General features: G+C 35.1%; 3 protein-coding genes across 3 annotated transcripts in view; all 3 read left to right on the top strand.

The window, feature by feature from the left end:
• The first annotated feature begins 7489 nt into the window (after nt 1-7489).
• Nucleotides 7490-36088, top strand: LOC18422181 (uncharacterized). The gene is made up of 10 exons (XM_088865843.1): nt 7490-7644; nt 16283-16631; nt 19275-19424; nt 19664-19776; nt 22366-22447; nt 23650-23678; nt 26407-26500; nt 30310-30399; nt 34910-35105; nt 35525-36088. Exons 2-10 carry the CDS (start codon nt 16284-16286, stop codon nt 35767-35769), a joined length of 1347 nt encoding a protein of 448 aa, XP_088721969.1. The 5' UTR covers nt 7490-7644; nt 16283; the 3' UTR covers nt 35770-36088.
• A 2647-nt stretch (nt 36089-38735) lies between these two features.
• Nucleotides 38736-45932, top strand: LOC18422180 (GPI transamidase component Gpi16 subunit family protein). Its single transcript, XM_011623395.3, has 5 exons — nt 38736-39136; nt 40580-41875; nt 43880-44029; nt 44217-44397; nt 45610-45932. Exons 1-5 carry the CDS (start codon nt 38900-38902, stop codon nt 45807-45809), a joined length of 2064 nt encoding a protein of 687 aa, XP_011621697.2. The 5' UTR covers nt 38736-38899; the 3' UTR covers nt 45810-45932.
• Nucleotides 45933-51331: 5399 nt separating this feature from the next.
• The window catches only part of LOC18422179 (alanine--glyoxylate aminotransferase 2 homolog 1, mitochondrial), a 7859-nt gene continuing 6636 nt past the window's right edge, over nt 51332-52554 (top strand). Inside the window, exons 1-2 of the mRNA XM_006826993.4 lie at nt 51332-51633; nt 52218-52448. Of these exons, the coding sequence (XP_006827056.1) occupies nt 51421-51633; nt 52218-52448 (444 nt within the window). The 5' untranslated portion in view covers nt 51332-51420. The remainder of the gene's footprint in view (nt 51634-52217; nt 52449-52554) is intronic.

Here is a 52554-nt window from a genome sequence, read left to right as displayed (position 1 = left end):
GGTCCATTATTTACTACCCATCTCTTGACGTGTTTAGGTTAAAAAATGAAATGGAGGTTACATTTGATCTGCTTATATTTTCAAGCATATAAACATAAAAATACCAATATGAAGGTCAAATCATTCTATTTAACATCAAGAGTGCTGTTTTTTAAAATTTCACGCAACTCAAGTATCTATTAACAAATTATGATAATAAAAAAACTAAATTTGTCAAAATTTGTCATTTCAACATTGGGATTTTGAATAATCATTGGTATTTTGGTAATATATGCTTTATTGGTCATATGAGTCAGATTATGGAGATACCCTTGATTGTTTTGGGCTAGCAATAAGAAATTGTCAAATGAAAATACTCATAGTTATTCAATATTTTGATGTAAAATGTTCTTAGGATTATCTCAAATTCTATTTTAATATTTAATTACAAAATTTTAAATTTCAAAAATATTTAAAATCAAGTAGATATATAAACGTATGAAAATCTTGAAAATGGAAGGTGTAGATAATATGTTGTAAAATGCACTATTTATGAGACTTAAAATCTTTTTATTTTTCATAGTCGTACATCTCGATGTCAAGATGATAAATCAAAGGGTTTTTCAACATTAAAACTACATTTTCCAATAGATTTTTTAGGGGCATCTGTAGTTCTACATTATAACGTAGCATCCTTATAAAACATTTTCCATATTTTAATGGTAGAAAAACCTAACGTTGTATGTGGCGTTGTTGGAGAGACCACCAGGGCCGTTCACGATAAATGGCCTAGATCAAATCTCACACTTTAGATGATGATTTAGGGTTCTATCCATTTATAAATAGTGGCTGGCACCGGCTCTGGATGTTAAGCGTGGGGGACTGACATAAGATACATCCCTCTTTTCTTTTTCATTATTTAAATTTCTTCTATTTTGAATATCTTTTATGAATTCCTCCCCTTTTTTCTCAGGAAATCCCATTTCCAAATTTTCTAGTGAGTTTCCAATTTAGTTGTCTTAGAAGCTGGCACTACTAGCAGTATGTTTGGATACGATATTGTGTCCAGTCTTATGCTTGGACTACAATTTGATGGGGTTCCATTATTTACTACCTATCTCTTGACGTGTTTAGGTTCGAAATGAATTGGAGGTTACATTTGATATGCTTATATTTTCAAGCTTATAAATAGAAAAATATCAATATGAAGGTCAAATCATTCTATTTAACATCGGGAGTATTGTTTTTAAAAATTTCATGCAACTCAAGTATCTATCCAGAAAATATGATAATAAAAAAAACTAAATTTGTCATTTCAACATTGGGAATTTGAATAATCATGGGTATTTTGGTAAATTATGCTTTATTGGTCATATGAGTCAAATTATGGTGATACCCTTGATTGTTTAGGGTTAGCAATAAGAAATTGTCAAATGAGAATACTCATATTTATTCAATATTTTGATGTAAAATGTTCTAAGGATTATCTCAAAATCTATTTTAATATTCAATTATAAAATTTTAAATTTAAAAAATTGTTAAAATCAAGTAGATCTATAAACATATGAAAATCTTGAAAATGGACGGTGTAGATAATATGCTGTAAGATGCACTATTTATGAGACTTAAAATCTTTTTATTTTTCATTGTCATACATCTCGATGCCAAGATGATCAATCAAAGGGTTTTTCAACATTAAAACTACCTTTTCCAAAAGATTTTTGAGGGGCATCCGTAGTTCTACATTATACGTAGCATACTTATAAAACATTTTCCATATTTTAATGGTAGAAAAACCTAACGTTGCAAGTGGCGTCGTTGGAGAGACCACCAGGGCCGTTCACGATAAATAACCTAGATCGAATCTCATACTCTACATGATGATTTAGGGTTCCATCCATTTATAAATAGTGGTTGGCACTAGCTCTGGGTGTAGGCACGGGGGACTGACTTAAGATACATCCCTCTTTTCTTTTTCATTATTTCAATTTCTTCTATTTTGAATATCTTTTATGAATTCCTCCCCTTTTTTCTTAGGAAATTCCATTTCCAAAATTTCTAGTGAGTTTACAATTTAGTTGTCTTAGAAGCTGGCACTGCTAGTGGTATGTTTGGATGCGATCGTGTGTCCAGTCTTATGCTTGGACCACAATTTAATGGGGTCCATTATTTACTACCCATCTCTTGACGTGTTTAGGTCCGAAAATGAAACGGAGGTTACATTTGATCTGCTTATATTTTCACGCTTATAAATAGAAAACTATCAATATGAAGGTCAAATCATTCTATTTAACATTAGGAGTATTGTTTTTTAAGATTTCATGCAACTCATGTATCTATTCAGAAAATATGATAATAAAAAAACTAAATTTGTCATTTCAACATTGGGAATTTGAATAATCATGGGTATTTTGGTAAATTATTCTTTATTGGTCATATGAGTCAGATTATGGAAATACCTTTGATTGTTTAGGGTTAGCAATAAGAAATTGTCAATTGAAAATACTCATAGCTATTCAATATTTTGATGTAAAATGTTCTTAGGATTATCTCAAATTCTATTTTAATATTTAATTATAAAATTTTAAATTTCAAAAATATTTAAAATCAAGTAGATATATAAACGTATGAAAATCTTGAAAATGGAAGGTGTAGATAATATGTTGTAAAATGCACTATTTATGAACTTAAAATCTTTTTATTTTTTTTAGTCGTACATCTTGATGATCAATCAAAGGGTTTTTCAACATTAAAACTACCTTCTCCGATGGATTTTTGAGGGTCATCCGTAGTTCTACATTATAAGGTAGCATCCTTATATAAATGTTTTCCATATTTTAATGGCAGAAAAACTTAATGCTATGGGTGGCGTCGTTGGAAAGACCACCAAGGCCGTTCACGATAAATGACCTAGATTGAATCTCATATTCTAGATGATGATTTAAGGCTACATTCATTTATAAATAATGGCTGGCACCGGCTCTGGGTGTTGGGCATGGGGGACTGACTTAAGATACGTCTCTCTTTTCTTCTTCATTATTTCTATTTCTTCTATTTTGACTATCTTTTACAAATTCCTCCCCATTTTTCTCATAAAATCCCATTTCCAAATTTTCTAGTGAGTTTCCAATTTAGTTATCTTAGAAGCTGGCACTGCAAGTGGTATATTTGGATGTGGTCTTGTGGCCAGTCTTATGCTTGGACCACAATTTGATGGGGTCCATTATTTACTACCCATCTCTTGATGTGTTTAGGTTCAAAAATGAAATGGAGGTTACATTTGATTTGCTTATATTTTCAAGCTTATAAACATGAAAATTTCAATATGAAGGTAAAATCATTCTATTAAACATCAGGAGTATTGTTTTTTTAAATTTCATGCAACTCAAGTATCTATTTAGAAAATATACTAATAAAAAACTAAATTTGTCCTTTCAACATTGGGAATTTGAATAATCATGGGTATTTAGGCAATTTATGTTTTATTTGTCATATGAGTTAAAATATGGAAATACCCTTGATTGTTTTGGGTTAGCAATAAGAAATTGTCAAATGAAAATACTTATAGTTATTCAATATTTTGATGTAAAATGTTCTTAGGATTATTTCAAAATCGATTTTAATAACTAGTAATAAAATTTAAAATTTAAAACATGGTTAAAATCAAGTAGATCTATATACATATGAAAATCTAGAAAATGGACGGTGTAGATAATATGTCATAAAATGCACTATTTATGAGACTTAAAATATTTTTATTTTTCACAGTCATAAATCTCGATGTCGAGATCATCAATCAAATTTCAACATTAAAACTACCTTTTCCGGTGGATTTTTTAGGGCATCTGTAGTTCTACATTATAAGGTAGCATCCCTATATAAATGGTTTCCATATTTTAATGGCAAAAACGCCTAAAGCAATGGGTGTCGTCATTGGAGAGACCGCTAGGGTCGTTCACGATAAATGACCTATATCGAATCTCATATTCTAGATGATGATTTAGGGTTACATCCATTTATAAATAGTGGCTGGCACCGACTCTGGGTGTTGGGCATCGGGGATTGACTTAAGATACATCCCTCTTTTATTTGTCATTACTTCAATTTATTATATTTTGAATATCTTTTAATGGATTCCTCCCCTTTTTTCTCAAAAAATCCCATTTCCAAATTTTATAGTGAGTTTCCAATTTAGTTGTCTTAGAAGCACTGCTAGTGGTATGTTTGGATGCGGCTGTGGCCAGTCTTATGCTTGGACCACAATTTGCTGGGGTCCATCATTTACTACCATCTCTTGACGTGTTTAGGTTCGCAAATGAAATGGAGGTTACATTTGATCTGCTTATATTTTCAAGCGTATAAACAGAAAAATATCAATATGAAGGTAAAATCATTCTATCTAACATCAGGAGTGTTGGTTTTTTAAATTTCATGCAACTCAAGTTTCTATTCAGAAAATATGGTAATAAAAACTAAATTTTTCCTTTCAACATTGGGAATTTTAATAATCATAGATATTTTGGTAAATTTATGCTTTATTGGTCATATGAGTCAGATTATGTAAATACCCTTGATTGTCTAGGGTTAGCAATAAGAAATTGTCAAATAAAAATACTCATAGTCATTCAATATTAGTTTCATGGAAATCACTTTTTATGAGTTGTAAATTACTATTCTATTTTTGTAACCCCGAAGGATTAGGGATTTTTGTCAGTCCATGCGGTCCACTTAAGTGGAGCTAAATCATATAAATATATTTTTTTGCTTGTTGGGGTCTCAATCTTAAATAGAGGCAATTAAGTTATCTTTTAAAATTTTAAATGCAACACTATTTGTATTAGTGTTAAATATAATATAATGACGACCTTGATGATTTTGTGGTTTTTATCATTTAATTGGTATTTTGCTCTCGTTATTGCAATCTATTTTTATCTATACAAAATTGCAAAGTGAAAACTAATCCTCCGAGTGTCCATTTTCTTATGTTCTGTCTCTCTTATATGTGAGAGAAGGAAATTCCGTTTTCTAAGGGCTCTGATAGGGTTCAGCAATAAAATGGGTCTAGGGCTTGTTAATATTGGTGGGAGAACACCACAAAGTCACCAATAAATACCCTTTTAAATGTCGGGAAATTCATCATAGATTATTTTTCATATGACTTTTTTAATGAGAAATAAATTTTTTTCTTCTTTTAGGTGTACCTCCAAACTCTATCACGAGATGTAATTTTAGTGTCGAAATTTCTTATGATGGTGTAAGAATCCATTTTTATCTGTAATTCTAAACTTTAACTAAAAAACTGGTTCAAATCAGGCAGATATATAAATGTATGTAAATTTTGAAAATGAACAATCCAGATAAAGTATTACAAGATATTAGGATTTGAAATTTCTTTTTTTCTCCCTATATACACATCTCAATAGTAGGCCCGTAATGAAATAGTTGGAAGTAGTGATAAACATACAAGTACTTATAGCCTCCGTAAGAGTGGCTCTTAATAAAACAGATTGACATACCATAATTTGTGAAGCCGACCTCAATTAATTAGAACAAAAGATTTCGATGATGATGATAATGATTTATACATCACAATATCGAGATGATCAATTAGATGCTTTCAAAAATTAAATAGGAAATGTTTCTATGCTTTCCCTAAAACATATAAGTTCTATCATCCCCCTACTATCCAGCTGTCTAATTTTGATCAAGAGAGCCACTCACCATTCGATATTAGATCCGACGTTTCAAAGTATTATATTTTTAGTTTTTTTATACAAATTGTATGAATATGAAATTTGGTACTTGCCATCTTCTCATTAGGGCACACCTATAAAAAATATTAAAAACATTTTTTCGATAAAATATAATAACCAAAATACCCTTTAAAGTTTACAAGGGTATTTTGATAATTTTATTTTATTGAAAATATTTTTTTTATATATTTTTGTTAGTGTGAGTTTAATAGAAGAATGGACTTCAAAATTTGGTATGAAAATAGTTTATAGAAAGAAAATTAAAAATAAAATAGTGTAGAGACGTGATATTGTGATTGGGTTAATCTTAATCATTCATTCAGAATGGACAGTTGGATAAGGTAGGGGATAAAACTTCTATGCTATAAAAAAAGACATAAAAAGCTTGCCAAAATTAAATTACCTCATTTTTTTCCAAAAAAAACTAGTGGTACAATAAGATATCAACTCTATATAAACTTTTTTCACAAATAAATAGGCTTTTTAATAGGAAGGGACCTTTTGGACGCCCGAGCAAACGGTAGCCTCCAAAAGTCCAACCACTGATGCTGCAGCCATCGTCCATTCAAATTCCAAAAAATGGACGGTGGAGATCTCTTAATTGGTTTAGAGAGGGAAAAAAGCCTTTCCAATCTCCCGCGCGTTCATTCTCTCTCTATTCAAGATTTACAAATGGCTAAAGAGTCGTAGAAGGCTCAAGAGTTATTTGAATAACAAATCAAAGAGCAAGACAAACAACTCGCAATCAGTTTGTCTGTTTTTTTTTTTTTTTGCAGCTATCATATTTTAAATGGGTTTTTCCTGGAAGAATTTACATTTTAGAGACTGGGTTTTCTTTTTTCCCCTTTATTTATTTTCAGTTTGCGCATTCAATTAGGTCCTGATTAATGAAACGTTGCAAATTTTTTGGATGAGCCCTAAATTAGGAAATCATGTTCTAATACTGATTTTACAGTTTGCTAAAATTTGGGTTGCAAAGAATGGATTCTGCCTTTCTGAAAAAAAAGAAAATGGATTGGGGTTTTTTATTTTGGAATTTTTGAGTTGTGGGTTTCATGAGCTTCCTGGCTTTTTTAAGAAAAATCTTCTGGATCAACCTTACATCAGGAAATCCGTGTTTCTTTTGTAAAAATATCATTTTTTTGAGATATAAAACCCCAGACCTTATTTTTGATATGTGCACACTGAAAAGTGGTTGTGCTGATTGGGTTGTGGATTTTGGATTTGGGGTTGTGAAATACATGGGCCTCTTGGATGAGCAGCGTCAAATCAAGACATGATCGATTTCTTAAAGAAAACACTTCTTTTTTTTTTTTATCCTTTTTTTTTTTTTTGAGCTATAAAACTCTATATCTGATTTTTGCAGTGTGTACTTAAGACGTGTTTGATAATAAGAAGTACCTTCTATTTGATAAATTTCGTTTAATAAGAACTTCTATTTAATAAGAAGTACCTTCTATTTGATAAACGTGAAAGATTGCGACGTCGGAACTTAAAATTGAAACTTCGTTTTAGAACTTCACCCCCGAACCCTAGTTATTATTCTTCTCTTCTCCCATCTTCAACCTCTGAGCACCCCTCTCTTCGCAGTACGACCCCTCTCTTCTGTTATTCGCGTTCATCCGCTGAGCCAGCCCTCTCTTTGCAGCACGCCACTATTTCAGGCAGACTCTTATCGTCGCACGCAGCCCTCGCTAGGGTTTACTCAGCTGCTCTTAAACTCTGATCCTTGCTATTATTGATCTTGAGGTATGCTATTGACTCTTATTCTCTCTGTGTTATTGATATCTGTATTCGTTCTTGAGCTTTTGAAGCAAAGAGCTCTTATTCTCTCTGTGTTATTGATCTCTGTGTTTGTTCTTGAGCTCTTGAAGCAAAGAGCTCTTACTCTCTCTGTGTTATTGATCTTGAGGTATGCTATTGACTGTGATTTTCTTCATGTTTCTTTCTCTGTCTCTTCTTTGAGCTCTGATCCTTCCAATTGAGCTCTGATATGTGTCTTTCATCTTTCTCGAGGGATTTGCCTCCGACTGCCCTAACCACAGCTAATAGTATTGATGTGTTTTATTTAATAAAATCAGAGTGAATAGCATACCTTTTATTTCTGATTTTACAGATTTTTCGCAATAGCCCAAAAGGTCAGAGCTCAGTTACAAAAAAAATAGAGCTCAGTTACAAACTGATTATTCAAACAATTTGTAATAAAATCTGAGTCCTTTTTTTTTTGTGTTTATTTGGTGATTTTACAGATTTTTTGCAACAGCCCAATAGATCAGAGCTCAGTTACAAAAAAAAATAGAGCTCGTTTACAACCTGATTATTCAAACAGTTTGTAATAAAATCTAAGTATTATTTATTTATTTGGCGATTTTACAGACTTTTCGCAACAGCCCAATAGATCAGAGCGCAGTTACAAAAAAATAGAGCTCAGTTACAAACTGATTATTCAAACAGTTTGTAATAAATTATGAGTCGTTTTTTTTTTGTTTATTTGGCGATTGTACAGATTTTTCGCAGCAGCCCAATAGATCAGAGCTCAGTTACAAAAAAAATAGAGCTAAGTTACAAACTGATTGTTCAAACAGTTTGTAATAAAATATGAGTCATTTTTTTTTTTGTGTTTAGTTGGTGATTTTATGGATTTTTTCGCAACAGCCCAATAGATCAGAGCTAAGTTAGGAAAAAAATAGAGCTCAGTTACAAACTGATTATTCAAACAATTTGTAATAAAATCTGAGTCCTTTTTTTTTGGTGTTTATTTGGCGATTTTACAGATTTTTCAAAACAACCCAATAGATCAGAGCTCAGTTACAAAAAAAATGGAGTTCAGTTACAAACTGATTAGTTAAACAGTTTGTAATAAAATATGAGTCCTTTTTTTTTTTGTGTTTATTTGGTGATTTTATGGTTTTTTCGCAACAGCCCAATAGATCAGAGCCCAGTTACAAAAAAAATAGGGCTCAGTTACAAACTGATTATTCAAACAGTTTGTAATAAAATCTGAGTCCTTTTTTTTGTGTTTATTTGGAGATTTTACAGATTTTTCACAACAGCCCAATAGATCAGAGCTCAGTTACAAAAAAAATAGAGCTCAGTTACAAACTGATTATTCAAACAGTTTGTACTAAAATCTGAGTCCTCTTTTTTTTTTTTTTTTTTTTTTTTTTTGTGTTTATTTGGCTCATTGGGTTACTCAGCATAGACTTTGATGAGTTGATTAAGATTTTTCTGAGTTGCAAGGGGGTGAGTTCCTTCTCCTGAGCCCCATTTTCAAACATTGGGGTAAAAGCAAAGTGATTCGGTCTTGTGAAATTTGTTAATATATTGCATCTTACTCGAGTTAGGAATTTCATGTTTTTCTTCTTGGCATATTTTGAGTTAATTTGCAGCATGTGTATTAAAATTAAAGGTTCTTGGCATGATTGGCATGATTGCATCTTACTAAGTTATTTTGAGTTCCTTCTTGGCATGATTGCATCTTACTGGGTGATTAGAGGTTCTTGGTGTTCACTTTCGTCTTTTTTTTTGTCTTATTCATTCTTGTAACGTGGCTAAATAAGGATTCGACATACGGTGACTTTAGTTTGCATGTTTTGAATCAATATATTGAATATACGATTGGTTTCAGGAAGATGGCCTGATATATTTTTAATTGGTTTCTATGAGGTTTGTGTTTCTTGGTTCTTGGTTATTTGAGTCGTTTTGGTTATTTCAATTCCTTCTTATTTAATGTTTTTGTTACTGATCTATGGTTATTTGATTTGATCCTTTCTGGCTGGAGTTTATCATATTTGTTCTTTTGGTTTTCAACTTCTTAAATTTGCTTTTTTGAGTCGTAACAACGAGCTCACCAAAGTGTTAACAAAATGAAGAGATAAAAATACTGAAAAAGCAGCAAATGAATGCAACTTGTGGCTATTTTTTATATTTTTTGAAAAACTACAAGAGTTTTTCAATGCATATGGCTTGGGAGTTTTTCATGAGTGAGTAACTATAGGAATATTACTTTTTTGTTATTTTTTATGTTTGGGTTTGTTGAATTTTACTTAATGCTTATGGGTTCATGAATCTGATATATTTTTTCTAAGGTATACAACTATGATTTGGGTTTTGTTTATATCTTTTTATGCAAACAAGATGTGCATGAATTACCAACATTTTCATTTTCTTCTTACTTTTGGTTATTTTTGTATTTGGGTTTTGACTATTTTCTTTGTGATATAGGGCTAATCTTGCTTCCTATTTGTGAATAAAATTCTGAATTTTACTGGAATTGAGAATAATCTTGCTTACTTTTTTGTGATTTTCGTTTTTTGGTTTGTTGAGTTTTACTTAGCTCCAATTATGAATGCTGTAGCTACCATACTCATTTTGTTATCTTTCTTTTTTAAGAATAATGCTTGTGGGTTCACGAAATCTGATATATTTTTTCTAAGATATACAGCTATGATGTGGGTTTGTTTATATCTTTTTATGCAAACTAGAAATGCATGAATTACCAACATTTTTATTTTCTTATTACAACTATGATGTGGGCATGTCAATTATGTATGTTTAAACTATTACAGGTTAGTGTTGAATGGGCTGGTTTTGTACATGGTTATATATGGATGCATGAATTGTGAATGTTGCTTGACATGCATCACAATTGACATGCATCACAAATGTCTTAACAGATAACATACAAATGTTGTGTGCCATTATAATCTTAGAGAGAGAGATAGAGAGAAAACACACAAATGTTGTGTGCATGGCTTGTGAATGGCGTATATTTTTGAATTGTGGGTGACGTATATTTTTTAGGTTGGGATATGGATGCATCAATGGTGAATGTAAGTAGTGCTCAAGTTATTACAGGTTATTGTTGAATGGGTTGATTTCTTACTGCTTGCATTGTGCATATGTGTTTGAATGGGCTGATTTCTTACTGCTTGCAATTATGTATGTTTAAACTATTACAGGTTATTGTTGAATGCGCTGGTTTTGTACATGGTTATATATGGATCCATGAATTGTGAATGTTGCTTGTCATGCATCACAAATATCTTAACATATAACATACAAATGTTGTGTGCCATTATAATCTTAGAGAGAGAGAACACATAAATGTTGTGTGCATGACTTGTGAATGACGTATATTTTTGAATTGTGAATGGCGTATATCTTTTAGGTTGGGATATGGATGCATCAGTGGTGACTGTTAAGTAGTGCTCACGTTATTACAGGTTATTGTTGAATGGGCTGATTTCTTATTGCTTGCATTGTGCATGTGTGTTTGAATGGGCTGATTTCTTACTGCTTGAATTTTTAATTATGTACGTTTAAACTATTACAGGTTATTGTTGAATGGGCTGGTTTTGTACATGCTTCTATATGGATGCATGAATTGTGAATGTTGCTTGACATGCATCACAAATGCCTTAATAGAGAACATATAAATGTTGTGTGCCATTATAATCTTAGAGAGAGAACGCACAAATGTTATGTGCATGACTTGTGAATGACGTATATTTTTGAATTGTGAATGACGTACATTTTTTAGGTTGGGATATGGATGCATCAGTGGTGAATATACGTAGTGCTCAAGTTCTTACAGAAAAATAATATTGTACTTTACTTTCAATTGATATTGTATTCCAAAAAATAATATTCTACAAATTAATAAAAAATAAATAATATCTAGGTGTCAATTTTAACATTTACATCTTGCCTATTACTTAAAGCTAATCCAATATAGATACCTAGTTCTTTTTTAACTTCCCAAGAGGTTATCAAACACAGAAACCAAGAACTTCTTCACTTCTTCTTTAACTTCCCAGGAGGTTATCAAACACAAAAACCGGGAACTTCTTAACTTCCCAAGAGGTTATCAAACAAAAAAGCCAAGAACTTCTTAACTTCCCAAGATGTTATCAAACACAGACACCAGAAACTTTTTCAGGAACTTCTAATTTATACTTCTAACGAAGTGGGAAGACTTGTCTCTCTAGAGTAACGACTCTCTAGGGTAAAGAAGTATGAAGACTTGTCTTATAGATCTAAACTTGAATCACTTGATAAAGCTCAATATAAGCAGCTCATGGAAACAAAATACATGATACTGTAAATGGTCTATACTTCATTGAAATACTCTCTCTCTAGGTTTCTGGATTTTGGACGATGGTTGAAATACATGATTGAAATACACTTTCTGTCTACCTACCCAAAAAGAAGCCCTCCCCCTCTGATGCAGAATTTAGGCTTAGATGCTATGAATTCTGATGCTATGAATTCCATGCACTGAACTTTTTCTCTCTCTTTTTCTCTACCCACTAATGAAGATGACCTCTCATATTGATGCATATGTGTGTGTGTGTGAGAGAATTTAGAAACTTGAAGCTGTAACATCCATAATGGGAACCCTCTCTTTGTTTTGCACTTTGAGTGTTGAATAATACACGTTGGAATATCTCCCTCCCCTCTCCAAATTCCTCACTCTTCTCTCTCTCTCTCTCTCTATATGCTTATAATCTTGTCTCTACCTCCCCTCTCCAAATCCCTTACTCTTCTCTCTCTCTCTCTATATGCTTATAATCTTTTGGTGTCCCCTGTTTTGGTTGATCAATGTTTTGGTTTTTGTACAAAAATAATCAAATTCTAATGGAATGCATTTTCGATAGGCTTATCAGCTAATATAAAATCAACTACCAGTTACTGCACTTTCTTGGAAGTAATATGGTAACATGGAAAAGTAAAACATTTTTACTCTCAGCCTTGTTTTAACCTATTGAACCATTTGTTTTTAGTCAAAATTGCATGTGATGTCTTTAGTTTATAACATTTAAAATTGAGAGAGAGGTTTGCAAAATGATGGATTTATCACTCTATTAGTTCATCTTTGTATGTCCTTGTGAGTAGAAATATGTTTTAAGTCATGAATTTATTAGCATGATACATGGTTCTTGCATACTGTTCAGACATGATATCAAAGAATTGCTTTATTAGTTTTTTCTTTCTTATTTATTTTCTGATTTACAAATGTTTGTTTTATGATTTGGATTGCTTCATGTACATTCAACCGATTGGTTTGTTTCTTGCTTCTACCTTGTTTAACTTTTTATTTTGTAAAAATTGTAGCTTAATATTGCATAGGTTTCAAATATTTGTTATAGCCATGGTTCAAAAATTTGGCTACCCGGCCGCCTAGTTGGTCGGAATGCCAAAATGCTTAGGTGCTCACTAGGCACGCTTCCTAGGTGTCATGTGTCTAGGCACCTGCCTAGGCGGGCAACCCTAAGGCGGGTGCTACGTGGCGCCTCGATGCAAGCTGGCGAAGGGCCTATTTCTGCCCTTGGCCGAGGGTATTTTGGGCTTACTTCCTTCCTAAAAAGGTGGGAAAAGGGTTTTGAGGAGCATTTTAGCCCCTCCTCCCCCCCCCCCCCCCCCAAAAAAAAAAAAGAACCCTTTATATGCATTTTATAAAAAGAAAAACTCTCAAAAAGCTTAGATTTTGAGATTTTTCACTAAATCAAATAAATTTCAACATTTTCAATTCCTTGTGAAATCAAAAGATATGGTTCCCGTCACTTTTTGGAGCTTGAAGTGGTTTTATAAGAGGACTTTTGGCAACCAAAGATCACCAGTTTGGTTTGGACCGATATCCTTTTCATTTTGAAAATGTTAGTGCATTATAATATTTGAATCATGTATTACATTTCATGATTTGATATTCTTTTATTATTTTTTTCTTTTTGTGATATTTTTACATGTTTGTAGTTTGAAAATTTGAAATATTTTTTAATATTTCCCGGTTTTGGCCTATATTGAATTAATTTTGAAAAGCTTAGTGCATTACAATATTTGAATTATTGATAATTTTTTTTTGTATGACGTGTTACATAGTCCTTTATTTTTTGTTTTCCTTTTTTAATATTTTTACATGTTTGTAGTTGGAATGTTTTGTGAATATTTACTAGTTTGGGCATATATTTCGTGAATAGTGCAAAACAAATACTTTGAATAGTGCATAAACAAATACTTTGAATATTTTGTGAATATTTTTTATTCGAATATTCTGTGAATATTTATTTGTTTTGTGTGTCCCTGCTCCTGAGCACTGCCTAGGCAGGAGCATCCGACCTTTTGAACATTTCTTATGGGCTAATTTTCTTGAAATTCCAGAAGATTGAGCTAAGTGAGGTGTAGATGTAATAACTTCTATGGTATCTCAAATAGTGCCCATTGTTCAGTCACCAGTTTAAAAAAAAAAAAAAAAAAGTTCCCATTGTTTGCAACATTATTAATTGAAAAACCGTCAAGCATGTTATATTTTTGTTTTGCACAATCTCATCTGCCATGTTGAGTTTGGAACAATTGGACACATCTACCTATGTGTGTGTGTGTGTGTCTATATATATATATATAAGTGGGACATGGGTTCAGGCGTGGGTGTCTGAACCCACTTTACCCGCACCTTTTCTACGTTTTGTAAATGGAGGATTTGTTGGGAGATTGAATGTCTGAACTCATTCCCTTTCTATATGTGGGAGATGGGTTTAAATATTGGGTTTGAACCCGCTCCTTATTTATGTTTTTGTGAGTGGGAGGTGGGTTTGAATATTGGGTGGCCAAACCCCCTCCTTTCTATTTTTCATAAGTGGAAGATGGGTTTGGACATTGGTTGTCCAGACCCATTCCCTTTTCTATGTATTTTGTAAGTAGGAAATAGGTTTGGACATTGGGTGTCCAAACGTCTTCCTGTTTTATTTTTTGCCTGTGGGAAATGGTTATGGATATTGGATTATCAAACCCACTTCTTTTTACTTTTTATGTAAGTGGGAGATGGATTTCGACATTGGGTGTATGAACCAACTCCCTATTTGTTTATTTATTTTATAAGTGGGAGATGGGTTTGTAGATTGGGAATCTGATGCAAATCGCATCCAAAATATTTATTTTTTTATTTATTGTTGGGCCTGAATGTTAAGGATATCCATAAAGGGGTTAAAAAGGAAATTTTATTTTATATAGGATGGATTTCCTAGTTTGTAGGATTCCATCATCCTATTTTGGTAGGATTGTTAGATAATTAGAAAGAGAATGATGGGAGAGGGTTGATCACGTGAGGGGTAGGGAAATTTTCTAGAATAGAGGATGTAAAATGAAAGTTTGGAAAGGGGTGGATACGCTTGATCTACAGCGATAAGGAGTTAAAGATTTAAAAGAGAGATTTTTATGAGAGATTTTCATGGGAGTGAAGATTTAAAGAAATATTTTATGGGGGAGAGAGATTCATGTGAAAAGGGGATGAGCTAGAGAGAGAAAATAGTGGGAGAGAGAAAAAGATTAACGTGGGAGAGAGAGTGGCAGAGAGATTTTGTTGATTTTGTGATGGTTAGTTAGTTTTCTCAGTCTTTAATATGACTCAGTTTGAGTATTTTCCACCTTCCATGTAAAATCCTATGATTTGGGGCAATCCTATAATTCTAACCCCAAGTTATGTGGCTATTAAGCAAATTATTTTTTTCTGATTTTATTTCATTATGCAGGCTATTTTGTATGGAATGATCGTACTTGGCTGCATTTGTTATATGGAAATTGGCTATCATCTTTTAATGTGTAATACACTTGTAATCGTTCCTTATGATGCAGTTTGTGTTATACCCTTGGAATTGCACATTTGGTTCCACGTTGTACCTCTCTCACCCTTTGTCAATTGCTCTTTTTCTTTTCAAAATTGATGTGATTGGGTGCTATTATCATCTCTTTTGACTGAAATCAACAACTGTATGTTACCAACAGTGCATTGCTTTATTTCTATTGGAGATCTTTGTACTTGATATTGTTGGTTTCGTATCAGTAATATTTGTGAAACTAATTGCAATTTTTGATTCAAGTTATTATGTTTTCTAGTTAATCGATTGCCTTGTGTTATATTTGAGGGTACAAAAGCATTTGCAATTTTCGACTTTTCTGGGGTTCTTGACTTAGAAGCTAACATTTATTTTCAGCCGATGGGCTTGTTATGGATAGTTTACTGAAAAAGCCCATTTAGGGAGATAAATCTTTGGTTATAAATACGATTTTAGGGAGATAAATCTTTTGTTATAATGTAGGTGAGAATAGTTTATTTCCCCTGAGCTTATTGAGAAGTGTGTAGCTCCAAAAAAACTCACTTTATGTCTCAAACTAGTACAAATTAGGATGGAACTTTTGAATGAAATCCCTTAATAGGGTTGATAGAAGTAAAAAAAATGTTGATATGATTGATATTGTTGTTATTTGTTGATCACTTGATTACTCTTAGTTACTCAAAATTCTTGGTTCAAAGCTCTAAGTTACTCAGAAATCTCTCACCTAGTTATCTTTCGGATAAAACCCCTAAGTCCTCACAATTCATGATTCTCTCCCACAGTTCTCGTTTGAGATGGATGAGTGGTGATGTAAGGAATGATAGAATTGGATGATTGTATAAAGTATATTGAAGCATAGCCTATAATGATGTATGCAATGGATGTGTGGTGTCGGATGATTACATAGAATATAATAAATCCGTTGTTTTCCTATAATAGGATGGACCCACATACATCGTCAAGTACGGCTAATGATAATATAGACGGCAAGAGAAATTTGCAATGGACACAATCAGAAGAAGACTATTTTATCTATCTTATGGAGAAGGAGACCAAGACTGCGAGGAACGGGGGGGGCTTTAAAAAAGGTGCATGGGGACGGATGGTAGAAGCCATGAGGGCCAAGTATGGGCCAATTAACACCGAAACCAGGCTAAAGAGCAAGCATAAGTTCTTTAGAACCATGTATCGTGACATAAAAAAGCTTATGGCTGTATCTGGTTTCAGATGGGATGGTACAAGGAGGATTGTAATCGCCGAGGTTGCTGTTTGGAATGATTTCATAGCGGTATGTTGACTCATTTGCATAGACTTTTAAAATGTTGACTATGTTTAAATACAAATATCGCTCAAAAGAATTTGAGGTCTTCTATATGCAGGAGAATGAATGGGCAAATAAATATCATAACAAGACCTTGCCCGACTATTCGCTACTATGTAAGATCTATGAGGGTGGCACGACAGATGGGACTCCCAAATTGATTGGGGGTGGCATTAGAAATGAGCCAGAAAGGCCCAACACTGCATTCTCTGATGACCCCCCCTTAGAAGTCCAGTATGAATCTAGCTCATCCTCACGTGATGGCCTAGTATCATCTGGATCAAAAAGACGACGGTCCCATACTCCGATAAGAAAATATCGCCAATCAAAGCAACCCTCCCTCGCTGAGTCCATGACTAAAGCCATGACAGAGATGGCTCAGAGCATTAAGATGCTGGCATGTGACATCGCAGGTAGAAGCAGTACTCGTCCTGTCATTGCTCCAGTGGTGGATGGTCCGTCTAAGGCCAGGAGAGATGCCTTTAAGATTGTTGAAGGCATGTGGAAAGCAGGTGAAGTTAGTGATGAAGTCCTTTTAACGGCGACAACGATCTTCCAAGATTCTACAAAGGCGGAGATGTTACTAAACTTGGAGGATCGAAGGATACAAAGGGCTTACTTGGATCGGGAGATGAAACGCCTTCAATAGATATTTGATTGGCTATGTTTGAAAGTTGTTTTATGGTTTTGGATAGACCTTTTTGTATTTTATTATGGTACCTGGGCAGTGACCAATTATGGATTTACTTTAACGTCAATGGTTGTGGTTGGCTTTATGGCTGAAGTTTTTTACTTTATGTATATCATCTTATTTATATTTGCTTTATGGATGTGGGTAACTTCTTTCATATAATGGTTTGATTAAGATTGCTTTATGGTTTGCATGTTATAAAGTTTGCTTTATGGTTGAAGTTTTTTACTTTATGTATACCATCTTATTTATATTTGTTTTATAGTTGAAGTCATATAATGGTTTGATTATAAATGATGAGTATTGTTAGCCTTGTCCTTTGTAGTTATGGATCCCCGACGACATCGGTTGGTAGTAATATTAAGTGCTGCATATACAATGTGTTGCATTACATATTGGTATATCACTACCCAAATGAGGAGGGGGCGTGTTCATACTTCAATTTTTATTGGGGCCAAATATGTCCAATACTTGCTGTTAGGGCACCATATAAGTACTTCCACAAGTTACGAATGGAGAAAAATGCTTTTATTAGTCTATGTAATTTATTAAAGGAGAGGACAAACATTACATATACAAGATATTTGACAGTTGATGAACAAGTAGCCATATTTTTAAGCACCGTCACACACGATCAGCGGAACAGGGTGGTCCAAGAACGGTTCCAAAATCCTGGGCAACCATAAGTTACTTCTTCCATGGAGTTTTAAAAGCGATCTTAAAATTGGAACCCTTGTTCCTACATCCACCAAGCAATGAAAAATACAAAGGTTAAGAAATCGCGTTCCACAGTCGGGGTACTTTTGAGATAAAAGGTTGAAAGAAATAGTGGGATGTTTGCATAAATTGTAAAATAGGCGGTCCCTTTTTAAGCTTAGATCTCTTATAACATATCTATATGTAAATGTCCCTTATTTAGATAAGGGTTTGTCTAGAAAGTTAACCTCAAAATACAAAGGTTGATGTTAGAATGGGCTGTAATGGTTGTATTTGTCAAAACATCACTGCTTTTTGTTTAAAAAATTACTTTAATAATTGATTTAATCATTAAGGATAAATTTGAATTCTTTTCAAAAGTACAATGGTATTTTGAAATTAGCGTCCTAGAACTTTATTCGTATACTACCCTTGTGATTTAGTAAAATTTATACTTTATCCCTTATGAAGATAACAAGTGTACACCTTGTCTGTTAGTGATATTTACACAAATGACCTTATTTGATGAACAAGATACCACAAAAAGCAACTCTTTTTTTTAAAAAGAAACCACATAAGTAGTAAATCCATCCTTCAAAATTCATTCTAACATTAACTTTTGTATTTTGAAGGGTGTGAATTGTAAATTATCCCTTTATGCAAATCAATCATTACTAACTTTTAGTAGTTTTACCTGACAAAATTCCTGAAGAAACTTTTTATAATGATTTACTATTTTTAATAATTATTTCAAGACATTGTTTAATCATATTCTTAGATCACAAAGGGAGAAAATTGCATACAAGAATTCTCAATTAGTTGTTGATAGGAGCATCAAACTTTAAAAAAGAAAATTATGGATTTTGTCGTTCTGGGTGCCTCAGCAAATTATCATGCAAAAAGGGATATTGGACTTATTTCCAGATTACTTTAATTTGGATATATGGTGGACTTCTGGAGCCGGGATTTCTAGCTATCTCTATTATGCAACAACACACATTCACTAAAACACACTGCATATGTATTTTATCACATGTTTTTGAGCTAATGGACTTTCCTCATTTGTTTATTGCTATGTTAACTAAGTAATTCAAAACCATAGTACTTTTCAGAGACATGTTTTTTTTGAATCTGTACTTTTCAGTGACATGTTATTGCAGCTATTGCTCCATGATGAAACTTTTGTCCTGAATTTCATCATCTTCCATGTGATGACCTTGTAGATGGCTATCAATTTCAAATGCGAGGAGTTTGAGACGAAATTGAAATCAAACCTTGTTCAGCTACAAATTGAGTCTGATATCTTTGATAGACTCTTGTACAAGAATAGAAATCAACATAGACGGTGCCAATACTTTCAATGGCTTATGAGGGTACTTTCATCTCACTTATATCTATGCGAAGTAAAATTTTCATTCTTGATGCATGTGGCACATATGTGTTATAAATGACAACAGAGCCTTTAAAAAGAAAGGATAATTGACAAATAAATACAATGTTATTATGGTCAGTTGAGATTATACTTGTCCAGTTTTTTTTTTTTGTGGAAGCATTGAGACTGTTTTTCAGATATTCTGCATGATGTCAATTATATGTTATTTTTATGGCTTAGGTGAGAAGAGATCTGAAGCTATTTAAATCAGCTGGCTTAGAAGATATTATAAATTCCTTTTTTCAAGCTGTCAACGGAAAGAAACCTACTCTGAAAGTCCATCTTCTTGAGAGGTAAATGTTTCTTCACATCTTCTTTCTTGCTGTTCTATTATTTGAAACTCTAAATTTCTTATTACTGTTTATGTGAGGTGTGGCTTATTTCAATTGGTAATGTGCAGTGAACATCATTATTTTTTTGTTGGAATCTGTTAACTTTGTGCAGTAAACATCATTAGATATGCAATATTGTCATCTTGTATGAATTGGTGTCATGAGACATCTTTGAATGGCAGTCTATTTTCATTGCAAGAGGTTTGAGGTATGATAACTCTGTATTACATATTTGTTTACCATATGTATTATTTTTACATTATGCTGTGGGTTACGTAGTCAGTAGTGAATTGATTGCGAGGTTTCCAGGATGGTCTAGGGTTGTTCAATTGTGCCTCTGCTTGCCTATATCAGTTTCTATGGTTGTCCTTATACAGATTCCGACCAGATGATGGACATGTAGGTGGATCTATGATGCCAAGTGAGACTGGACAGGGTTGGGGTATAGAAATGGATCCCTTAGAGAGGTCACATTTGGGATCTTATAGTGGAGGAATTTGAACAGAATTTCGCCTCCTAAACAAATGTATAAATTTGGATGGCCATATTACTTTCTTCAAGGCACTTCTGCTCAACATTCTGTCATGCTTCATGGCATTATTTGTGATGACCAAGGTTGTTATAGAAAGATTGGAGAACTACCTACAGACTTCGTCCAAAGTTTTGGGTGACAGTTTTCTTTGGTCACTTGAGCTTTGAATATTACTGAGACAATGATATTTGAAGATCTCCTCATCTCCAAACGGAAATTTGTGGACTACTAGTATTGTGGACAAAATATGGTTTGATGTTGTTGTTCTAAGGTGTTGCTTAAGCAAGTTCTGAAGGGACTTGGCAAGTTATAGATTGGATAGACCTAGTGTTGAGGAATGTACTAGAGTATGTTTTCACTTTTCAGGAAGGCGCAAAGTCTCCTTTAATGGGGGCCATTGTGGTACTCTCTTCGTCTATTAATAATTGTAGTAGAGTCCCTTAATGTGGTTAATGGGATTGAATTGGTTAGTAAAAAATATTGGATAATTGTGCAATATGGAGTTTCAAGACCTAGCGAAGGACTTCAAGCAAAGCATGTGGTTGACAAACACAATTATGGGCCTTTTGATGACTTCGGGGTCAAAATTTTCATTTTCAAGATATGTGTGTGCACACACACACACACACACATGTATATATATATATATATATATATATATATATATATATATATATATATATATATATATATATATATATATAGATATGCGGTTTCTATAAGGTTGCAACCTTAAACAATCCAATTAAGTCGCACCTCTAAATTTTATCATAATATATAATTTTGGTGTAAATAATTATTAGGATTATCTTAAAATCTATTTTCATATCTAATTATAAAAGTTTAAACTCTAAACCCGAAACCCTAAACGCAAAACCCTAACCCTAAACGCAAAACCCTAAACCCTAAGCACGAAACCCCAAAAATGGTTAAAATCTAGTAGACTATAAGCATATGAAAATCTTGAAAATGGACGGTCTAGATAAAGTGTTGCAAGATGCACTATTTTTGGAATTCAAAATCCTTTTTTTTTCATATTCATACATCTCGATGTCGAGATGATCAATTAGATGGTTTTTCAATATTAAAGCAACCTTTTTCTATGGATTTTTGAGGTGCAGCTATAATTCTACATTTTAAGGTTGCAACCTTATATGTATCTATACACGAAGCCACTGCACAACGCCTATTGGCAAAAATGAACTATGTTTTCGCCCATAGGCTCGACGCGGTTCGATTTTTTTCGGATGGCGTGGATAAATCAACCGCACTGGATGTCGCATGTTTGGTGCGGTAGATTTTTCACGCAAAAAACATGGGAAACTGCAACGGCTCTACAAAAGTTGTTGACTTTTAAGGCAAAACCGTAAATAGCTTTACAAGAGACGTTGCGGGGCGAAACACTATTCAATTTCACCCTATGGCAATTTTAAGACTTTTTCATGTATATATATTTGGGTTGCAAAATAATTGCTTATATTGTTTCCAAAATAATAAGAATATCACATCTTTGGCTTATTTTCTCCAGAAATTGGGCTATTTGTGTGATATTGCGGTGTAAGTAAACCACGAATGCAATCTAGGGCTGGGAAACTTTTGATGCAATAGTGGCTTTCTTTGTTTCTATTTGAAGAAGTTAGTAGCTTTGTTTTTTCTTGTTTAAAGTTAGAATCTTGTTAAGCTGTCATTTACAACCTATATAGGTGGATCAATTGCATGTTTTTCTTCAATTTAAAGGTTCGTGTGATTTATTTCCTTTGCCTCAATAACGTGTGACTAGGAAAGCATGTTAACTAGTTTCTTTAACCAAATCAAAATTGTTGACTGCCTTTCCCTAGGTGGGCGTGGTTGACATCCACGTTCTTGCACTTACCTTCGTCCATGTTTGAGTTGATTTTTAAGTTTATCTTCTTGTAGCTTGGAGATGGTCTCGGACTCTAGGTTGTAATTTTGTATAATAATATAATGTTGCAGAAAAATGATTTTAAACCTTTAAATACACTGAATTCCTATTGCAGATTAAAGAAAAAAAGGAATGGAAGTGGAAGAAGGGAGAATATACAGGAACGGTTACTAGGAGTTGGTCGGTTACTAGCACAGGTACTTTGTTCCATTTGCTAGTCTTTCCAGATCATCATTTTCTTATTGTAATGTTTGCCTTTTATTTATACCATGGAATAGAGGCTATAAATGTTTTCTTCAGGTGTCATAAAATGGTATTTGTATGTTCTTGTCATAGCGCTATTACTTCATTATTGTGCGTATCAAATAAAAGTTTAAAGAGCTGACGGGATTATCTTTTGTCATATTTAGTAAGTTGAAACTTGTGTTAGATTATTATTCTCACTTTTTAAAGGAGTTTGAAACTTGTGAATTATTGGTTCTTTCGAAGAGAAGTTACTCTTTTTCAACTCCTCGTTGAGCCCTTTTGCAAGCATTTTACTGCTGGCTACTATTTTAATGATGTGCTAATATTCATTAAACTGACTGAGATTTGCTCGAGTTCAATTATCTTTCTAACCTCCAAATAAAAGTTCATATTGACCCATATCTAAGCCAAATGTTTCTGTTATTTGGTTAGACTTCGCCCTACTTGTTCTCGGCTTAGATCGTACATCCCCATTATCACTTGGGTTCCATGTAGTTTACTGGATTGCTTCCATAGGCAAACCTATTGCCAGGTCTGACTTCTGAAACTTTGATTTAGAGCTTGCATAGAATGGTGGTTTGTGGCTTTCTTTTTTATGCATTTCTTCAGTTACTATTCACAAATCTTTTGTGGGTCTTGGACATATTTTTTTGTTTCTTTATAACAAACCTCCAAATAGAAGTTCATAGTGACCCATCATAGTGACTCATATCTGAGCCAATGTTTCTGCTATTTGGTTAGACTTGGCCCTACTTGTTATTGGCTCTGATCATACATCCCCATTGTCACTTGGGCTTCAGGTGTTTATTGGATTTGTTCCACTGGTGAGCCTAGTGCGAGGTCTGACTTCTAAAACATTGATTTAGAGCTTGCATATAATGGTGGTTGGTTGTGGGCTTTCTTTTCTGTCTTTCTTCATTTACTATTGAAAAAATCTTTTGTGGGGCAGGACATATTTTTTTGTTTCTATACATTTCTCAGTGGACCACAGAAATTTGCATGTAGCCTTTGTACGAATAACTTTCACATTGTGTGTTTTGGTTTAAATTCCTCTCCTATCTGCATGTTCATAGTTTGTGATTGTCCTTTCTAGATGATTATTGTCATTGCTTGATGATCTCCCAATGCAACTAATGGTGTTCTTTCATTGCAGATGGTTGAGCCCATAATAAAGGCTGGAATGTATCCTAAAAGTAGTTGGCTTAATGTCTTTGGTTCACTTGACATCATGCAAGCTAATTAATTTTAGTGCATGACCATCATTAATGGTCAACATATATGTTTGATGCGGTCGCTAATCCTTGCTATTTTTAAACCATGAATTTCTTTGGAAAATAGACCATTAGTATTGAAGATAACTTGCAGTTTGGATGCTCTTTTTTTTTTTGTTTTTTGTTTTTTGTTTTTTGTTTTTTGTTTTTTGTTTTGGAGGGGGGGGGGGGGGGGGGGGGGGGGGGGGGGGGGGGGGGGGGGGGGGAGGTGGTCGATCAGACACTCCCAGATGGCAATTGAACCATGCTTGATTGCTAGTTCAGCATATTTGAAAGCATATGTGTGGAATGCCATTGGCTTCTATTTTTTCTTTATATTCCTTTGTATCCATTGGCAGCTATTTCCATTAAATGTTTTTTTAGTATGCATAGTTAAAATGGGACAATTATTGGAGTTTGAGGGTTTATGGAGGATCATCCCTTGTTGAGGTCAGAGAGATGCCCATGATCATTTTTTTAGGCTAGGAGAGCTTTATGGTCTCCTGTGTGTGGATGTAGGGTTGTAAGAGCGAGGGCCAAATCTTCAATAAAACTTTTGCATGACATATACAAATGACAACCGCATTTTGGAAGCAACTCTATAAAAGGATGTCTGTACATGTATATAGAGAGAGCCCCCTTGTACTATGGTGAAATGTGCATTTGACTTGCTTTTAAGGAGGGTAACCTGTAATGCACATACTAAGATCATGGTTTTACTGGTCATTAGCTAGCTTTGACAGTCCAATCATGGACCCTGAATATGACTGTGGGTCATGGTTCCTGTTGCGTTGGATTGAGAAGACAGTTGTGGACATGGATCTTGGCATGGGTGGAGTGCCCTGGCAGTCACTTATTTTTGACCTATTGGAACCAATCCACTTCTAGGAGTATTTCTATGTGTTTTAATTTTTTTAAGAACCCCGTAAATATTGTTTTTATCAGTAGTTTTTTGTTTATGCAATTGTTGGATATTTTTAGAATTTAAAATTGATTTAAATGAGTAAAACCCTTGAGAGGTTATTTATGAAATTTTCTTGATAAATGGGTGTTTTCGAAATTATGTGGTGGTACCCACGTTGGGGGCTAAGGCCCCAGCCCTCACATGGTTCACATAGTGGGACGTCCATGATGCCGTGTTCATGTTAATTTGGGAAACTTGTGAGGTGTCAAGTTTTTAATTAATGAAAAATATTTAGTCAATTGAAAATATTTTGAGATATCTTAGTGAAAATTATTTTGTGAGATATTTATGGGATCGAGATTACTTTGATCAAGTTTTTTTTTTTTTTTTTGAATTCCTAAACATCCCTTTGTAGATAAAAGGAATTGAAGTTTGATTCGTCAAAAGTCTAGATAGATTAGAAGTGGATAATAGGTCGAATTCAGGGGATAAGGTTATGAAAATTCTTCCCTAAATCATGATGGCTGATTTCAGGGATAGATGGCTCAGAGTATATCCCTCACAGATTATGTAAATATTTTCTAGATAACGCAAAATTCTAATTTGATTGGAACACCCTATGGCCTTTGAGGCCTATATGAGGGGAACCCCTCATTCTCTACATACCTTCAGTTGTCGGCCTCTTTCTCTCTCTCCTCTCCATGCCATCTCTCTCTCTCTCTCTCTAGCTCCCTCTCTCCTCTCTGGGTAGCATGCCACCACCCCATAAGTATATTGGGGAGGCACGCACCATCCAAGAGACAGAGACCAAGGGGGCACGCCCAAACCTAGACTAAGCTAGGGGTGGTGCCACTTAGTGGCATGCCCCAAGGTTTAAAAAGGTTTTAAGAAACTCTAATCGTGACCCATGCTTTCAATCCCATGGATTTCAGATAAGGATGTTCAAGGACGTTCTTCTCAATTTCGATTGGTGGATTTAGTAGGATCTAATGATCAAGTCCGCCTTCGGTTAAGCGATCGGGTGTGGGGTGTACCAAATCCCAAGGGGGTAACCCTAGTCAAAAAGTTCAGGATGTCTTTCCAAATTTTATTTATTTAATTCTATTCTTGTTTTATGTTATTTCCTAAGTTGTAAGTACAAATTCAAATTTGAATAAAGTTTTGTTATTTCCTAAGTTGTAAGTTCAAATTCAAATTTTGAATAAAGATTTCTTGGCAATAGGAATTAAAGATCCTAGACTGTGCAGTAGGTTTTATTTTTGCATTCTATTGTGGTAATTGTGTTGGGAAAAGGTTTTGATGATGATGATTGCCGTAGTTGTAAGTAGAAATTCCATCTATTAATAAAGAAAAGAAGCTCTTTTTTTTTTTAATTTATACTTTGGAATTCTACATAGCCACTGCTTTCAACAGTATAGTGCCCATTTACCTTTGGTAAAAAGGCAAAAACAATTTAAGCCGTTAGATGTGAATGTTGATGGCTGGGGTCTGCACTTAAATCCAAGGAAAATTATCTTGGATTTTATTTGCGTTTAGTGATAGACTCACCGCCCAATTTCGCAGTTAATGGCTTCAGGTGTTGTCTACCATTTTGTACCAAAGGTAAACAGTATCAATGAATACTTTTCTGTTAAATGCTTTCATTCTTTATGGAGAGCTTTCTATTTTTATTACATAAGTGGATATGTCTTAAAGGGAATATGTTGTAAACTCTCTTCTCCTATACAAACAAAAGATGTCCTTAATACTTTTGTAGTCAGATATCATCTTTGCTAGCTCAATCTTTCTTCATGGCGTTGGCTTTAACGATTCTGGCCGTGCTTGCGCGCCTTCGTGTTTTGCTCCAACAGGTAAACATTATTATCTTTTAGCTTTATGAGCTTGTTTCTGTATTAATATTTTCATGAATGAGCATGTGAAAGTGATAAACTACCAAGAAATGTCACGACTTTACATTTTCTTTCCTTTTAAATAAGTATCTAATAAACCTGTAAATGGAGATTGTCATGAGAAAAAGGGTCACATATCTTTAGAAGTGGATCTTTTGAATAAATAAACTAGCTTTGTAACGGAGTATTTCTTTTGACTAAACGGTGAATACTTGGTTAAGTTTTGCTTTTTGTTTTCGTCTTTTATTTTGGATGCTTAGGGAAACCATTACGAAGAAGTTTGCTAATGAAAGTCCACACATCTTTTGGAGCCTTTATCTTTGTCCTATGGAAACCTGTCATGGCTTGGTTTTCTTGTTATAAAAATTCTCTTCATGTACTCACTACTCCGTGAAGCTTCTAGCTATTACCATCACCTTCTGTATTGTTTCACATTCTATATATTCAAGCAATACAAGTGAGGTTTCATGGCCTGGCTCTTAGCTTTTAGCTTATGGAAAAACTAAATGAAGCTGATTGCATGGTGCCCAAGTTTTAGGAGGGACTTGAGCAACTTGGAGATTGATGAGTTGAGTGTGTTTCAAAGGAGTGCAATCCGCCCAAGTTTTAGGAGGGAACTTGGAGATTGATGAGTCGAGTGCGTTTCAAAGGAGCTTAGAACTGACATATATAGCCTGAAAGCTCGGTCCTCAAGTAGTCATTTATTTGGGGACCTTTTAGTTTCAGGGTTTAAGGTGGTCTTCTACTCTTGAATAGTTTGGCACTGCTAAAAGCTTGCATTTGGATGTATTCTGCTAGTGCTAGGTCCTCATGTGGAATCATCTTTAAGGTGGTGGTTTTGCTTGTATCCGAATGTGTAGGGTGCAATGAGGAACAGGATCTGGGAGCCCTTACTGTTGCATTGCTCTTTGGTAAGTTGGGCCTTGTTTTCCTTCTCATATCCCTATACCTTTTTGTATGATGCCAAAGTTGGCTCCTTGAGTTGCTCATTTTCTGCATAGAGACGTACCTTAAATATTTTTCCCCTAAGCAATCATACAAGATATTTGAAAGTGAGAAACATTAGCATCTTGCAGGCATATAAATAGGAAAGCCAGGTTATTAGATAACGTATTAGGATTGCTATGATTTCATGGATCTTGCTCCCTATGAGTTCGATGGGATTATGTGGATCACCTAAGTTTTACATGGAAGAAAATTCGACTCAGCGAAATCTCGATACCTATATACAAAAAACTCATTGGTGCCAGCTGTTAGAGGGAAATAGATGTCCCCTAGGCTTGGGTGCTATTGTTTGGAGCAGACATGAGAGGCTATTTAAGGCAGAAAGTTCATGCAAGGTCACCCGGTAATTGTGATTCTCATTTAGGTGGAAGTTGGTGGTCTCGTCACCAGCACCAAGGTGTTCTTGCCATATTTGTGCAGCCCTTGGATGATGGCTAGTGATTTGCTTATAATTGTTTGGTGGGAATGCTGAGAGCCACCATTTCCATAGAAGATTTCAGATGAATTAGATTCTTGTCATTAGTGAATTAGTGGTGATCTCTTTCATCACATTCTTAGAGATTGTAAAATTGAGTCTAATTACCTAGCTAGAGGGGGAATGTGGAGAGGTAGCCCTTTTGGTTGGGGACAGTCTATTTTTCCCTTGATGCTTTTCATGGAACATTCTTCTCCTAGAATTTGGTTTACACGTCTTGTTAAGATTCAGAGAAAAGAAAGTAATATTCAAGCATAAGATAAAGCAAATATAGATGCCTTTTTCACTCTCTAAAAATCGTGGAACAATGTACGCTATGCACACATAGATCCCTATGGGAGTCACAATAAGGTAGGTCAACGTGCATAGGAGGTACAACCATTATGCATGATTGTTACAACAAGAAAATCATCCAAATATGATCATTGTTAGAGCAGGAAAATCACCAAGATATGGTAAGATATTATACGCATTATCGCCACATGCAGGTTTCTTTAATGGGCATGAGGCCATAATAATTATATTGCATGTTTCTTTAATGGGCGTAGGGCTCATAATAGTCACTACACTCCTCAAGTTGGAGCATGTATATCATAGATGCCCAGCTTGTCCAAAGGATCATTTGGTCGAACTTGATTATATTGCTTGGTAACTATTTTGCCAATTGATTCTTGTATATCATAGGTGCTCAGCTTGTCCAAAGGATCATTTAGTCGAAGTTGATTGTAAGCCTTGGTAATTATGTTTGCCAATGGATTCTCAGATTGAACAAATGGAGGACATATTGTTTTTGAAGTGACCTTTTCTCTGACGAAGTGACAGTCGACTTCAATATGCTTTGTTCTTTCATGAAATACAGGATTTGAGGCAATATTAATTGTCGCTTGATTATAACAATATAGAGGAATAGGAGCTGACATATTCCCTCCTTGAAAAAGAGAATGGAGCCGTATTATTTCACATGTTGCACTAGCTATTGCTAAATGTTTGTCTACTGAAGATTGAGCTACAACACTTAGCTTCTTACTCTTCCAGGTGACAAAATTACCACCCACTGTCATAAGTAACCAGTGGTGGATCGTCGATGAAGAGAATGCCCAGCCTAATCTGCATCATAGAAACCTTTTACATCAAGGTGACCATGACTGATACAAAGTAGCCCTCTCCTTGGAGCAGATTTTAGAAAGTCGTGTAATGCGATAAACAATCATGCATAATGGTTGATTTTTCCCATAGGAGTTACACTTCTCATTTTGATTCTTAATGAGAGTTGATTATCCAAAAGTTCTCTGGTGAGAAACTTGTTTTTCTTGAACTGGTGGCATGCCCTGTTCTATCTTCTCGTACTTTCAGGATTTGAGCATTAAATCATGTTTATTTGGTGTGTTCTTTAGGTGACCTTCAAGAAGACAAAGCAAACAGATCAATTCATTTTTCATTAATAGTATTGTTAGAAACCTGACTTACTAGTTTATGGAGAATAAGAATTGTTACCAAGGCCCATGGCAAGGAATGCCCCTGTGGGAGCATCCACTGTCTGAGCAGGGATGGACTCTAAAGATTGGATTGGTGAGGTTAGGATCATACTGTATGTACAGATAAATGTCCATGCTCTGACCAATTTTTACCATTCAATACTGGGTTAATGGGGGATGCCTGCTATGGGCATACCCCAAGGCATAATATATTTTTCCTTAATTTAGACTTCGAGAATCTTGTTCTTAGGTATTATTCACAATTCTGGGTTAGAGTTCTTGAAATAGGGCACGTCAATCACTCCTCTCTGATGGCAAGTTGATTATTTTGCCTATGTAAGGGTGATAATCAACCCCATCCAGGTCAAGTCTGGAATCCCTAGGTGGACCCAGCACGAAGGCGGATGACTGTCCCAACCTGGCCTAGTATGTCTATATATATCATCAATTCATTATCATCCAAGCCTTACCCAATTAAGTATATATATTTCAACCTAGACGCTACCAGTTGGGTTAAGTGTTGGTCCACTCTGGACCATGCCATGTAGCATCGGGGTCAGGTTTGAGCAACCCATTTACATGGCTACTTCTATATTAGGGGTGTGAAACAAGTGTTGTAACATTAACACACATCAAAGGATTCTTCTTCTTTTTGTTTTTTGTTTTTTATTTTTCTTCTATCTGAACACTTCAAAGAGTTCTGGTCACTCATGCAGGTGTTCAGTGTTTTTTGCTGCTATTGTAGATAATGCCAGTGATTGTTAAACTTATGAACTTTCTTATTCTTATGGTTTGTGATGTTTATGCTTCAACAGATACTTCTTGATGTTGTGTCTATTTTCAATATGCTGTCATCACTCTCTTGTAAAGAGCAATGTACGAAAATTTATCAGAAAGGTACTGAGGTATGTTATAAGGATCTTAGAAGTTAGAACTACATAGTCTTTTCTACTTGAGATTCTGACCCTGTGAACATGTCCTTGTGTATATCGGTAAAAGGATAGACCAAGTGTTAGCTGCATCTTTTGGCTGATGTTAACTTTCTTATCTCGTCCAAGTTGTTTCCGGTGTTCATCATATTTGTTTCTAAATTGCATTCTTCTAATTCCCTTGATGACCTCCAAGTTTTATAATATGCCTTTTTTTTTTTTTTTCACTTACTGTTGAATGACATAATGGGTGATTGTTGATTGTAGACCTGTTATAGTGCTGCATTGTCAGTAATTACATGTATTTTTTAGAATAAATATAAACTGTATAGTGATAGTCCAACTAGCATTTGAGAATCATTTTGGATTCTACACATCAAAAGCAGAAAAACAAAAATAAAGAAACATGCTGGGTTCTGAGAATCATGTTGGGTTCTAGGAGCATTTTATAGTGACTGATTGAATATATATCATACTTTTATTCTTTTAAAGCTGTCAGATTAGTTACTCTAATGCCCCTGTGATCATGTACTATAATAGACCCAAAATTTGATTACTTATTAGGCATGTGTTGCATATGTGTGTGTGTGTATCTTTGTCACTGCTGAAAGCCATGGTACCCCAAGTATCACCACTATGTGCTTTGTAGATTTAAATTGGCCATTTCCATGATTGGAACCTTGTTATAGATTGTGGAAGAAACTCTTAGGAAGTTCAATCTGCAAACATAAGACAAGTAAGCATTATGGGGCACTTAGGTCTTTGTGAACTGAGGATTCCTTTTGTCTCAGGGGCAGTTCTGATGGAATTTGTGAAAAACTTAAGCCCCAAAAAGATAATGGTTTTAAGCACACATGAAAGTGAGATACTAGCAATCATATGTCTGCAAACAATGAAAACAAAATACTTTATGCAATAGTTACGTGAACCTCTCACCGAAGGTTGCGATTCAGATTTGAAACCCTGATTTGGCGATTCCGACTAGAAATCTTCAAGGAACCCACTTCTGTGAAGTCGAGAATCTCGATTCCTTATTTTAGGAATCTCGATTCCAACACTTATAGCATCTCATTTCTAATATTTATTGATTCTCAATTGCACACTTGGTGAAATCTCGATTCTACACTTGTTGAAATTGGTTTCTACATTTACTGAAATTCTACCACTTACCTTTTTTTTTTGTCCTTTTTGCTTTTTTCTGAGAAGTGATGTTTAGAAGTTTTCGAGGCATCAAACTACTTGAGCTAGACACTCAATCTCCATCTACAAGGTGTTGTCATCTTTTTGGTCATGAAATGACGAATAGAAACCAAAGTGGCGGTCCATGCTTTCTACTTAGTTCTTTAATTATGCATTTTATTGATCCAATGGAGACATTGCAATTCCAAGATGTTAGAAATAATGTTATACAAATTATGTAAAAGTGCATGTGTGGCTTCTAGGTCAATGAATGACATTGAGTAATGTATTGTTTTCCTCACAGTTCCCTCTTGAATCCAAAGATGTCAGAATCTCGATTCCATAAATGAAGGAATCTCGATTCCATATTGATCGGTTCCAGCTTGGTTCTCGATTCCATAGAGTCAAGAATCTCGATTCCATCTATGTAGGGATCTCGATTCTATTTTGGTCGAATCTCGATTCTTACAAATAGGAATCTTGTCTCCAACAATTCCTCTTGTACGGACGTCGATTCCAAAAACATGAATCTTCTTGCCGATGGAAATTCCACGCTTCTGATTACTAAATCGATTCGGCTTCTGAATCTCTTCGGGTAACTATGGTTTATGCCACCTAACTGGTTATAAAACTGAATAAATAAATAAAATTAGTCGTTTTTTAGGAGAATATGTAGTTTTATTATTGAAATAAAACGTAGAGGACGAGTGAATCGTCTTAATTGGAAGCAAGGGAACCCAATTAGGTTCAAGAAGATTAGACAAACATTATGGAAAAAAACTGAAGGAAAATCATATCCACACAGAACAACTTTCAGAGGCCATTAGGCTGAGAGCAGGCCTAAAAATCCCTGTTTGGGAACCATATCTGAAGTTCGCCAACCATTCTTGGAGTCTTCTTTCACAGTAGGTCTGCAATGCAGTCCTGTCCAAACCCTCCTACAATTATTTGATGAGTGTGGAGCAATGCCAATGCAGGCTACCTTTTCCAAGTGAACAATCAATGGCTGTAAGACTCAAGTCCGACTCAATCTGGATGCCCTTAGGATTAATGGCAATTGCTAAGTGGACCCTTGTTGAAAGGCAAGGAGTTCGGCTTCAAAGCAGGATCCCGGTCCAAAACCCCTACAGTATGTGCACAGGAAACTTCTCAATTATGATTTCAAATATGAACCTCATCCCAGAGTGCTAACTGAGCCTATGTTTCAAGAGTAAAGCAAAAGTGAAGCTAGCTGTCCTAACAAAACTAGAGCTTTTCTACAGCACCTGGCCACCGGGTGGCCTTTTTTTGTATCTTGTGCACCTTTCCTTCAATACAAAAGTTAACTGGTTCCCAAAAAGAAACAAAAAGATGGAGTTTCTAGTGTACAAAAAATGGAGGATAGGAGGCTTAGTGAATCATTTTGAATGACAGGAATAAGAATTTCCTTTTGACGGCATTTTATCCTTGTGTCCGTTGTCCATAGTGGACAAATCGCAGCATTCTGGGCCTCCAAATCCTCATTCTGTTTTGTCTTTGTCAGATATGGAGACTTGACTGGGATTTGGGTGCTCTAGTTCTATTCATGCTATCCTGGTCTTCATTGTAATTAAAGTCCTGGAGTAACTGTGGTATCCTGCATGCCGAATTGCTTTCCTTGTATCGATAGTTTAGCATGTTATTATATCACACTAAATCCTTATACTACCCTTAATGTGGTTCACTGTGAATTCATAATGGCACTGTAAATTTATGGGGAAGTTCTCGTATAATGTTGAACAGTAGTCACCAATTCACTAATTCATGCTAGACAGCCATTCTCAGCTCCTGGGCTTGTTTTAGTCACACTCGTACCTTTGATCATGTATCAGATTTTTTGCTCGTGCTTCTGTGCATTTATTTTTTACCCATATTCATAGATTAGAAAACTCACGAGAGATATGATTATACAAAATTGATTATGTGTGTCATGTGCCGTGAAGCCCAGGAAACAAACCCTCACCTCTTTATACATTGTCCCTTGGTTCATTTGTTGTGGTGAGCCCTTCTTCAGCTCTTCAAATGGAGGTGACTCCAAGAAATGTTCCCATCGTCTATTCCTCTCTTCACCCCTACCCCTGGGCCTGTTCAGGCGTCATACTGTGGAAGGCTTCAATGGCAGTCCTCATTTGGGAGGTTTGGATAGAACATAACAATCATATCTTCCGAGTTCTGAGGGCGGTTCTCCATCACTGATGCCTTGTTTGACAGGATCAACGTTGCGGTTATCTTCTGGGCGACCAATCACAAGTGGTTCAAAGGCTTCCTCCGTCAGCCTTCCACTTACATTGGTATGATTTCCTCTTTCTACCAACAAAGCATCCCCTGAGCCTCCTTGTGGCTTCATCTTGAGCCGAGATACGTAAAGGTCAACTTTGATGGCTGTTCCTTAGGCAATCCAGGGCCGTCAGGTATAGGAAGTCTTTTTAGAGACCACACCACAAAGGGTCCCACCGTGGCTTCTTTCTCAAAGTTTATAGGACACTCAGATTCCCAATCAGCAGAAGCTACAGCTTTGCTTGAGGGCCTCAAACTATTTGTCAACTCTTGGGGCTAAGCACTTACAGTAGAAGGGGATCCCACAACGTGATTTCCTGGGCTTCTGGTTCCGCTAACTGCCCCTGGCCCCTGATCCACATTTTCAATGAAGTATCTCATGTGAGCAGAGGACTTGTGACTACCTGGAGACGCATATACCGCAAGAATAACATAGAAGCAGACTCTCTCGCCAAAGTGGGTGCTTCACATGCTATAGGCTGAGGTTTTGCAAACTCGGCCAGTGTCCCTTCAAGGGTTTCCTGCTCCCCTCCTCCTCTTTCCTTCCTTTCATTACCCTCTCCAGGGATTTTGTATAGAGCTCCCTCCCTTAGGGCTGCCATTTTTGCTGTATATAACCCATGGCCCTCAAGGTGGTCCAATTTTGTACCGTCTTTTCTTCTCTTCAATACAACTTACTTTTAAAAAAAACAATGGGTCCCATCAATGGAAACTCAACCAACTACCAAAGGTATGCAGCTCAATATCTTTTTTTGAGAATAGGTATGCAGCTTGCTATCTTGTTCAATAACAGAAACTACGCCAATCAACCCACAAAATCTGGAACCAACTCCCATAACTAGATGTATAATTTAACTGCTTTATGCTTATTGTGTAAAGCTTTCCATTTTTGTGTGCTCCATGTGCTGTACACCAGGCCTGTCTCTTAAGGTAGTTTTCTGTTCTATTTGGTATAATGTTTTATTAGCCCACTTATTTCACTCTGGCAAAATGATTGCCAAACTTCTTGCAGGTTTTGGTAGATTATTACCTCCCTAATGAGGAGTTCCTTACATTAGAATGTGTCTGGGAGGGAGACAAATTCCGCTTGCGTGAGATAGCCAAGGAAGGCAAGAAAATGAACCCGGATCAAGATCCCATCCGCGGAAGAGAAAATTCTCAAAGAACTCAAATCATGAAGTATCGGACAATAGGAGCTTTAGACAATGGTATTTTTCATTCTTTTTGACATTCAGGGCTGTGAATACTTTCTCAAGAGTAGTTTAGTTGTGGAATATCTGATTGGCTTCCTACTTTCTTCCAATAAATATGCCCAGACATGACATTTTTGTTCATATTATTTCATATCTTACATATTTTTCAGCCTGGAACTGGAATATATATGCTATAGTATGTCTTTAACGTTGTTTCACTGATGAAAAGTTTGTGTATATGCCTTCATGATCTAGTGTAATATGATGTTTCTTCATAATCCAAAAAAAAGAAGTCCGGTGCATGCAGTGTACTGATTTTGCTTGTCGACTTCAGATTGGTTTTCACTTGATGCTTCAGGTTTTTGCTTTGTGAGGCTGATACTTTTCCAAGATTTGATACCACACTCATACAAGACCCTCTCTTTTGATCTCAGGCTCTGACCAAGAGGATGAAGTTTGTGATGAAATAATTATACATGGGGATCTCTTCATTGAAGAAACCAATCCGTCCTCCATTGAAAATGGCAACATCGTAGGTTTACCCTCGTCCACAGAATCCCAAAGAGCGGAATCGAAGGTAGAGAGAGAAACCAAAATGGCTTTCATATCAGTAAGGAAAGCTAACCCATCAGAAGCAAAAGAAAACAGCCCTCGAAAGAGAGCCAGAACAGAGGTCTGAGATATTGGTGTTGATGGGCTCAAATGCAGGTAGTGATGAACCAAGAGGATCCGTTATATGATGTTGGGTTAGCTTGAATATTGATACCCACTAAATTTTATAAGAGAGAGATACACATTTGTTCCATTTTGGGTGGATGAGCTGAATATTGATTTCCAAAAACTGGTTCATTTCAGCTTGATAAGTAGAGGTACTTCCATTTTGGAGGTACTACCATCTAGTGTAATATGGTGTTTCTTCACCAATATATTCAAATTTTTGTAGAAGCACCTTTACATTTTTTTTAGTAGTTCCTCTAAATACTTTCATTTCATAAAAATACCTCTATGAAACTAGGCTGAGTAGCTCAACATTGTAGCGGTATTTTTCAAAATTTTACTGATTCATTCAATTTAACATTTAGTTTTAAGGTCTAAGCTAAAGAATCGGGTAAAATGAAATGAATCTAATGGTTCTTAATGTGCACCCACGTGTGGGACATGGCATGCCTACATTTGATTTTTTTGAAATATCACCTATTGAGTTATTTTTCTTAAAAAAATTATTCTAGTTTTGCCCTTGGCCCAATATGTCAGCCAATACTTTATTTATTTTTATCTAATGTTTCAAGAGCCAAGCATTAATATCTGTATTTTAACCAGTGGTTTATAACAAAAATTCGGCCGTGAGCTTGATTGATTAAGATGTTGATGGTAGCAACACTATATTCCATGATCAAATTCTACTGTGAAACGAGAGAGAGATGTTGAAGGTAGGAACACACTATATTCCTTGGTTCGAATTCTACTGTGAAATGAGAGAGAACATATAGATCTTAGAGAGAGAGAAGATGAAGGTAGCAACATTTATCCCTAAGTTCGAATTCTACTGTGAAATGTGTGCGTCTATGAGAGAGAGAGAGAGAGAGAGGACATATAGATCTTAGAGATAGAGAATATATAGATCTTGTCTATGTCATTTTAACAATGGGTTCTGTCCTATATGTGGAACATGAAACATCGGTGTGGGTTTGGTCCGAATGTCCAAGAAAAAAATGTCACAAATGCGGTTTTCTATAAATGAAAGAGTTCATATATGATTGACACCTCAAAATGTACAATTGAGTTGCATCTCAAAAATTCCCTCAAACAAAGTTGTTTGGATGTTGATGTATGGATACGGAGAAAAGAAAAATTTCAACTCGCAACACATTATTTGGACCGTCCATATTTTCAAGATTTAGCTTTCATATATTTATTTGATTTGAACCATTTTTGGAGCTTAAAAGTTTAAAACTCACGTGCCATGCAAGGAATTTGGACGTCAAAATTGCATCAGATGTGCCTGATTGTTTAAAGTTGCAGCCTTATGCAAATCATACCTTTCTGGACGTCAAAAATTGCATCAGATGCGCCTTGTTTTGATTGTTTAAAGGTGCAGCCTTATGCAAATCATACCCTTCGCAAACAGCCTCACGTACGTCAGTCGTATGGTCTGACAATTTAGGAGGCAATAGTCATAGTGTTTTCCCCATGAAAAGGAAAAATATGAGTAAAATCGGTTGAGCCAACTAAAATAAATTGTTAACACGATCAAATCAATCAATATAGCATAAGGGTAGTTTCTTTATAAAGTTCATTGCATTATTTCTTTGAAAAACTTGTTGAGATACACTTCAACTTGTGTCTATTCAAATCCAAACTTTTAAGAAGCATGTGTACTTAAGTAAGGGATTGCATACAATAGGAACATTTCTTTTAATACAAGGAGGTTACAATTATTTACAACCGTTCGATGTGAAATCTGATAACTTGGATGTACTGTAAAGTTCGAAAAAATTTCTTTTAAACTTTTAGCATGGTCAATGAAATCAATATTGCCACCCAATTTCAAATCCAATACTCAAGATTATTTGTGATCACATTGTACAAAAAGTAAATAGTCTCATCACAGACTTTTCCTTTAAATCATCTAGTGTCACTTAAGCAGCTAAATACCTTCGCTTATTTAAAATAAAACTTTGGAATATATTTTCATATTAAAATATATCATTCGACGTCCATAAACCTCAACAAAGAGAAAAGATTGTATACTATTAAACCACTTTCTTTTGGTATGAGAAGGTCAAAATGATATTATTTTCTTAATCTAAAAATACGTTATAAAAAATTACTCAATTATTTGGAGGGACCAAAAAAATACCTTTGGGTTGTTCAAGGTTTTGGAGGATTCAGTTTCTATAAGGCTTAAGCCTTTTGCAAAAAAAAGTAAAGCCTCATCTCGAAACCTCGTCTGAAGAATAGTTTGGGTATGAGAAATCTCTATGATGCCGCTAAAAATCAATTTTCTCCAATCATTATGAAATTTGAGGCTAAAAAATAGTACAAATCTTGTGGATTTGTGAGCACTTGAAAATGAACGATCTAGATAATGTGTTATATAATATACATTATTTGTAAGACTTGAAATCCTAAATTTATCTCACAAACATAATAGTCAAAGTCGAGATGATCGGTTTGAAGGTTTTCTGATGCTAATACTCCAATTTTCCATGAATTTTGAGGTGAAGCTTTACTGGTTACTGCCGTGTCAAATATTTTTTTTTCCTGTTTTGAATCCAAAGCACGACAATTATGGGAAGCGGGCCATTCTATCTTGTATAAAACATGGTAATCATGGAAGACAATATTAAAAAACGACAATTTGTATTTAGAATCGGTGGGATCAGTTTGAACCGGCCATTTTTCCACCGAACTTGCAAGTGTTTTGATATAATTGGCCAATTTTGGAAGGAATCAGGTGATTCAGTTCAATTTTTTTCAAATTTTTATAATTTTTATTAATATATTTAATAAATTTTATTTTATTATTAACCGATTCCCTAGTCTAAACCGCCGTTTTTAGTCTATAATTCGCCAATGGTGACCGGTTTCCAAGAAGGCCATCCACCGGTCAGATTGGGTAATTAATAAGTTATGAGAAATTAGAGTTAGGGTCCTCTTGTCCTTCTTAAAAATCAATGGGGTTGCTTTGGTCACTCAAGTCCACCGAAAAACCACTATCCTTGTTCTCGCCGTTAATCCTCAGAACTCCACCTTCAAGCCTTTGAGCTCTGAATCTCAATAAAAATGATCCCTTGTTCCTCCTTCTAATGGCTTCTCTCTCTCTCTCTAATAGCTATTCTTCTGTTTCCGTGTTTATATTTTGCTTATTTCTTTCTCTGCTTCTCTCTAAAGCTGCAGAAGAAGAGGAGTTCTCAGAGGAGCTTTTGCTGAAACCTCTGCCTGATCGCAAGGTCTTAGCTCATTTCCTCTTTGAAAGCAGGACCCCTTCAACTCAGAGCTATGGACCACACCATCGACTCTACCCTAAAGCCATTGATCAGCTGGTGCGGCATCTTTCCTTGTTGCCTCAGACCCAGTTTCAGTTTACTGTGTTTTGAGCTTTTTGGTTTAGGACTAGAGTTTATTGGATCTTTTTTCTTCTTCTTTTGAAACTGGGGGTGGATATTAGGGGGAAGTATTGGTCAATAAAATTTGAATTTGTTGTAATGTTCGCTGAATAGATTGATAAGTCGATTCCATGATTTTTTGTGGAATATACCGAGCTTATCGATGACAAATGTATGATAATATTTGGTAAATCGAGCAGAAATAGTTTCTTTCTAACTTAAATCATGAAGATGATAATTGCGTAATTTGTGATTTTTATGAAATAATATCCTGTTAATTTTTTTGATATTTTACTCTTTCAATGTATGCTATACTCTGGCCTTAATAAATCACAAATTAGGGATTCAATTCTAGTTTAAATTTAATGATAATTTCCTTTCTTTAAACATGAAAGTGGCATTATAGTTAGTACAGAATCTTGGTCATTTTTCCAAAGGTTTGGCATCAACATGTCATGGGTGAAAGCCTAAATAGGTTGCTTTCCCAAAATTTGCCTGAGTTCCAGGCAATAGGTTCCTTGATTTTTGCTCTCAAAGGATTTTTTTTTTGTCTTGCAGACTTTTAGTGATGGATGTTACAAAATTTCTTAAAATAAATAAAAGGCTGAAAAACACACAATTTCCCTAGAAAGTTAAGAAACCGGTACTTTCTTTATGATATACACATTTCATTCAACGTAAGCAGATTTCTATGTGATTTACTTGAATCTTGCTACTAGGTTTTTTTCCAGGATTTGCCTTAAAATTCAAGTCCATTACCAACTTTGAAACTCCTTAATATGGCTCACTGTATATGACTGATCTAAAGTTTCTGTTTCTTTGGAGATTAATTGTGTTGTCAAAATTGTTTGGAAAATGGTCAGTAAATTGAAATATTTTCTTTTATGTCTGTATATAGATAATCAAAATGATAGATTCGTGGTAATGCATATATGAATCCACATTCACGGATCAATCTTCTATTAATAAGCACTTTTTCATTTTGGATGTCGGGCCTAAAAATTGGTGTTTTTTAGATCTTGATTTATGCTGACAGATATGATCCAAAGCCTATTAAAAGCTTGAACAACAAACTTGTGTCTCCCTTCCTCACAATGACGTCAGGAAGGAAGCTAACAATCCAAGCTTTTTTGGAATGTCCAAATGTTTCTTTCGGTTACTGCGTATTGTACTATATGTTATTTTAAAAACACTTTGTTTTTGTTATAAGGGAAAGTTAAGTACATCAGGTTGCTCAAAACATCAGATAATTTTAGGCATGTTTCCCTGAACAGTTACTGCTCTAATTGTTTTATTAGATCTTCAAAGTAATTTTTTCATGTGATAGTTTCCTGGTGAATTTTGATGAGAGACATTGTAACAATGAGTCATGTTTGGCAGGTTCAAAAGTTCAGAATTCGGGAAATGGAGCTCTCCTTCACGCAAGGGCGGTGGAATTATGAACGTTGGGGAGGATTTGATCCCATATCCAGTGCCAATGCCAAACCACCAGGCGTTGAGCTTTGGGCTATTTTTGATGTCCCACAAGATGAAATTGATTCTACCTGGAGTAATCTGACCCATGCTCTTTCTGGTCTGTTCTGTTCTTCCATAAACTTTATGGAGTCTTCAACTGCATATTCTTCTCCAAGTTGGAGTTTCCTATCAGCTCCTGCAAAATTTGAAGATTTGACATACTCTAGCCGGTTGAGGTATGGTGCACTGCCTCGTGAAGCTGTTTGCACAGAAAATCTTACTCCATGGCTAAAGCTGCTCCCATGTCGAGATAAAGCAGGGCTAGCTTCCATTCTTGATAGACCCTCCATATATGGAGGGTATTATCACTCACAAAGGCTGCATATTACTTCAGCTGAATTTGGTTCAAAAGCCATGACGATGGAAGGAACAGTCCTGCAACAAACTTTGACTCTCGTGTTGCAGCCTGACGTTCAAATAAGTTTAAACCATTCTGGTGGAAGGTTAATTCACCCAAGTTGGTCACTTGGTTCTCTGTTTGGAAGGAGAGTTACTGGTCCCTGTGTTCTTGCGAAGTCCAGCAATGTCTTGTTGGAGTTAGAGAGTTATTTAGTTGAAGAGTTGGGAAAGTTGGGTGGAGAGATGTTGACACTGGGCAATAGTGATGGTGGGTATGAATCTTCGGTGTTCAATGGGGTCCTCAAATTGTCTGTTGTTCCTGACGAGCAACTCAAATTAGTGAAGAATTTGGATAGCAGAAATAACTTGCAAAGTTTTTCCATCCTCTACAAGTATTCCGTCGAAAAATATAGTAAGCTTGAACCTCTTGATGTGGGGATCTCATGGAAGCTGCCTGTATTTTGGAGATGTCTTGAAGCACCATTTCACGCAAGCAGGTTTTTAATGGGAAGTGGAAATGCAAGAGGCTCCATTGCTATCACATTGCGTTCTGTAAGTGAAATTCTTCAAGAGGTTCCATTGTCAAATCAACCTGATTGTGTGATGAGGGTTGTGATTTTCCAAGTTGTCCCTTGGTATATTAAAGTGTATTTTCATACACTTCAAATATATGTAGATGGGGAGCCAAAACCTGTCTCAGATGTGATACAGAAGATACATGTCTCTCCTTCAGAAGACAGAGTATCACCTGGACTGATGGAGTTGGCGCTTGCAATTCCTTGCAATACACAGTCAGCTGCATTAACCATAGAGTTTGATAAGGTATGCCCTGCTATTCTCAGTGCTCCGTTCTGTTACTTATAATTATGGTTGTATGGTTGTTTTTGGTGTATTAAGAATCCATGCTGCAAGTCAATACAATTTAAATACAGTTCGTAGTTATATTATCTTCACAACTTTCTTAATTAGAGAAAGGGAAGTTTGAATAATGAGTTCAAACTAATGAGTTGAAACTCATATTACATTTGATACATAAGTATAATGCACAAAAAGGCAAACCAATGTTGCATTTTGTTTATGGGGTTCTCAATTAAAATTCCCACAGTTTGTACAAAAGGCTGAAGGTGACTGATTGGAGCACACTCAAATCTTTTTAAAGAAAAGTACCTCGGGGATTATGTATAAAGAATAGTTATTAATATGGCTGGAAATATGTGTAAAGTAAAATATCTCATTCCTTGGGAGTGACAAAATTGAAATAATTGAATTAGAGACTAGTGAATGCCATTCTTTTAGACTTAACCTTGCCATCTGCTTGAGGAGGGAACTGATCCTGACTTTGCTTTGTGGATCTTAGTGGGCTTGTCCCTTTTTCCTCTTTCCTGCCATTAATAAATGGCAAGTCGAGTCTATAATTGTTGTATCCATGACCCCCATAGCCATGTCCAAAATTTTTATAAATAAAATTATCTGATGTCTGTTCAGTCTGGTTAAGCATGTTGAGTCCGGAAGTAAGCATGAGTGCCCAGGCATGCAATAAAAGAGGAGATGTCATTTTATGGGGCATGTGTAACTTTGAAGTATGAAATGGGGACTATCAGGTTGTCGTTTTACTTATGGAAAAGATGATTCTTTTGTGAGATGAAATCCTAATTTATGAGAACCTTTATCAAGCAAGCATGGAAAGAGCAAAGCTTTATGTGACATCCATGGTTTGATCGATGAGACCCTAAACGACGTCAACATAAAGTTAGAAGTTTGGAGGGATGCTATATAATCTTAAAGTTCTAAACTTAGCTGAATTAAGATAGAGTATATGGAATGCAAGTTTAGTAATAATAGGAGTAGAGACAATGAAGTAGTTAAGATTGATGGCCAAGAAATACCAAAAAGAGCGCGTTTTAGATATCTTGGGTTGATAATCCAGAAAAATGGAGTGATTGAGATGTTGCACATAGAATTAGAGTTGGGTGGACGAAGTGGAGATGTCCAACCAGAGTTTTATGTGATTGCTGCATACCAATGAAGCTGGAGGGCAAGTTCAATAGGAGAACAATAAGATAAGCTTTGCCTTATGGGGCAGAATGTTGTGCGGTCAAGAAACAACATATACCCATGAAATGAGTGTAGCTAAAAATGAGGATGTTGAGGCGGATGAGTGGTAAGACAAGAAGGGATAGAATTTGAAATAAATTCGAAATAAATACATCCGGAGAATTTAGGTGTGGCACCTATAGGCAGTAAAATGAGATAGTAGATTTAGGTGGGCTGTCCATCAGAGGCACAAATGCAGTATGACACTTGTTAGGAGGTGCAAGTTAGTACCAGTAGAAGGCTCAAAAGGCCAATAGATAAGCCTAAAAGGATATGGTTGGAAGTAGTGAGAAAAGATATGAGGACCTATGGCCTCAGGGTATGACTTTTAATAAAGCAGAATGGCACACCAGGATTCGTGTAGCTGACTCCAATTAGTTGAAAAATGGCTCTGACGATGATGATGATGAACTGATTTTATTGAATATTGATCTTAAGGAAATAATTACAACCATACATTTAAATTTAGGACCCGACTTGGACTTAGGCTTGATTGCCTAAGGTGTTGATACTTGCAATATCACATCCTAAGTTTTAGTCCTGCTGAACTACCCAAAGAAAAAGTCAGCATTATGACCCCACTAGTCAACAAAAATAGCCTGTCATATCCTTGGTAATCCTGCATTTCTACTAGATTACACAAAAAAAAGTAGAAAGATCCTGTATCTCCACTCTATATTATTTTGGTCTACTGTTCTTCTTGACATACTGATGCCAATCTTGCACTTGCAGGGTTTCCTACATATTGATGAATACCCTCCAGATGCTAATCAAGGATTTGACCTTCCATCAGCACTGATCAGTTTTCCAGACTTACAAGCACGTTACTACCATGTTGGTGATGAAACCTCCAACGGTTCACCCTTATTATCAAAATTTCAGGTACCATTTAAGCCTTGGCTGATTGATATGTATTTGAGGTCTGTGATACGGGAGAATGAATATATCCATGACATGACTCTGTTCTTCTTCCTCTAAAATATCTTCTTTGTTAACAATCAAAAGTGCAAAAAACAAAAGAAATATCTCTGTGTTTCTTACCAGATTGTTGATTTCTTGTTCTTTGTAGGAAAATAATCCCGTACAACTGTACACTGAAGTATTACTTGTCCCTTTGGCAACTCCTGATTTTAGCATGCCTTATAATGTGATCACGCTGACATGTACGGTGTTAGCCTTATATTTTGGGTCGTTGCTGAATGTTATGAGGAGACGCATTGGTGAAGAAGAGAGATTCTTAAACAGCAAAGGTGACTCTATAATGCATTATGCTGTGATAAATGAAAAAGTTTCCTGAAAAAATTACCATGTTTCTTTAATGTTGAAAATTTCTGCTTTTATGTTCAAGTTAAAAAGCATATTCTAAATTTTTGCAGTATATAGGTGGGCAGTTATCAAGCTATCATTTAAATCATATTATGGATATTACTATTTAAATTTCATGAAATTTAATACTTGTGTGGATGTACTTGTTGTCACTGATAATTCACTTTTTCAATAAAATTAATCCTGATAATGAATTATATGTTGCTTGGTTGTGCCCCTCGTAAAAATATATGAGATAAACTTATAGGCATTTTACCCATAAGTTTATCCTTTCGAAGAAGGACATTTACTTTATGCAAAGTAATTTGCTGACAATCTCATGTTTTTAGTCCTAAATAACTAAAAATAACTAATATTTACCAAAAAAGTTAAATCATTGTATATAGTATAAGTATTTACAAAACAACTAACAAAATAATATTGTGCAGAGTATATTGATTTCACATAAGAAATTCTAATTCTACTCCTGATAAGATTTTAAATATGATCCAAACAAGCGCTTAGAATATTATTGTAAGGCACATAAGTGTAGACATGTGCATATTTGGTATTCTTGCCATCAAATTATACCATTGATTTACTGTATTTTTGTTGTTTTAATCTGGTTATCTCACCTTGTTCACTTGTATAATGTATGTGAAATGGGCTCACTTTGAAGTTCTTTTCACGCCAAATTTTGTGATTCTTGAATCTCATTGTGTTTGAGGCAATGATGCAAACCCTCGGGGGAATTATGATCAATATTGAACTTTTAGAAGGTAGAGTTCAAAACATTTGCACATAACTGCTATGGGCCTTATTGAATTCTGAAACAGCACTGAAACCTTAGAGATATCGTCTCCTGTAAGAAATTTTATCTGCTAGCTTACCTAGCTAGAAATTCATAAATGTAGATACTATTGGAGTGAGACTACATCGATAGCTTCTCTTAATTTTAGGAACTTGTGGAGATTGAGAAAGGAACGTTTTTTTTCTTTTAAGTCAGTAAGCGGTTTTTGGAGAACTAATTCAATAGTCAAATGTCACCCACTTTTGTGATCATATTTTATTTTGCATTATTTTGTTAATTCTGAACTTGTAAAGCATTGGCAAACGATTTTCCTGACATATGAACCTTACTTCCTTTTCTATTTTAGCTGCTGTGAAAGGTGGACTCGTAACTCGTCTCTTCACCAAGATATCTGTCAAGATAAGAGGCAAGTCACAAGTGTCTCCTTCAACCTCACCATCACCATCATCATCATCATCTTTGTCATTGATATCGGGTCATAAACTTTTAAGAGTTATGTTGGTGATTGTTATTGCTGTTTTATTGCATTACTCTCTGAACGATTAGCCAAGTTGAGAATGGAATGGGCTTCTTTCTTATATCTTCCATGGGGAGGACTTGTTCCCTTTGCCCCAGCTTTGCGCAATATCATACTTACTGAAATTCAATGAGTTTTTGTATTTGTGGAAATCATGTCCTTTGATTCGTTTTGAAGTTTCTCAAATGAAAGGAATGTCTGTTGAAGGAAACAATAATGTTCGGTTATTGCTGTCCCTAAACCTGGGGGAATTGAGATTTCTAATAAATGGGCAATGGAGCTCTTGCCATCGGGTTTGCATTATAATGATTAATCTTGTTCTTGCTAAATTCTAAATTAATCCTTTTGGGGGATTTTGAATTTTAGGCCACCACATCTAACACTTTGACATAATTTGGGTGTATTTGGATTGGGACACCCAAAGCTGTGTCTGGGAAACTTAAATTTGAAGGATGGAGAGATCCCTTGTAATTTTCATTTCTTCACTCCATCTTAAGAGAAAATTTCCTCCAGTATGTTCTTTGTAACCCATTCCTTTCTCTACTTTACATATGCTTTATATATTCTTTTTTTTGGGTGTTGCACTTGTAGGATAAGGAATGCATAGTTTTTGTGTCAAACACTTTGGTTTTTCTCTATTGTCTTTTACTTTTATTGTTTTAAGATAATTTCAAGTGATACTTTTTTTTCTAGTTTCTCTGTCCCTTTTGTTGCCCATGTACCACCTGGAGCTGCCTGCAAGTGTGCACCGAAACATAGAAAAATATGGGGAAAGTTGTATCAGAGGTTACATGAGGGAAAATAAAGCACCATAGAAGTGGAATAGTAACAACAATGATCATGTGATTTATCTCTGTCCAATCAGTGGGCTGGACGGTGATGGAGAAAACGTGGGGCTCTAAGATTCGTTAATTGTACGATACTGTATGAACACTCCCCTTCATTAGCGTCCAACACATTGATGGGAAGGCGATAATTTCATAGTCATGGGGCTTTGATGACCTGCAATTGGGCTCTTTATTTGTCTTGGTGAACTGATTTCTCATTGAAACGTAGCCAAAAGATTATATGCTCACATGGGAGCAAATTGTACATTTGCTCCCTCCAGCAAAAACCTACTTAGGAGTATTACCTTTTGAGCCCCAAAATTTGAGAATGTCACCTGCTCTTCCTAGTTGTCAACCCTTAACAAAAAAAAAGGCCGAAGAAGAACCTTAAAAAGAAATCCCATCTTAAGAGTGAATGTGGCTAGTCCATTTTTCTAAAAGGAGATCAAAATCAGGTTTTCTTTGAACTTGTTATTCCCAAAAATGTCAGATCAAATAGATCCTCCTAAGTGGGGGTTTGACCCAAGAGAGCTAGGGATTTGCTCCTGCAGTACACTACAAGTGCCCCCTTAATTATGAAATCAAAATTTACTCAAAAGACACACCACAAATGTTTGGTCTCACCTGTCATTGCATTATTGATTTTGGCAATATTATTGCGTATTTAGTTGGCCATCTTAAGGTTTAAATTTGTTCATTGCATGTGATTTGCTCCTCTCACATAATTTTTGTTTCTTGAATCTTGCCACGGTATTTAACATTTGGTCGGTAGAATTCGTGAATTTTACACCGAATAGGGGATTTAATGGGCCGGCTTCGACCAGGGCATGCCTTGGCTTGAGCCTGGCCCAAAACAGTGTAGGGTAGGTCTGGGCCCAAGACTGTATCACGAATATGCAATATTCTACCTTGGAGCCTATATCAGTGGAACATATAGATAAGAGTAAGACCTTTCTATCGTCGCTATTGAGAAACTAAAATTATAGGGAAAAGATCATATTAGCCCATGGGCTGAAGGAATAGTATACGCCCAACAACACATATTAAATTTGAATCGATTTGATGGTCATAGCAGTGTTTCATATTTAAATTGTAATATTTTTTTTTTTACAAATTTGGATTGTGCACTCTTCCGAAGACACACTTGATAAATATGTTTAAAAAATAATTGACAAACACTAAATCAACCAAAACACCTTTAACAATTTCATGGGTATTTTGTCATTTTAATTTTTGTGAATTAGTTTTTTTATATTGTTATTGGATTCTTATATTTTTTAAGAATAGATGTTTCAAATTTCAAGTGATTTGGATTTGTAGAAAAAAAATTAAAATTCATATATGAAATGCAATGCTAACCGTTGAATTAGTCTAGATTCAATTTGGGACATTGGACGTTTACTGCAACGGTCAGCTAGTGGCTTGACTTCAGACTCTCCCAAAATTATATATTCATATTTTCCATCCAACTTAAGAATGAATGATAATGCCCCGGTTGTGTATTGTATACCGGACGCAAGACATATATTGTATAATTTCCATAAAATCAATCTAGGAGAGAGGTTGCTATGGTTGTTTTCCATGGGCACTATACACCACATATGCATGATATATGTTACCCCACTAGGACATCTATTAGGTTCACTCTCGATTGTCCCTTATTGAAAGGGATGATCAAATCATCATTATAATTTTTTTTCAATTATTTGGTGTTGGCAAAGGGATGATCGAATAACACCATATAATTATATCCATGAATTTTTTTAATGAGTCCGCCAACTCATACTTCTCCCCTAGTTTTCATTAGGTTTAGGATCCGAAATGCATCATTTACTGATGCAACTCCATTTCTGGCTCAAATCTGGAAATTTGGAATTCCAAAATAGTGTAGATTGTTGATCTTTGAGGAATTGAAATGAATGGTCTAGGAAAGAAAAGTATAAGATGAGTAATATGTAATGCTCAAGATTCTCTTTTTTTTTTTTTTTTTTTAGTTTTTTCTCTTTTAAATTCATGATCGTGATGGTTGAGATATTTAACATTATCCATCCTTTAGGTGGATCTGACAACCTCCAAACCAACAAAAACAAGATTTATTATCTTGAAAGAACTTTTCAAGGCGCAAGTGGGGTTTTCCAGACGCTGGTGAGGGTATGCATCTTCTAATCTGAGCCATCAATCCACCTCCAATAAGGCAAAGAAACAATCTCACAACCTTTGAATATAGAATGAGCAATAATGACTATAATCCACATTTAGTCCAATCAGCCTAGTGCGTTGCAACCATTACATGCTACTACTATTTTCAAACACCATTTTAAATTTTTGCTACAAATTTGAGACATTGTTAGTTTGTTTGTGCTTTCCTTGGTACATGTTTATAGAGAAGTTAATGGGCTGGCAGATTTTTTTGCAAAAAGGGTACATTTTTGTCTGTAATCTCTTTTTAGATCTTAAAAATAATATCTGATTTCTGTCAAAAAAATAAAAATAAAAATTCTGGATGATGACGTATGATGCTTGGTGAAAATAGGGCATGTGGGGTCATCACAATTGCTAGGAAATAAAAAGAATTTTTTATGACAATGTAGTCCATGTTATAATATATGAACATCGATAAGCAAGATCTAAATATGGGATGGAAATAAAAACTAAGAAAAAAGCTTGTATAAAATATAAATTTTATGCGATATAAGTAGGGTGAATTTTCAAAGTCTTAGGAAGCATCTGTTACGTGGATTGTCGATCTGCACCATCTTTAGAGATTTTCAAAGTAGATATAGACAATGTCATACAATCTTTTATTTAATTTTAAAAAGTATTGGTAGAAAATAACGGCACGTTAAATTTCATTTTCTTACCTAGTAAAATTTGTCTTCCTCTATTATTTTCTATTTCGATAAAAACCTTGCTCTCCTGTGGTAGAGGATGACATGTTGGATTTCCCTCTCTCTTTTCTAATGTCATTTATCTCTCTTCCTTAAACCTCACCTCTTTCTATAGTCTTTTTATTTGAATAGAAAACTTGCTATAATACTATTTTGTGTAAATAGTCCTAAGGATTTATTGAAATTTTCAATAGTTCAAACAAATCCCTAAATTTTAGGTATGAATATAATTAGGAATATAAATTAGGGTTATGATAGGGTGCTCCGACATTTATATACCTGTCTTGTACATGAAGTACTTGTTTTAGAAATGGTATTTTTGGTCATTAAAGGTGTGATGTGATACGCATGGGATGCGACCTCATACATATGGAGTATACTAGTGGAATTTAATAATCCACATACATATGTAGATGTGGATGATATCACATCTCTAGTAACTAAAAATACCATTGCTAAAAAATGTTCCATGTACAAAACAATGATATATTAACATCTCAAATTAATTTACAATTATAAAATACTATAGTGTGAGCATCATCACGTAACCCTACAAAGGTTATTTTTACTTGTATGGATTTTTAGATGCCTAAAATTTTAAGCTTACTATTTGATTAAAATTGGGAGCACAAAACCATGCGATGAATTAAAATGTTATGTCTACTTCGTTCTCTTTCAATACTTCAAAACTAGACATAATTTTTTAGGATGTATAAGTAACTTTAAACTATACTATTAATTTCTGTTTTTTCTTTAAATATTTCTTCATTGTTCAATATCTTCTAACAATTCGTGCAACACACGTAAATTACTAGTGTTCTCATAATACAAGGTTATCGTGATCGAGATTATCGATCCTTCAAAATTTAGATGTAAAATCCATTTCTAGACTCGAAAATAGATTTAAGAAGGGGGAAATATACGAATAGATGAGTCGGATGACTCATCGCATCCAAGTTTAGGGTGAGTAAAGGGCCAGGCCTAGGCTAGGGAACCTTAACCCTAGGCTCGCCCTAGTCCTTCAAGACCGGTCCTAACTTTGTCATGGCAGGCCTGGCCAAATGAAATCAATAAAAAGATGACCTGGTTTCTATGCAGCCAAGCCCGCGTATATAGAAATGTGGGCTTCTTAATAAATTTATTTTCAAAATGGATTTTAAGACTTAATTTTTAAAGACACGTAATCTCTAACATGCACATCATGAATATGAATAAATAAATAAATTTAAAAAATTATAAATAATAATTCTAATAAAAAAATAGGGATTTGGGCATCGACCTTTAAGGGAGAATAAAGTGAAAGATCTCATCATCGGCTTAACAATACTACCGCCAAGTCCCCCAGTCATTCTCAATAGAATACCTACTTGCATCCATTTTTAAAATGGATGCTTTCATGCCACATCTTGAATTTTTGAGGGTTGGCACGACCGGCCCGAGCCCAGTCTGGCCCGCCCATTGCAAGGCTTAATTTTGTAACGGCCGGTCCAATTACAATTTAGCATCTGCAAACCATTTTCAACCGTTATAGCGGATTTTAAAACCTTGCAACACAGGTTTGTCATTTTCGGAGAAGGAAAGCATTCTTTCTAGTTGTCTCTTTCTCTCTCTAAGTTTATTGCTTTTATTACTATTCTCTCTCCTCCCTCCATTAATATTTAAATGAAAACGCATGCATAATATATTTCAAAGCCTTGTCACCGTTTCGTCATTATATGTAAAGAACAACCATCCTCCAGTCTCTCTCTCTCATTAAGATTTTCTCGCTCTACCCTGTAATTTGTTTCAAATATAGGCTCCTCCTTTATATATACAGAGAAAAGGGAAAGGGGCAATGGCTTTTGTTGCAGGAACCAGTAGGCTTCAGCTGCCCTCCTTTAAGCCGCACCCAACATCACCATTTCCATTTTTCTTCACATTATGCCATGGCTTTCCATGGAAAACTTATCAGAAAAACCCTGATTTCAAGGTCTCAGTTTTATGGGCTCTTTCGTCATTCTCTCTCTTCTGTTGCAGAGCCCAAGCTACCTCCTTTTGACTATGAACCAAAGCCTTACACAGGGCCTAGGGTTGATGAAATTTTGCAGAAGAGGAAGAGGTTTCTTGGGCCTTCGCTTTTCTATTATTACCAGAAACCTGTGAGTATGCTTGGTTTTGGATCTTATTGTGAAGTTTATTTCTCTTGGATATGAAAATTGGTTTTTCATTTGACATATGGTTCTTTGGGCGTTGTAAAATGGAGATAACTAAGGTTTCAGATGGTTTGTTTCTGATTTGCTGATGATGAACTATTTCTTAATCCTTCTTTGAGCTCATGAATCCCAGTTTTTTATTTTTTTTACAATAATCACAACTCATGAATTCCAGTTTTTTTATGGTTCTATTCATTTATTTCTTCATTTTTAAGCTTATCAAACCTTCTGGTAATGATCTAGCTTCAATTGCATGCTATAGGATTTAAAAGTTTCATGATCTCACTGAACAGAAATGTATACATTCTTGGGAGTGAAATTTATATGGGATATACTTTCACTTTCGCACTACTGCAAAAGTAAAGAAAGTTTTCAGTGAGATTATGAGACTGTCCGAAGGATCATAATACATGCATGTCTTGGGGCTGCTGTCTTTTCCGCTTTATGGATTTCATTCTCAGTAAGAATTCAAACATGACTGCCTTTTCTTTGTTGGGTTTCTCATTTAGTGACTGTTTCATGTTGCCCAGCTCAATATTGTCGAAGGCAAGATGCAATATTTATTCGATGAGAATGGAAGGCGTTACCTTGATGCTTTTGCTGGCATAGTAACTGTATCATGTGGACATTGCCATCCGGATGTTGTTAATGCTGTTATAGAGCAGACCAAGCTGCTTCAACATGCTACAACTATATACTTACACCATGCAATTGCCGAATTCGCAGAAGCTTTAGCAGCTAAAATGCCAGGAAACCTTAAGGTAGTTGACTTTTCTTCTGATCTTTCTCAAAAAAAAAAAAAAAAGAAGTTACCTACAATTTTTCCTTCCATTGTGGCTATAAAATTTGAATATTAAGCCTTTTCTA

This window comes from Amborella trichopoda, chromosome 4 (assembly GCF_054954075.1).
Source record: "Amborella trichopoda isolate Santa Cruz 75 chromosome 4, AtrichopodaSantaCruz75HAP2 v2.0, whole genome shotgun sequence".
Lineage (NCBI taxonomy): Eukaryota > Viridiplantae > Streptophyta > Magnoliopsida > Amborellales > Amborellaceae > Amborella > Amborella trichopoda.
The sequence above is the reverse complement of the archived record's forward strand: the minus strand, read 5'-3'. Positions and strand labels throughout refer to the sequence as shown.

Excerpts from the sequence above, each read along its gene's own strand:
- LOC18422181 (XM_088865843.1), top strand. The coding sequence starts at position 16,284 with ATGGACCCACATACATCGTCAAGTACGGCTAATGATAATATAGACGGC. Across the intron at positions 23,679-26,406 it reads CCCATAATAAAGGCTGGAAT|TCAGATATCATCTTTGCTAG; the intron begins GTATCCTAAAAG and ends ATACTTTTGTAG. Across the intron at positions 30,400-34,909 it reads TTTATCAGAAAGGTACTGAG|GTTTTGGTAGATTATTACCT; the intron begins GTATGTTATAAG and ends AACTTCTTGCAG.
- LOC18422180 (XM_011623395.3), top strand. The coding sequence starts at position 38,900 with ATGGCTTCTCTCTCTCTCTCTAATAGCTATTCTTCTGTTTCCGTGTTT. Across the intron at positions 44,030-44,216 it reads CCTTATTATCAAAATTTCAG|GAAAATAATCCCGTACAACT; the intron begins GTACCATTTAAG and ends TGTTCTTTGTAG. Across the intron at positions 44,398-45,609 it reads GAGATTCTTAAACAGCAAAG|CTGCTGTGAAAGGTGGACTC; the intron begins GTGACTCTATAA and ends TTTCTATTTTAG.